Source organism: Euprymna scolopes, chromosome 20, assembly GCF_053919585.1.
Source record: "Euprymna scolopes isolate OS-2025 chromosome 20, ASM5391958v1, whole genome shotgun sequence".
NCBI classification, from domain to species: Eukaryota; Metazoa; Mollusca; class Cephalopoda; order Sepiida; family Sepiolidae; genus Euprymna; species Euprymna scolopes.
This window is the reverse complement of record NC_136501.1, coordinates 101,456,800-101,528,888: the sequence shown is the minus strand read 5'-3', so window position 1 is coordinate 101,528,888 and position 72,089 is coordinate 101,456,800.

Sequence of the window (72,089 nt, the reverse complement as noted above, 5' to 3'; positions counted from 1 at the left end):
TCGGAGAGAATTTTGTCAGGGAGGACATTTATAAATATTAAAAATAATAAAGCTCCAAAGATAGACCCCTGATCTACACCCGCATTTATATCATATTGTTTAGATGTACGACTGTCGAGGAAAACCAGGAGTTTACTCTTATCTAGGAAGGATATAATTATGATCAGTATTCGTCAAGTGATATCGTATGATCTGAATTTCCTTAGAATACCTTCATGCCATACCCTGTGAAAAGCCTTAGATATATCTAAAGCTACCACACTTACCTCCCCTGCTTTGTCCAGTGAATGGTATATACGTTCAGAGATTACAGTAAGGATATACGCTGTGGAACTGGCTTGCCTAAATCCATATGGTTAGTGTGTCAGAAGTTTAGCATCTTTAAGGTGATGGACCAGAGCTTGGTGTATTATGGACTCAACTATTTTGCCGAAAAGTGGGAGGAGGCTGAAGTGGTGATAATTTAATGGGTCAGTCCTTTCGCCACAATTCTTGAAAACTGGTACCACAGTAGTTTTTCAGCAGTCAGGACAGCAAGATGCATTAAGGAATGTTTCGTAAAATGTAGAGAGAACTGGAGATGTTTCGGCGGAACACTTTTTAATAGCAGAGCCGGGATCAGATCAGGTCCACATGCTTTTGAAGTGTCAATATTTTTATGATAGCATGCACGTGAGAAGGTGTAATTTTCAGATTGTCTAGTGTGATATATGTCGGCAAAGGAAAGCCAGGGAGGGGTTGTGAACATGGTTCAATGTGGAGTTGGAGGCAGACCGTCTGGCACGCATGGTAGCCTGCTCGGTTGCTGTGGAAACAACCTCATGATTGTTGGATAAGGGGGTAATTGTTGATTGCGCATTATTTACTACACTGTTGTAGATTTTCCAGATATCACGGATTCCTAATTTCTCTGCTTCGATGCGTTCTTTGGTGGTTTCAGTAAATTCTCTCTTATCCGTCGCCATTTCTTTTTTACAGTTACTCCTAGTTTCTATATACTTCCGTCTGTTTGGGGCGGTTAAATCTGCGGTACGCATGCTCCCTTTCCGCAATTGACAGCTGCACAAGTAAAAGTAAACCATTGGGGAAATTGGAGTTTGCTATACAATTTCCGTGTGGAAACATGTGCTTCAATTGCCGTTTTGAACAATTAAATAGTCTCAATTGCGCACTGTTCAGCAGGAAAAGAAAAGCTATTTCCTCATGGGGCATCTCTGATGAGATCCCTGATTGCTTCATAAGTCAGCCTTTTTATATCCCGTTGTTTTGAGCAATGGCTCTTCAATTTTGGGTCTAGAATTTAGGGCGATCTCAACCGTTATCATTGCATTATCAGCATTCCCAAGTGGGTTGTGGGCAGTTATTATACAATCATCGGCAACTGTGGTCAGAAACAGATCAAGAAGGGATGTGTATTGTTCTTGTTGGTCAAGTGGTGAGATATATGAGTTGTGTAATCCTGCAGCGAGCATTCTAATATTTTGCGCTTGGATTTAAAGCGTTAATATAAAATATATATATGGCTAAATCAAAAAAATATATGAAAACAATTAAAATATGGAGAATCTAGTTTGTGTAGTAATTAATAGAGTATCATTAAAACACCCTACTCTAGAAGGAATCAGTAGAAAATGAGGTAGTAAAATTCTAAAAATATGTCCAAGTATCCTCGAACAACTTTACAAACAGAAATCGCATCTCAAATGTAAATGAATATCTGGCACACAGGTTCTTCTTGGTATTAGTGCAACTAGTGTTGCGATTGCTGTGGGTTTACCCCGATTAAAAGTTGCAAACATTTTCAACGGAGTCTCTGTCGACAAAAGAAATGAGAATACAAGGTTCGGGGTGTGACTTACCACGCCCTTAGAGAAATATAAAAAGATGGATTCACATCGTTGGTTGCTACTTGCATTCAATCAAAATTCTATTTACAGCGCTATTCAAATATTGTCAACATAGAGTTTAATAAAATAAATTGTTTCGTTTTTGGGCCGTACATGAAATTTAAATAGGTATTCTTCGTCTTCTGGCTAGCATGCAAGAGTAATATTTTGTGCTGTCTAAAGATGGTAAAATGATATCGTTGGGTTTCCGTTCGCGTCAGGCGTCCATATGATCATATAAGAGATGGACCAATACAATAAGATATATTCTAATACTACTTAGATAAATACATTTACAGTTTTTACAAAATGGCTGCAACACAATCAAGGGAGGTCTATGCACGCTGAATATCTACAAAATGCCCAGTGGCAATATATTAAATATGAAAAATGTCGTTGCTGGTTCACACACAAATGTTAATGCTATTCTTCGAATTAAATCTGTATAAAACACCAAGTATTCGATTGGATTACTTTATATCATTTTATTATATTTTCTGGAGTACATTAAACATCTTAATCTATAATATTAATAAAATGCTAAATGCTTATTTATTTATTTATGTGTGCATATTAATGTCAATAAGACTTTCGGAGGGATGCACCGAATTTAATTTTTTTACTCTTAAATGTGTGAGTCCCTAGATTGCCCTTATCTATATATGGTTCGTAACGAACAACGCCGAGTCACACAAAAAGCCCGAATTATGGTTTTGGGGGCTGTGTCGTGCAATTATCGAAAAGGTTACCTACTCATATGAACGGGATTTAGCATTGTCTGAATGCAGTCGCGGTAACATCTTTCGGCATACGGACAGGATTGTGGTGCAATGGATAACGCTTCTGACTACAGACAAGACAATTCCAGGTTCGAATCCTGACAAGTTCAAAATGATTTTAACCATTATTTTATACAACGCTTACTCATTATCCTTATCCCTAGTTATGGTATTTTTTTCTTTTTTTAGTGATTTTGTGTTGTGACTATTGGAATTTCCCATACTCTGAGTTCACAAGCTAAGCGTTTAAGGTAAGACAATGTTGAGTGTACTCGATTTTTGTGTTTGACTCGGCGTTGTGTTTGCCGACGCGGCGCAACAAATTGTTTTAAAATAAAAATCAAGGTGAATTCGAATAATTTGCATTAACTAAACTACATCAATTGAATTACATCAACTAAATTACATCACCCTAATTCACAGAAACTAAATTACATCAACTAAATTGCATAAATTAAATTGCATCAACTAAATTACATCAACTAATTTGCATCAACCTAATTTACATCAACTAAATTACATTCACCTAATTTACATCATCTAAATTACATCAACCTAATATAAATAAACTAAATTACATCAACCTAATATACATCAACTAAATTACATCAACTTATGTGCATCAACTAATTTACATAAATTAATTCCATCAAATAAATTACATCAATAATTGCATCAACTAATTACATCAACTAATTTACATCAACTAAATTACATCAACTTAACTGCATAAACTAAATTACATCAACTAAATTACATCAACTTATTTATATAAACTAAATAACATCAACTAAATTACATCACCTAATTAACATCAACTAAATTACATCAACTAAATTACATCAACTAATTTGCATCAACTAAATTACATCAACTAAATTACATCAACTAATTTGCATCAACTAAATTACATCAATTAAATTACATCTACTAAATTACATCACCAAATGTACATCAACTAATTTACATCAAATAAATTGCATCAGCGAAATTGCATCAACTAAATTACATCAGTTAAATTACATCAACTAAATTACATCAACTAAATTGCATCAACTAAACCACATCAACTAAACCATATCAACTAAACTACCTAATTTACATCAACTAATTTACATCAACTTATTTACATCAACTTAACTACATCAACTAATTTGCATCAACTAATTTACATCAACTAATTTACATCGACTAAATTACACTAACTAAACCACATCAGCTAATTTATATCAACTAAATTACATCAAGTAAATTACATCAAGTAAATTTCATCAACTAAACCACATCAACTAAACCACATCATATAAATTTCCTCAACTAAATTACGTCAACTAAATTAAATCAACTAAATTACATAAACTAATTTACTTCAACTAAATTACATCAGCTAAATTACATAAACTAATTAACATCAACTAATTTACATCAACTAAACTACATCAACCTAATATACATCAACTAAATTACATCAACAAATTTGCATCAACTAAATTACATCAAGTAAATTACATGAACTAAATTACATCAACTAATTTGCATCAACTAAATTACATCAAGTAAATTACATCAACAAAATTACATCAACCTAATGTACATCAACTAATTCACATCAACCTAATTTACATCAACTAATTTGCATCAACTAAATTACGTCAACTAAATTACATTAACTAAACTAATGTTCAAGCTCGGTGGGCATTTGCACCAAAGTTTTCAAAAAAAATTAGTCTAGCGCGACTCGATTTATTATTAACACATTTGGTTGTAGAATTCTCTGTTTCCCCTCTGTTTTTTTTACTGTAAAACATGTTGAAATGTAGATATTATAAAATAACATCATATTGTCTAAACAAAAATATAGGCTCTGCATTAAATAACGGCAGTCGTTACACATTAGAAACTCCCAATCATTGATGACGTTTCGAGAAGAAAACTGTTAATATTAAAAATATAGAGTTCAGAATTCAAAGCAAGTATCTTTCTAAACGCTCAGGTTTTTACCTTAATACCCTATATGTGAATAAAAAAAAATTCTAAGTATCGTTAAAACATTTTGATAGAATTTAGTGGGTATATGTTTTATTTTTCTCTTCCCATGGGTTTACAATAAAGATAATAAAATGTCCGCTCTTCTCCGAAACTTGTCATTAAATGGGTGATAAAAATGAAGCCAAACCTCCCGAGGAAAATAATATATTAATGAAGTCTAAGAACAATGTACGGTATTTGTATAGTCGACTATACAATATTTGTATACAAGTTGGGATGTTTAAGATATTTTAACCCAATCGATATTGGCCATAGCACTAAGATATTATTTGTGAAAGAAAAAGAAAACAAGGTATTTTTAAAAGGCGTGGCAGGAATTTCTACGATAATCATATATATATATATATATATATATATATATATATATATATATATATATATATATATATAAGTAGTTAATAAAACATGGTAAAAACACTTTGAAAAGGAAGCACAGAATAATGGATAGTTCTTAATCCGGGGAATTTCGAAGAAATACTTTCCTTCTTATCAGAGGTTAGGATTTAGCAAGATACGGGATCAAATTTTGCTTGCAAATATATTTGATGAAATTATAAATAAGTCAAAGCCCGTACTTAATAACAAATATTGAAGCAGAGAGAATATGGTGAAGAAAAACAGGATTTCACGTGAATGGATAATCTGTTAACGGTAAAATCCAAAAACCAAAACACCAAAAAGTTTGTTAAATTTCCATTTCCACAAGAAAAATTGAAGGGAACCGCGTAATTGCAAGATGGTCCAAAGTAATCTAAAAGGCAAAAATCAGTGCAATAATTCAAAAATTCACACGGAAAAGGAACATGAGCTCAAATAATATTATAAAAAGGAAGATAAGATGTGCGTAGAAAAAAGAATTTAAAACAACTGTCAAGGCTGGGCTGATATTGGGACAATGAGTGAAGAAGAACAAATTGAATGGTGATTGATTTAATTTGAGAATAGAAAAGACAATGTCAAAATAACCTAGACCAGATGACCTTGAAAAGGCGCCAGAATGTTATGCCAAAAATAGGGGAAAACTTAAATATCCAAGTTATTACTTAAGAAATAAATTATCAGCAGGAGTGTTAAAGGAAGCAAAAGAATTAAGGGTACGTAAAATACACACACACACACATATATATATATACATATACACAATTACATACAACTGCACATATACATACATATATATACACACACAACAAACACATCCACATATACACACACACAACCAACACGCCCACATACATACACACACATATATAAGTAAATAAATGAGTGAATAAATAAATAGAGTTGAAATATATTTAAGGGAAGAGGATGGCCGGTATCTACGTATTCCGGAATAATGCAAATAAGTATAAAAGTAAATGCACATAGTAAAATCAAAGTAAACATACATGCAGAAAATAAATGTGTAGGTAGATTGATATATTTGATTGATAGGAATACTTAAACACAAAAACAGAGATTGTAGATGAAAAACCGGCCAAACAAAGAAGAAAAAAATAATTACAATGAAAATTACAAAGTTATAAAATGCTAAGAAAGTATCTAGAAAAAAAACGATAATGTTATATATATATATATATATATATATATATATATATATATATATATATATCTGAAGGGTTAATTTAATAGCTATTTAATTCTTAATTTATCATATTTAAATTTGGAATTGTGTTTGCAGGAGATCAGTTCGGTTTTAGAGTTTATTATATTGACTTTTTTTCGTTTAACTTCAGCTTTACCAGGGTGTTAAATTTTTCTAATAACGTTTCTAACTGTACTAAGTTGTAGATTAAGTTCCCTTGGACTTATTCGATACCATTTTACTTCTTTGTGCTCATCAGTGATTTTTTGACGAGTGTCTATCGACAACTCTTTAGTTTTATGAAATTTTATAAATGAGCTGGTTGACTTGGAAGGAGTGAGCCCAAACTGGAAAAATATTATAATTTTTTTTTAATATAAAACTCTGTGATGTGGCATTAATAACTCGTTTGCATTATTGTAACACGCTAAGCAAAGCTCTTTAAATTTATTTCAGAAAAAGGATTTTTTTAAAGCGTATCCAATAATTTTGCGTTTGTTAATTCATATTTTCCTGGCATATACACATTCTAAACTTTGATTTTGTAATTAGTACTCCAAATATAACTTAGAATAGAAGGACCCGGAAGAAAATTGCTTACTAGAGTGTTGGCATTCGCGCTCGATAATAGAACAACATAATTAAGGTCAAGAAACCATGTCTTGACCATCTACAACGGAAGGCAGGTGATCTCGTCCTGCCTAGAAGCACAAATACATCGTCTAACTGATCCTATATTTATTTAACACGACCTGGTATTTATCCTTTTTATCGTCTGTCTTTATTTCTTGTAATATTTAATTATTAACATAATATTGTGGTTGGTGCAAAAACAATGTCGCTTTTTAAAATATAGTTTAACGTCAAAAAACAATATTATTTTTGCATCAAAGTTTATCGACGACAGAGCAATGCAGATGTTTGACGGATACACTCAAACTCCTCAACTAATTATATACTGAAGGCAACAACTATGCATTTTCACTTTTATAGATCCTAATCGTGTGTATAACTGTGCATATACACACACACACATATATATATATATATATATATATATATATAATTTTATCCAATATTTACATGTATGGTGTTCTTACTTGCGTCAGGCGGCCTAGTAGTGTGGCTTAATGCAAAGTGTCGGTATTTTTGCCCTCTGTAATGCGTATATTTGACTTGTAAATTTGCAGAATAAAATAGGAAGAAAGTTGTGTAGATGCATATGTGCCTAGTTATAAACATACACGTGAATAGCATATTTGAAAGTGAAAATACATAACTGATTCCATAGTTATATATTAAGCAACATCAATTTGAGTCAATCTACCATACTTGTCCATTGTCCTGGCTTCTAACAACTTATATTTCTTTGTATACACATATATTATTATATACAATATGGTTATTCATAAAAGTTATTTTTTATGTAATGTGAGCTCTGGTAACATCTTAATCGACATGAACCCCCATTTCTTCTAATATATTAACATTTAAAATATTAAGTAAAATCATACCATTATTTTCCAAATAAATAATTGATATTAATCTTGATTATATGAATGAAATACAACGCAATATATAATAATGCTTCATATTTAATATACATAACATGTGTATTGATATCAACACTGCCCCTATTCTGGTTCAAAATAAGTGGTTTTACATTACCTTCATCTGAATAATGAGCGAATCCCGTGCGTTAAGACAAATATGGTTTATTATAGAAGCTCACATGAAATATGTCGTCGAAGGGTCAATAAATATACTATCAGCGTGTGTGGCTTAAAGGTGCTTTTTCTGGGAAAGGCAGATAACAAGAGTTGTCCACGTGAGAAAACGATCCCGTCAGAGAAAAATCGCCCAATAGTAAGCAGACTTGAATAAAAACCCTCATCGTTTGGTAGTGTTGAGGGCCTTATATAAGTATGTAGTTCGTATGTAACCGGAGAGCATTTCAACACGATACATATTCCTACGCTGAATGGTGACCAAGCAGTGACGGAGTCCTTTTTTCTTCGTTTTCTTTCCCCACCAAGTTGTGTGGGCACGATTTTTGAATAGAATTTAATGAGACTTACTATACATCACATACGTCTCTTCTAAAAATCTTGGATGTCTTCAGAATCGTGAAGACCGACGCAGATCATTAAATTCATCAGGAACTACACTCTGGGGGGTGGGGCTTTATTCTATCGGGTCTTTACTGTCATCTTGCATGCTTTCTGTGTCTCGCTAAAAAAAACTACAAAACTAACCATCATTAATACGGCATTATCAGAACCGTGGAGCATTCAGACGTGTAATGCCGAAAAAAAAAAACAAAAAAAAACTCCATATATTAATTTTCTCTTAACAACCGCAGAATCTGACCGGGCATTGCATAAAATCCTCTATTGTAAACGATTTCTCAATCTGCATATGCTTAAGTGCTATCACTTGCTTATATTAAATACATAATTGTGCAACGTTATGCCATTTTTGTCAGCGTGACCCTATGGGTTAGCATGTAAACTAAGAAATATTTGTTTCCGCATTCGCGACCAGAATAATGCGGACGTTTCGGCTGTTTTTTTTTTTATTTTGTACATATATTTGAAAACCTATAAGCCTTTGCAGTTAAACAGGGTTAAAAGATTTGCTGTTTATTTTTCGGTTCGTACATCATATTATTTACCTGGGACAGAAAATAATTAGTGCGATTTATGTCGGCGGTTTAATTAGCTGAGGGCTGATTTAAAGATCCAATTACTATTAAATTCACGTGCCATTTTTCAAAATTTTGACTTCTTATCGGCCGTTGATTTAGCTCACGGTCGGACTTCTAATAAAATAAATAGAAGATTACTGTCGCTAATCACAAAGATTTGTTTTTAAATCGTAATCGCTTAAAACTCTCTCGAGCACATGCTCCAAGTTTTTAGATGTGAGACGACAGTGATTTTTTTTTGTACTAAAACGGTCATTGAAAACGTTTTTTTTTTTTTTTTTTTTAAGTTTTACATATTTAAAGCTGTTACAAATTATTTAACAAGAAAATATGAAATTAAAAAAAAATCATTTATCAAGTGTAGTAACCGGAATGATAGTATAAATAAATATAAATTAACATGAAATAATAACAGAAAAATGTATCGCATACTTATTTTAGCTGGTTATTTTTGATAAACTTTAAGGAGTACACATATATGTTATTTAGCTTTACTTCAACTCAGATACAGCTTAATCATATTTTTGATGTTTTTTATGCCACAAAAGAAAAAAACTTTAGATAAATGAATGTATCGTATTTTTACTTTTTGATCCGTATATAATATAGCGCATTTTTCTTTGAAATTTCATATACATTTTTCTACATTTATAATTATTAAATAATTATAAGTATATAGATGCAAAGTAAAGATAACAATTCAGACATTTAAGAACCTTTACGAACTAGTATTAATTATAAACATATTTGATTAAGAATATTGCTAAGATATCTTTCCTATTTCAACTTATTTCATTTTAATGGAGCTGGAGATACCGAATGTATGAAAACAGATATTGCGTATAATTTAACCTCGTATGAATGCGAGTTATTAAAGATTTTACATCGGGTTGTGATTAACATGTATCAGTTCTGCTATCGGTCCGAGGAAACGATCTTTCTTATAGGATATATTTGCTTTCACTTACTGCGTGGTTCCGTAAGTAAGTTTTTTTTTCTTTTTTTTAATTCAGTTAAGTCTATTTTTGTCCGGTTCAGATTCTGTAGCAGCACGTTGATTTCAATAATAGATTAAAACAAACTAATGTGTGCCACGTAGATACGAGAATACACGTAAATATACTAATATAAAATTATATCATGCGATTGTCGTGACCCTGTATCGCAGTAAAACGGTTTCAGAAAACTGGTTATATTGTCACTTTCAAAGACAAATGTTTGTTTAAACCTGCATATAGTTTCTTACTTCTAAATTAGCAAGAAACGTAACAAATGATTCTCTTTTTAGTAGAGTAAAAGTGCATTTACATTTTATTCTAGGGATATTGATATAATTCGAATATTTTTATCGTTTGTTCATTCGTTACGAACATCCACCAAGTTCACGTTGTTTTCTGATTTGAATACAATGTTTGTTTGCAATTTACTGCATGGCTCTCGCAAGCAAGTGATTTTTTTATGAACTTCAATTAAACACACTTTGAAAAATGTACTGGATCTGGAATTGAATAATCCAGAAGCGTGTCGGTATGTAAACAAACAGTAAAGGGGGAAAAATGAACATCGTTTAGGTAGGATTTTGACTTAGAATTATTAAAAAGCAATTCAAAAAATAAACCAGCTAGGTTTAGGGGGCATTGCATTTGGAATAGGTTTTTAAACATTGATTTAAAACTGTCCCATACGCTCAAATTAAACTAAATTTATAGTGACGTACATTTTGGAAAATTTAAAGAGATTGTATTTAATATACGAGTCAAAGTCAGCGGCATATAGTAACTAAATGGCGGCAACACTAAGATGCCGAGCCAATGCAAATTGGAGCAAACGCAAGACTGTCGAGTTGTAGGACATATCTAGATAAAATTATAAAGTCGATAAATGTAGACGAGATAATTTAAACAGCTTGGTGTGATGCCCAACACATCTAATCTTAGATTAGGATTGTATTAAATGCTGAACCTGAAAGGGATAATAAATAAAAGTAAAAGTGGAAGTTAACCGCTTATATATACTCGAAGTAAGGGGAGTATTAATTAGTAGTCAAGTGCTAGGGTTTTAGTTATCAATACTGATCCAAGTAAATCGTAGCACATTTTAATTAGTAAATAAATTCTTTGCAATATACAAGTAGTGCAGTTTCAGAGTTATATCGACATTTACGCGTGTACAAAAATCTAGAATTATGATATCGTAGAATTTACGACTTATTTAAACCAGAACCAGGCGTATAATAGTCAATTGTATGATTTTTTTTTATTGCGTGGTTTGCATAAGTGATTAATATATTTAGTACTTCTTTTATTTTCTTCTTGGAGGTGCGTATGTTTTAACTCTTCGCCTTTATTTCTGGCATTAGCCCTCTCCACTCTTGTAGGAGTACGATGTTGAATTATTACCTTTTTTTATCGGTTATTTTTTTAAAATCGTCTCTTCTCGTCGTTTTTGTAGCGACTCGAAATCTTGAATTACGATGTGGTATTTATCGTAATTCTTTCAGGGAACAAGTTCCACTTTCCGACATGCAATATACACGACTTGTAATCGTCGTACTTTAAACTCAATATTTCCGGGAAAAGTTTTGCGTATCCTTAGTCAATGAGTACGACTGTTTTCGTTTGTAGAACGTATTATCGTCGAAGGCTGAATTCTTTTGAAAGTTTGCCCCTGCCACTACGTGTGTGGCTTTATGGTGTTTTTGGCAGATGACAACAATAATCCACGCAAGAAAACGATCCCGTCAGAGACAAAGCGCCGAATAGTTAGCAGACTTGAATTAAAAAAAAAAAAAAAACCCTCGTCGTTGGTAGTGTTATACGCCTTATATAATATGTAGTTCGTATGTAACTGGAGAGAATCTCAACAGGATAGATATTCCTACGCCGAATGGCCACTAAGAAGTGCCGCAGAATAAAATTATATTTTCACAAGTCGCATTAAATATTTATATATTTTATTGAGTTCAACTGCGACGTATGAATTACGGCACATATTACAGGTCAAAGATACTGCAAGCGAAAAATTCAGTAGCATATAAATGCGCCTTCTTCAAACATTATAATGAAATAATGGATTGATCAATTTCGATAAGATAGTAATAGAATAATTCGACGAAAATAAAAAAAATCTGATTGTGAAGATATACACTTCATTCAATACATATTCTTATACCTCTTTAACTATAGGGATGCACTCCCATGTGTGAATGTATCTATCCGTCTATCTATCTATCTATCTATATCAGAGATTTACTGGTAGTCAGTATAGTTGGAAATAAATATATATATATATATATATATATATATATATATATACATACATATATATTATTTTAAACTATAATGGCTACCAATCATTTTCTCACTAATGTATATATATATATATATATATATATATATATATATATATATATATATATATATATAAAAGCAATATAATACGAAAATGCTAAAAATTGGTATGTATTGTAAGAAATATATATTGTGAATATTGTAGTATTTTCCTTATAGAATATATACAATTACATTAAAGATTTATATATATACATATATATATATATATATATATATATATATGTATATATATATAAAACAACACATGCACACACAAAAGTATATATATATATATGTGTGTGTGTGTGTGTGAGTGTATAGGCTGGGACGAAATGGTCTGACATTTGGAGGGTTAATAAAGTATAGAAACAAATAAAGTGTTTTTTATTGCCGAAATTAAGCCATTTCTTTCATATGATGCCATTTTGTTTTATTATTTTTAATTTTATTATTCCATTGTTTTTTTTTATTTATATTCAGTTGCTGAGATCAATTAGACTGTCGCGCTGTCATTATGGAAACGTTTATCAACACAAAGGAATAGCTAGCTGAAGCGCCACGAACGTTCCGTTCGCACTTCAACTTTGGAAACATAATCCCGTACCAGCTGGAAACACGATCGTGTTTTGGGTTAGAATCTTCAGAGCTACTAGATTTTCATTGAAATTAAAATCAATCGGCCGAACTTAAACCGTCAGAACTTCAGAAAATATGGGCGCAGTAATAAAATCAGTTCGACAGTCTCCACGCCGTTAGACATTTAAACGCGCCCAGTTTCTTAGCTTTTCGATTGCGAAAGATTTCTTCACACTGATATTTACATGCTTCCGTACAAAATGATGTTGGTACAAAACTCAGCGAAAAAGACATTGAAACGCGCAGAATATTGTACCTATTTACTATGCCTCCCCACGGGACAGAGTTAGACACCAGGGTCGTTTTTTAACGTGGAGAAAAGGTACAAAAATAAAAATTGTCTCAGTCGTGAAGGATTTCTCCTCCACCGAAAGAGAACGAGAAATGGAAGTGCCGCATCCGAAGAACACATACTACACGTTGATCTTGCCAAAAGGCCAAGTCGCCTAAAAACTTGCCCCCCCCTATGTACCAGTTGTATTGTAGCGACGAGGCGCATTTAAACTTGTGTACCGTAGTGAATAAACAAAAGTTCAGATACTCTTCAGAAAACAACGTAGGTTGCAGGAACGCCTTTTGCATTTTCTTCGGATAACTTATGGTGTGCTGTGGCAGGATTCAACATAGAGTGCCCGTACATCTTCGAATCAGGCAACGATACACTGAATGAAAAATTTGAGGGATATTGTGAGATGCTAGGGAATTTCTCAGTGAAAAATTGAATGTGCTCAGCGATATGGACAGAGATTATTTCAAACAGGATGTGGCAAGAGCCCACACCTCTCGTCTTGCGATGGGGAGTTTGAGGGAGAGGTGTATTTGATCGCCTTGTGTGATGACATCGACTGACCTGATTTTAATCCGTTTTTCCTTAGGTACACTTCAAATAAAAAGTATACATTAATCCCATTCGTTATATTAATTTTAATATGCGATTACATTCAACTGGGAAGCATTTATGTCAATATTTATGCGTGAAAAGTTGTGATGCATTTTTTCTGCTATGAACGTTTAAGTAAACAACATGCTATCTATCTTTTCCATTTGCCAGTCTATGTTCGAAAGTTTTGTTTGATTGTAAATAGAACTTCGTCAAAATCGCGAACGTTTTCATCTTCCATATCGCTGTCTACAGGCGAGTGATGAATTAACCCCTGCGTTTATTGAATTTATTTTTAAAAAGTCGATTAAAATAATTTAAAAACACTAAAATATATCCTCTTATTAAGCCGGATTGATTGCTAAGTTTGTTTATGTGGATGAGTATGACTTCTATGATTGGGCGGAGCAAGTTACAAAAGAAGACGTCTGGGAGGGCGATATTTTTTAATAATATATTTCTAAATTCATTTATAAGGGGCTCATGTAAATGGCGCTCGTAGACATGTAACATGTAAGTCGGGGGAATAATACTAGTCTTGTTACGCAGATGTATGAATTTTTTTGGATCCAGATTTCTCTGAAGGACATTGGAAACATTAGAAAGCCGTTACTAGTTTATAGCAAATTGTCGAGCAGGGTGATTCAACGTGGTCTGGGTTTATATATATATATATATATATATATATATATATATATATATATATATATATATACATATATATAAATATATATATATACATATATATGTGTGTGTGCGCACGCGCACGCGTGTGTGTAGTGATGATCAACGAACTTTTTCATTCTTATATTTTTATTGTTACAGACATTGATGAAATAGTTAATTTCTCAACTCTATCGATTGATGTCCTTCTCTAATTGAGGATCCATCTCGATGAACGTAGAGAGAAATTCACATGATTCTCGCAGTGATAAGTTTACAATGTATTTTCGTGTACATTGAAATGTAAAGACCGTATTCTTGATTTTATAAAATTGCTTGAAGTATACTCCCTTGCATTAAATTTTACATTGAAAAACTAAGGTATCATGCTTAAATTGTGCTCTAAACAGAAACATTTATCTCAAACGTACCCTTGTTATATCAAAGACAAAACTGTTTATTTCATATGCATTGCGTTGCAGGGTGTGTGGTGGCAATGGCTTTTATTTAAGTTTAGATTGAAAAAGTTAAGTATCATTGTGAAATTGTGCCTTTAACAGAAACATTCTGCTGTAATATGTTTGCAGTATGATGGGAGTATGATCCCGCGCACTCGGGAGGTTCTATTTATAAACGATTCTACTGGGAACTGACGAATCGAATTAATTCACCTTCTGCAATAACCAATCAGAAACCAGAATTGCTCCATAAATATTACACCTTTCTGAAGACACATAACATTTTTTCTTCGTGTCAACAGGGGAAGAATCTGTTGACCTGTGGATTCCAACCTGAGAAATATCTACTGTGAACCAGTCACCTCCAGGACTTCTGTAGAACAACTAACCATCGGAAAGTGTTCTGAAACTAAACATGGCTTACACTTCTAGAAACACCTGACATATCAAAGAACTTACTATTAATTTTATATGGTCAGCTTGTCAGCTTGTGTGGTATTAAAACTTATCAAATGCCTAAATCGCCGGTTACTTCTTTCATTGGATTTTTCTCGCTTATAGATTATCGATAGTTATCGAAAACACTCTTACACCAAACCCATCTAAGAACACTGCACGGCACATAAATTATTATCATGTGAAATTTAATGAAAATCAGCCCAACACACAGTAGCACACACACACAGACAATCAGACAAAGTTAATTTATATTTTAGCAGATTAGTAAGTTCATTGTTTTATGTATTTCTTTAAAAATCATGAATCGAAATTTACATTATTTTATGGTGCAATTGTGTTTATATACTATATTTCTTTTTTTATTAGTTTTCGTCGATTTTATAATTAACATGCATTTGGTTAGAGTAGAATTGGTTAATATTTTTTAATTGTATTATTATTATTATTATTGTGACTAGTGTTCTGTTAATGGCAGATTATGTGAGTTGAATTTGATGATCGACGGTATAATTTGAGAAGTTTTTATTAACAATGTGTTTATGTAAGACTGATTTGTAAAATATATTCTTAGGAAATGAATTGCGTTTCAATCGGAATATTATAACTTTACGATGCCCCTTTTATAAGGGGATTCAATTTTTACAGTAAGAAGACTTAAGTGTTTACACGCAGGGTTTTTTTTAAAGGTAGTAAATTCCATAGTATCCGGTTTAATTTATGTATTGAGGAAAGGAACTTTGTATTTAAATTTATTTCATGTGTAAAATTAAATACCGATTTATTTTTAAGTGCGTTTATGATTAGTGTTAATTTTCCTAATTTGCCGGAAATAACAGTATTTTATTAATATACGCAACAGTCTCTATGTTAGTCATAGAAAAATATAAAAACACGAGCCTGGAGCAAAACACTAACGCCTCGTTAGTTTCGGGAGGGGTTTTGACAGATTGTTTGTGGTTATAACGTTTAGTGATATAACAGGACGAAGGGGATAGTTCTCTGTACGCATTGTTTCGCTTCTGTATATGTACCATGATCTATATTAACCAATAATGTGTTCTAGTTTATTAGAGTCAATGCGTGCAGTATTTATTGAGACAATCGCGTTTATATTTTTTAAGTTGTTTGCCAAATTTCTGCGTATTTTGTTTATTGAGAAGGGATTTATATGTGTCGGGGACAATTTCTTTTAAATGTCTCTGGTAGTGTTGAAAATTTATTGTTTTGGCCTCAAATCAAGTTATTAAGTTAGATCCATGTCTACGGAAGCTATATCTAAAATTTCAAGTGTGTAGACCCAAAATTGTCGGAGAAGTTTGGTAGAGTTCTCAAAGCTCAAATCGTTGAACTTTGACCCCTTAATCGCCAAATTTCTGGCTAAAAACCGATCACATAGATTTTTCCAAATCTCAGTACCCTGTATATCAAATTTCGAGTCTTTAGACTAAAAATTGACAGAGTTATTTCGTAGGGAAATGTACACAGACACACACACACACACACTTTCACTTTTATAGATATATAGATTTAAAAGTTGAGTCTGACAGAATGACAAAATTATATTGCAAATCGATATATTAAACAAACGAACTTCAAAGAGACATTGAACACATAATTAAACACAATTTGTATTAGAAAACATTTATTATTCCACGTCTTTTTTTTACAGACCTGACGACTGAGGTTCGCTCTGAATAAAAATTGTTTTTTATAGTCATAAGTTTGACTTCCCTTTTCATAAAAAACTAAAAAAAAAATCAAGAAAGAAAAGAAATTTTATTTTATTTTTTCATTAATTTCTTTCTGTGCAAAGCAATTCTTTCAAACTTACTCTGTTTCCAAAATATTTTTATTTTATTCCCCTCCCCCTTCATTCATTTTCCTCCGCATCCTGGCAAGTATTAAAATAAACCATTTATAATATTTATTTATGGATTTATTTACTTATCATTTCTTTTGTATCGGTAAATGAATTCCATTTAAAAAAAAACTGTAAAAGTCACGTTAAAGGTGATTAAGTTGGAAAGTAAGTAAAAATTTACCCTTTTTACTTTTATACGATTTCTGATCACTTTGAAAAAGGTGTGTGTGTGTTTTAAAAATGTTTTTAACTGCTATAATCTCATTTATATATATATATATATATATATATATGTATATATATATATATATATATATATATATATATATATATAACAACGTGAGTATTCATATCGTGGGGTTGTATTACTGTACACATAGATTCGAAAAAATAGTCAAAAACAAATATATAAATAAATGTTATCAAAGGCAAGATAAGTTACTTTTCTACCTAACTGGATATATTTTGTGTGTTTTTATTCAATGTAATATATTTATTCAGCTCGAAAAACATACAGTGTTTTCCGATGTGTTGGAAAATTCAAGATGGCGTCTCACACCCTCTTTAACACCGTAAGTTTGGGAAAAGGTGTGATAAATAAAAAAAACTATATAAAATACTATTAAAAACCCGCCGAATATATTTCAACCTATGTCACGGTAACATATATTGAGCGAGATTTAAACAGTATTTTAACAGGGCACATCGTAAAAACTGACCCATTAATTTTCCTGGAGTAAAAACTATATAGTTTTTAAACTTTTAAAACTATACATTATAAAAAGAAAACTGTTCGAGTGATTTTTTTTTTACATGGGTGTCACCACTTATCAAGGCCCAGAGGCCACTCAAGGATAAGGGTTAATAGGTATACATTAGTCATTGTGATTTTAGCATAGTAAACAGTGGGAATTTTGTAACTTGGATTACTTGAAAAAGAAAACTGTTCGAATGATTGAAAATGAAAACAAAATAACAATGTAAATATATTGATAAGAAAAAAACAAAAACAAACGAAGTTTCCGTTTCAGGAACCCGAGTTTAATTTTATGTCGTAATCATTCAACTCGTTAGCGGTTTTATTCAGCGATTAGGGATAACCATACGACATATCTAATTACCAAAGCGATTTTTTTAAATTAAAACTAAACCTGTTTAGTTTTAATTAACCAATTTTTTTAAAGCCAACACTTTAGTTATTTTGAGAGCGTGCAACTGCACCCGAAAGTTTGATTAGGAAACTCCAAATCCTTTTATGACTCGAAAAAAAAAAGGCTGTTTATCGGCTTAAATGATAAACTAATGTTAAATATTAGTATTTAATATAATAAGATATCAATCTACACAATTTGCCATCGATTCTGAAATAAAATGAAATCCTGACATTGTTATCATTTTTGCAGGTGTTATGTGCCAAATATTGAAATAAGAATGTTTAAATTCAATTATTGTAATTTAAGTCTTTAATTTAAAAGTCGATTTTATTTATAAAATATCTTTTTAGAAATCAATCTCAAAAACAATCTGAAGAATAAATCTCTTTTGTTATGGCTAAGTTTTTGTCAAGGGTAGAAATTATAATAGACAAGTATTCATCCATGATGACATTTTACCGATTTCCTGGTTTACAGGTATTCTTGCTAAATTTCTTCGAAAGAATTGACATAAACAATACTTCAACTAAATACGTATATTCCATGCAATAATGACTTTTGTTTCTTCTGACTTTTCCTAAACTAAACATAAAACATAGGTTAAAGTTAGTTTAACATTCTGTAAAAGTACCTTCCGTTTTTTTTGTACTTCTGCAGAGAAGGTAAAACACCGATAAAAACTGGATATATTTTTCGTGTTTTTATTCAATTTAACATGTTTATTCAGCTCGAAAAGCATACAGTGTTTACCGATGTGTTGGAAAATTCAAGATGGCGTCTCACACCCTCTTTAACACCGTAAGTTTGGGAAAAGGTGTTATAAATAAAAAACTATACAAAATACTATTAAAAACCCGCCGAATATATGTCAACCTATGTCACGGTAACATATATTGAGCGAGATTTAAACAGTATTTTAACCGTTTTTTTATTTATTACACCTTTTTCCAAACTTACCGTGTTAAAGAGAGAATCGGCCGTCATCTTGAATTTTCCAATACATCGGTAAACACTGTATGCTTTTCGAGCTGAATAAACATGTTAAATTGAATAAAAACACGAAAATATATCCAGTTTGGTAGAAAAGTAATTTATCTTGCCTTTGATAACATTTATTTGTTATATATTTGTTTTTTGGCAACTTATTCGAATCTATGTGTACAGTAATACACACCCGAAATGAATTTAAGACCACGAGTGAAATGAGAAAATTAAGAAAATCACATTTACTGTGTGTGTTTACTGTTTATGTAAGTCAGCGGGTTTGGTTGCCATAACAACGTGACGGTAGTGAACGTGTGTGTGTGAGTGTGTGCGCGTGTGCTTGCTAGTACTATTACTAAGTTTGTAGGAGCGTTTGATTTCGTGTCGTTTAGTTTCGTATAAAAGTTTCGTATTTTTTTAATTTGTAAATAACAAGTAATTAAAAAATTAAACCCTTCCAAGATTGAGAATAAATAAAGCCATAATATTTTATGGTAAAGGTAAGAGCGTAGAAACCATTGTTTTTTAGGAGATGTGATTATTGCATTAACCAATCAGAAATCGTCTGTGGCACACACATCTCTGTTTTTATAGATATATAGATAGATAGATAGATAGATATTATATATATATTATATTATATATATATATTATATTATATATATTATATACATTATATATATATATTATATATATTTATTAAATATATATATATATATATTATATATATTATATATATTATATATATATTATATATATTATATATATATTATATATCATATATATATATTATATATATATTATATATATATTATATATACATATATATATATATTATATACATATATATATATGTATATATATATATATATATATATATATATATATATATATATATATATATAGGTTCATAAAGAGGGGCATTTGTAAAAAGACCCATCGAGTGAAGCTAAATGTTTATTGTTGAGTTGTACGGTGAAAAATAAGCCTATTAGTTGTTCAGAGGAAGTAATACAGAATAATACGCTTCGCAATCTATACACACATATCAATTAAATAATATATATTAAATAATATATATTAAATAATATATATTAAATAATATATATTAAATAATATATATATATATATATATATATCGGCGCGTTTGATGGTTATGTTTAAATATCAGAAAAAAGATGAAAATGTAGTACAAACATCCATTTTTTTCTAAAAAAAATGACGTGAGAACGTACTGATACGCATGGTATGAAACAGTTAGATTTGGTTTTCTTTCCAGTAGTTTAATTTATATATATATATATATATATATATATATATATATATATATATGTATATATATAATAATAAAACATATATAAAATATATAAATACTAAAATATAAAATATATAAATAATACAATATAAATTATATAAATAAATAATAAAATATAAAATTCTAAAAGAAAATAGGCATATTATACATTTATAAGGAAAGTTACAAGAAAATAATTGTAAAATAATATTAAAAATATGTTAAAAATTAATAATTTGGACTTGGAAATCTTTCCTCAGAATTACTTTACATTGGCTGTCTTAGAAAAATAAAATAATTAAGTAATAGAATATTTACATATCATTCGTCAATTATGTTTTAAAATAGTATTGTTGAAGAAAAATACATGGGTATCAAAATCAGGAAACAAGGCCTAGCGAAAGGAATAAATAGTCGTTACAAGTAATTTATATTGGTCTTCTATAATGCACGTTTTTACAGAAGAACTCGTCATGTGCAAGAAATTTTGGCATTAACTTGTTTTACAAAATTATATTCACCCAAAGCACAATTAAAAAAAGACCCTCATACAACAGGGAAAATATTTTACTAAGATTTCGAAATGATTTTCTTCTATTTTATCCGTCATCTATTAGCATAATGCCCGTTTTTATACAGACATATATATATATATATATATATATATATATATATATAGATATATATATATACATATATATACATATATATATATATATACATATATATGTGTGTCTGTGTGTGTGCGTCTGTGTGCGTCTATGTGTGGCTGTGTATGGTGCTCTGCTTTTGACTGTGTTTGTTAATTCACCTTGTATTTTTTTTCTTTTATAAGAAACTGTTCATACCGCTCAAGATGAGTGAGGGCGAAACCAGTTGGTACAACTTTTGCTTTCATTATAATTGAACCTTGATATAAAAATAAGTATTTGCTTTCTAATTTATATATATATATGTGTGTGTGTGTGTGTGTGTGTGTGTTGATGTGTGTTTGTTTTTCTATGTATAACTTTATTTATGTGTTCGTTGTGTATATGCAATATACAAGCTGAAGTATTACTGTTGCTCAGACTGGGGTGACTTATATTTATTTCCAAGTCAGTGATTGAATTAAGAGGTTTAATATTTGTAATGCAATGTTAATTGCAATTTCTTCAATGGTACATTTCCCTGACCAAAAGAAATTTTACATAGTGTTGTACTTTTGTAATAACTAGTGTTCTCTAAATTATTCAAATCCGAAATGAATAATATTTCAAAAGTGTGGATATTCCGGTAAAATAAACCAAAGTAGAAACTACTGTATATGTTCACATTGTTATCGATGCATACACATTTATTTATATCAATAAATACCATTGATGTATTCAATCTCGTATTTATTCTCTGTCAAGATAAATTTAAAAGACTTAGCGGTCATCAAGTGCACTAGCGAAGAATAACTCTCGAAATGTTTAGCAATCTCCCATTCCATTATAGATTTTCATCGTATAATACGCTATTATAATGTATGGTTTGTTATTATTTATGTTAAGCTATGCTTGTTTCTGAGTTTGTTTAGATTTAAGGATCAATTGTTTGTATTGTTTGTTATGATTTATGAAATGTTACGCGGTTTTCTGATGTTTTTAGATGACGAATCAAAATTTGTATTGTTTCGACTTTCGAACGAGCGTTCTAATCTACAGCGTCATTTTCACGAATTTTCAGCCGATTAAAATCTGCGACCTTCTTCAGGTGTATCTTCTTGAGCGGGTGAATGGTTATGTCGAAGTCGGGTATTTGCAGAATATTTCTAAAGAAATCAAGGTGCTATTCACGTAATCACTCACTTCGTCAGCCATTGCTGGATAAAGGCAATGAGTAATTGGCAAATGTATTTTCGGTCATAAAATTGAAGCATACACCATCAAAATATTATTTCTATAACTAATTTTACCTTGTAATCTAACCACTGCATGCAGGGGTTTTTCATCTAAAGAGGTTACATCGATCGCAACTTTGTGATTATAACACTAAAGTTAAGAAACGTGGTTTGAAGAAAGTTGTCATGGAGATAGTATGTCAAGTTTTTTTTTTCGTTAAGAAGCTTCAGGTTTTATATATTATGACTTCTAATAAAAATTCTAATAAAAGACAAAATAATATAACCTATTGCATTCTTTGGAAATGTGGCCAGGGACCTTACAAAATACAAGAATTTCAAACTACGTGGCTGAGTTGCTTAGAATCGTGCAGAACCGGAGTCAATGGCGACGATTCGTAAATAGTGCCACCACTGGTCACTGGTTACAATTCTTTCAAAGAGAGAGATTTTTGATTATTGTCAGTACTAGAAGACACGCATTATAAAAGAAAGAAAGAAAATAATAATAATAATAATAATAATAATAATAATAATAATAATAATGATAATAATAATAATAATAATAAATAAATTGTCAAGCTGTTTTTCTAGAGCCAAACTAATGCTATCATTTTAAAAACTGCACAATATTAATTAGATTGGAGGCATTCATTTTGCTGGTTTCCATTCATAGAACGATAATACATTGCGCCATTGATTATTTTAACTATTAAACTTAAATTAATTATAGAAATTTGGCACATGTATATGCGTAACGTGGCTATTAACATTTACGTTAGTAATTCATAAAAATTAACTGGGAATAAAGAAATAAATCCAGGTTGACAATTTTTCTTTTTTAATCAATGTTTTTATCAGTTTTACAAGAAATTTCTTTTGGTTTGTCACTGTTGAATGCAGATGAATATATTTAGTGTCTCAAACAAAAAATTTATTCATCGAAATAAGAGCCATCAGTATCAAAACACGTTTGCCGACACAACTCAAGTTCATTTAAGCAAGTAGCGTTAAAAATCTTGCGTTCTGATGGTAATTAAGTAGCTGAAGTTTATCACGCAGAATATTGTCGAGATGCTCGAAAAAGGGTCAGTCGTAGGTTAGAGGACTGGAGAGTATGGCAGATCAGGTAGGGCATCGTATCTTTGTTTTTTAAACTTCTGCGGGTTTGGTTGAACAACTAGCTGCCGTAGAGGAGAATTGGGGCATTTTTATTTACTAATGCATTTTTATTTACTAATGCATTTTTATTTACTAATGCATTTTTATTTACTAATGCATTTTTATTTACTGATTTCTTCCATTACTATTGATTACTATATTGTCCTTTTGACTACTCTACACTCTTTACCCTTATCCTTGAGAGGCCGATCGGCCTTGATAATTGGTGACGCCTATGTAAAAATAAAAATAAATAAATAAAAAAAAATAATGCTGGATTGTCGACCCTTCTGATGCATTTCATCACTTTGTTTACAGTACTTGTTCGCGGTAATAGTTTCGCCTGTATTCAACACACCGTAATAGATAAAAACTGCTCGCACTCCAAAATAAAAACAAAAACAAAAAAAAAACACTTTGGTGCAATTCTGAATGCGAAAAGTGTCGAGTAGTTTCGTCGGCGTTTGACCACTGTTAACAGTTATCGTAAAAAAAAAAAAGAACACTTTTTTATCGCAAGTCGCAATGGCGTAACGGGCTGTTCTTGATGTAGTTGTTGTTCTATTCCTGGGGCAATCATTGATTAAATTGCTTAGTCCTTACACCTCGATCAAATTTTTTGGAAATCGTGGTTTACGTTACGTTTAATTCAACTGCACAATTGCGCGTTGATTGGCTTAAACTAACGCCATTAAGTGATCTTTGCGCTCATCATCGTCAAGACTCCCTTCGCTGCCTCGAAATCTATGAAACCACCATTTTCTTGTGCGTTCAGCAGCGGTCACTGAGCCAAATGTTTCTTTGATACGTCCAGTTGTTTTTAAACATGTCGGCTTAGTTTAAACAGATACAAGGAAATTGTGCGAATTTGCTTTTCTCAATCTTATATTCAAAGTTCTGAAAAATATACATACTTGTTGTGAAAAGAATGTAATATTAATGCTTAGATACAGCTAAACACGTTCTTTAAAGTGATGTAAAAATTAAAGATATATATGTATATATATATATATATATATATATATATGAGCAAACAGTTAATAAAATATATAAAAAACACTTTGAAATAAGTTAAAAAACATATTTAATCTGAAAAGGAAACACTAGATGTATGGATAGTTCTTTGTCCGCGGAGTTTCGAAGACATACTTTCCTTCTCATCAGAGGGTAGGAATTAGCAGAATGCGCGATCGGATATTGCGTGCAGAAGTATTTATTGAAACAACAAGTAAGTCAAAGATCTTATTTGAAAACAAAAAAAGTGAAGCAGAGGGAATATGGTGAAGAAAAAGGTGATTACACATGAATGGATAGTCTGATGGAAGATAAAAAAATCAAGTGACCATAAAATCTAAATGTAAAACTTCATGAAAGACAAAACTATTTCCCTTTGTACAAGTAAAATCCTAGGAAATCCCGTATTTGGAAGAAGATGGTCCATAATAATCCAAAGGCAGAAATCCATGGAATAATTCACAAAAATGTGTACAAGGTATAAAGAAAAGATTCCAATAATATTAATAAAAAATATAAGATATGCTTTTCACTCTACTTCCGAGACATAAATATAAATAAGAAAGATCAGAGAAGAGAAAGAGGAGAGAGAAAAAAGGAGAGAAAAAAAGGAAAGAAAAAATTATGATGATGTTAAATATAAAATAAAGGGAAACAAAAGTCAACATGTCCCAGACAGGAAATGTTAAAGGCGCGAAAAATATACAGGGCAAAATAATATAGGCCAACTGAAATGTACAGGGCATCAAATAAAAAATGTCAGCAAGAGTTGTTAGACGACACTAAATGGAAATAAATTAAATTAATTAATTAATAAGAAAATAGAAAATAAATAATAAATAAGTAGTAAATAAATGAATAATAAAAAAATTAACAATAAAAAATAAAATATAAGATATAAATAAAATAAAAATAAAATATAAACATTTAAGGGAAGAGGATGTCCGGTATCTGCAAATTCAGGACAAAGCAAGAAAAAAAAAGTAAGTAAATGCATATAGTAAAATATAAGTAAATATACATACAAGATATGAAAGTGTGGGTAGATTCATATATTAGATAGATAGGAAAGTTTAAAGAATAAAGCAGAACATGCAGATATATCACCGGCCATGTAAATAATAGATAAAGAATTAAAATAATGGATTATTAAATTATAAAATATTAAGAAGTATGTAGAAAAACGATAAAGTTTAAGATTTTTTAAATATCTATATAAAGGTTAAAAGTAATAACTATGTAATTTAAAAATTGCCATAATTAAATTTGGACTTATGTTTACAGAAATAGATCAGTTCATTTTTAGAATTAATTATAATGTTATTTGAGGAGAAGGAATTAAAGTTATAGCTTCGGTTGTGCAGAGGAGACATTACTCAGAACCTGGAGTATAAAACTTGACTTATTTTATGATAGTCCATTTGATTAAGGAGGGGGTATTGTTAGAGTAAAGTTTTTTTTTTAATTAAAGTGGTTAGGGAAGTTCCTTGGTTATTATTAGAATTATGGTTGTTAAAAGAAGAAATGTGGTTTGATATTCTTTTCTTAATGTTGAAGTAACGCCGATATATGTATGTACTTTATTACAAGCTCGAGGGCATGTATTAATATTAATTTGCTGATTTGTATTAGTTAAATTGTTTGAATTTTGTTCATAGTGTTAAACAAATGGTGGGAGAATGTCTGTATGAGGACTATTTTGGAGGGGATAATGACTGTTGTTCGTGTTATGGTGGCTATTAGGAGAATATTATTATTATCATTATTATTATAATTATTATTATCATGATTAAATGTTGTATGATTGGAGATGGAACGGCTGCTCGAGTGGTGTATTGGATTAGTAACTATATCAGATGGAGGATGGGAAGAAGAATAACTTGAAGACGAAATATTAGTGTATGTTATGGGAAGATGGCGTGGGAGCCCAGTAATAGTGCAAGAATGTATAACATCTTTATGGATGCAATCATTATTGAGTAGGCTAAAATGTTTATTATTACAATTACAGTTAGTTTTGGGTTTAATTGGGGAAGGGATTTTTTGGGCTGATTTATTTTTTTTTGTTATTAGATGTTAAGATACTTTTGGCCAAATCATATATATATATATATATATATATATATATATATATATATATATAGGTTTAAAGTAAGTTCCTGCGGAAGTTTTAATTTTGATTTCAAATCATGCATATTAAATATATATATATATATATTTATATATATATATATATATATAAATATATTTTAATTATGATTTCAAATGATGCATATTAAACATATATATATCAATTTTAATTTTGATTTCAACTGATGTATATTAAATTTATATATATATATATATATATATATATATATATATATATATATATATATATATATATATAATATACATAATTTGAAATCCAAATTAAAACTTCCTCAAGAACTTTATTTTAAACCCCACAGGATTTTTAATTTGGGCAGAACTATCAAAGTCGCACATTGCAACATGCCTATCCAGCCTCGTCCGCATTTCTCTCTCCTGGTCGCATGTCAAATGCAGCTTAACTATTCCCATCCTCGACTTTACACCTCTATTTTCTTTTCATCGACTTTTTCTCTGCTCGAGAACAGGGAGCATTCCCTGCATTTTTGTCTTTTTCTTCCTTGGCACACTTCATAATTTACCTATGCCTTTTTATGCCTTTTGCTTTAGCTAATCTTTTCCTAGCGAGCTGTCCTTAGCTACTGCTGACACTTCTCACGAGCCAATATGCACTATATTACGAACCTTCTATTTCCAAAGAAAATATTTTACAACAATTGATTTACTATGCATGTAATAAAACAAAATAATAAAATAAAATTCCAAAGTTAACACAATAAAACACGAATAATTAAATCCAAATAAACATCTTTAACGTATAAGCTGTTCGAAATTTCTATACTTTATTTTAGAAATGTTCCTCTTTATTTATTTTTTCGTTCATCAGAATAATAGAATTCCAACGTATCCTTTCAAAAACATAAAGGCTATTTTTTAATACATTAAAAGGGAAATAAAATATAGGGAACTGCTTAAATAGTATTTTTTTTTTTGTATTTTCAGAAAATTCACTGAATCATTGTTAAAATGGTTTTAGCTTGAGTGCAGAATAATGCATTGTATAAAGGTTAAAAATATTTTACAATTCTAGTAGAATCATTTCCAGATTAACTCAGAATTTATATTGTTTTTTTTTTATTTGTTGATCCTAGGTTTGAATGTTCATCAACCTTTAATGGAACATTCTCATTTTAGTTATACCATCATATTTCTGTTTCCTTCCTTCTCGTGGTGAGCTCAATATAAAATACAAATGTCTGCGCCAAGACTTACAGTATTTATAGAAACCAGGGAGGTCACTCTGGTTTCCTCTTATTGTCAACGACAGATAACTTATACCTGCACATGCCCCACTTCTTATGATCACAAGATAAATTGTTGTGGTCATTTTCACGGCAAGTAAAAAAAAAATCGTGTGACTTTCCGTGTGATAAATTACTTGGTGCTCTAGTTTTTTGACCCTACGTTTTCCTGTGCCGGAGACGACTGATTGGGGGTGTATACTCCCTGTGGCATCATCAACTTCCATTTCCTCTTCGTGCTTACTGTGAGATTCAATGTTAATGTGCTGCCCTACCTCTATTACTTGCTCAGGAATTTGTTCCTGTGGGTATCAGTGTCTATAGACGGGGTCGACGTTCTTAATGTAGCGTAATATAGCCACTGGGTTTATTTTTCGGAGAAACCGACGGATGCGCAATGTTATAATATTACTCCCATTACCTTGCAGTTGGTGCTCTCTTTTCTCTCCAGGATCCTTTCCGTCTTAACCCCCTGGAGTGGGTAGTTAATGTCCTGCTTCTGGATCGGGATAAAATTTCCTACTTTGAGTTCCCAGTGTAGACGACAATGCTATTTTAAAAATGTTTGTTCCGCATTTGCCTCTTGGCAATTGCGATCTCTTTTAATTCACCTATTTCTCTCCACTATTTCCTTGTTTGGTATTAATCCCGTAAGTGTGGAAGGTGGTATTTAATGACACAAACATACAACATTACCGCTGGGGACATGTCAAGATCTTGGACCTGAGTGCTTCGATGGTTCAGTAATTCCCGAGTAACTGGATCGTGTCATAGGCGGCCATAACAGGTCGTGGTGTCGGCTAGTAGGCGTTTTCTGGTTTTAAAGCTTAGCTCTGCGCGACAGTTGATTTGCGCAGAATACATCAGAATAGATCGATGAGATGCGTTTCTGTATACCATAGTCTTGCAAAAAAGGATTCGTACTCCTAAGACTCAAACAGTATACCGACATCTGAAGAGATGTCTTCAGGTGCACCGTAAGTAGAGAATCAGTTATACAAAAATGTTTTTTTTTTCTTATTTTGTTCTCTTTATCGATATGAAAACTTACCAGATTAGTCCAGTTCACCCCCAATATCTACCTATGAATCTATCAATCTCTCTCTGTATATATATATATATATATATATATATATATATATATATATATATATATATATATATATGTGTGTGTGTGTGTGTATTTATCTCCGTTGTATTTCGTTCACCGATTATGCTTTCACAGTAGTTGTTTGAAGTAATTTTTTTCTGACTACAGTATCTTATAATTACTGGAATGATAACACTTTACATTTCTTTTTAATGTTTGAAATAGGACGTTGACATTTCAGTGCATTTCCATTTTCAGTTCCATTGGAGATGCAAAATTTAACTAAGTTTGCTATTTTTTTTTGTATATTAATCAATAAGGCTATGCCATGTTTAGTAGGCTGTTGCCCACGTACATGGCTATCAGGACGGTGCAGTCATAGTGGATGAATTTTTTGTAACTTTATTCTCGTTTATATCCATATTACTTGCTGATACATTCGATATCCAAATATTACACATTGTCCGGGGGATATATTTACACACACACACCATTGTATAGCATTCTATATCAGCATTATTTTTTTAAAAACACAGAAGCTAGGGGTAAAGGGACTCATTTTTATTATTTTGTGTGACAACACCTTCATTTTTCATTGATGAGTCCACTTATATTCTAAAAAGCATTGGTTATCAAGCCTTGATCTTGAAGCCATTATAATCTTAACCCGATTACAGTGGAGCTAACCACATTTTGCTATTCTATAGAACCATTTCTTATCTATATATTCATCGTTGAATCTTTTTAGGAAATGCACGCAGAACTGATAAACGAAATCCGATATCAAGGTCAGTGGCAGAGATAAATTACATCTTTTTGCAAAACAAGTTGACTCAGTGTTGAACATACGATATCAATTGATGGAAATCACATCCGTTATGAATATTCAAAAGAGCCAACACAAGAAAGTTTACATTATATCTGAGATATCTCACATATCTATCTATCTATCTATCTATCTATCTATCTATATATATATATATATATATATATATATATATATATATATATGATGATTATTGCGACGTCTTGTGAGAGGAGTGCCGCTCCCTCAGATACTTAAATCCATGAGTCCAAAAATGACTTCGCCACAGGACAATTTTTATAGACAAATGGCCGAAGGAGTATCTAAACACAGATGATGTAACAGTCTTAACTTTGTACGACATCTCTTTCGTTTGAAAATGTAGAGATCCAACAACAATCAAGAGCAAGATAGTCAGCAACAAGTTAAACTGCAGACCAGCTTAATGCGGGTACTTGTCTCCCGCTTTATGTCTTTTTTTAAATCAGAGATTTGCTTCTCCTAGAAAGGATGCCTTCACCACGGCTTACGGGAGACCCATCACCCGAACATACACATACATACACATAAACACACACGGTGCTAGTTGACCGTTGACCCAGAACAGGGTTCATTTGCCCTCTGGAAGGACTTGTTTTTAATCCTTCAGGGAGACTAGCTACCCTCTGCACAAAACAAGTCTTGCTGGGGAACCAGTTTAGTCGCCGGTGACCCGACCATGAGGCAGATAGTAATGGGTGACATGGTACCAGTAGTATATGACATGACCTGACTACAACATATACAGCACCCCCCCACACACATATATATATATATATATATGTATATATAGTGATTTATAAAATATATATGACGATTAAGCTACACTGAATATTCCGCGTTTCATCCACTCTAGGACTCTTCAGGCTTATGCGCGAATTCTGTGGTTGTTTATCGTTTTTATATGCTCCTGTTCTATTGATATTTTAGTTAGCCAATCAGCTTTCTAGTATCTACTGCGCCCTTTATAATTAGCTCTACGTGCGTATTGAGCACTTTTGAAGTAAATACTTAAAGTTTACGCATAAATCTTTACTTTCGTATATTAATTTTATGTGAGTAAATTAAGTAGTTATATATAAGGATGTGTCCTCTATAGTAGTAGACCTAACTGAATGGTTAATTGTAGGTATTGACCATTTCATACCCTCTAAAAATTTTCAGCAAAAACCTAACAGCCAGCCATGGTTCTCTCCAGAATGTGCTGCTGCCATTGCGCACAGAAATCACTTTTTCCACTGCTTCAAACGTAATAGATGTATGGAAACTAAAGCCGTTTTCAGGACTGCCAGCAACCATTGTAAGAAAGTAATAAGGAACGCCAGAGTGTTGTATGCTCAATCTGTTAAGTCCAAAGTAGCTGAGCAGCGGCTTGGTTCCCACCAGTTTTGGTAAATAGCAAACAGAATCCTGAACAGAAGCGTGTGCTCCATCCCAACTATTATCAATGGACCTGAGGTAATCTCGTCAGCATCAGACAAAGCCAAACTCTTTGTCAAGAACTTTGCAGCTAATTCTACCCTTTGCGACCAAGACCGCCAACCCCCAATATTTCCTCCTGTATCAGAAAACACGCTATGTGATATACGTATATCTGTACGTGATGTTGCGAAGCTAATCAAAAACCTTGATTCGAGTAAAGCAACTGGCCCTGATGGTATTCCAATTATAGTACTCAAAAAACTTCAACCTGAATTAGCGCCCATACTTACAAAACTGTTTAAACGTTGTCTTAAGGAGAATAGTTTCCCATCTCCCTGGAAAATCTCATCAGTATGCCCTGTATTTAAGAATTCAGGTGATCGCTCATCCCCCTCTCAGTACAGGCCAATAAGTCTCCTGTGCGGCATGAGTAAGTTGCTAGAATCTGTGTTAATTACAGAAGTAATCAAACATCTCAACAAACATAACCTTCTTAGGTACACTCAATATGGCTTCCGTTCTGCTAGATCTACAGCAGGTGTCCTTACATTTATATCGCATAGGATTAGCAAATCTCTCGACGGTGGCAATCTTTCTAGGGCAATTGCTCTTGACATATCTAAAGCCTTTGATAGGGTATGGCATAAAGGTGTACTTCATAAGATCGCTAGCTATGGTATAGCTGGAAAAGTCTTCTCAATTATTAAATCATTTCTTTCTGATAGGTTCATAAGAGTAGTAGTTGAGGGGAAAAAATCAGAAGCTCACAGTATTAATGCCGGTGTCCCTCAGGGATCCATCCTGGGCCCAACTCTTTTCCTGATCTACATTAATGATCTTCCAAATCATATCCTTACATCATTTGTAGACATTTATGCTGACGACACTACCATTTATGGTACCACATCTAAGACAGTAAACGACCAAGTTCTCTCCAATTCTCTCTCCTCTGATCTTGAGCACGTAGTACAATGGGGAAAGAAGTGGCTGGTTACTTTTAATGCATCTAAAACCAAGCTTCTCTCTTTACATCATCAACATTCTAATCCACATTTGTCATCAATTGAAATGAATGGCTCTCGTCTTCAGGAGGCCTCAAGTTTTGACAAGCTTCTGGGCTTGACCATTACTCCTGATCTTAAATGGAACACGTATATCAAATCTGTTGCCAAGGCCGCTGGAAAAATGGTGGGATCTTTCTATCGATCCAGTAGATATCTCACTGCTGATGCTATTCTCTACCTATATAAGAGCCAGGTACGTCCAAGGATGGAATACTGTTGCCACATCTGGGCAGGAGCTGCTAGAAAGGACTTGTCCTGCCTTGATAGAGTTCAAAATAGACTTCGTAGCCTCGTAGGAGATGTCCTTTTCTCCTCCTTGCAACCTCTATCTCACAGAAGAGATGTTGCGAGTTTGTCTCTGATGTATCGTTATTTTCATGGAAAGTGTTCAACTGAGCTTCAATCTATGGTCCCCCCCGCGCCAAACTTTCACAAGAAACACTCGTCTAGCTGTAAACACTATCAATAATTTCCCCCACTCTTTATCTGTGCCTAAACCTAAACGTAGATTCCATGAACAAAGCTTCTTTCTTAGAACTGCACGCCTGTGGAATTGTCTTCCGTTTTCCTGCTTTCCGGCTGACTACAATATGGTTGTCTTCAAGTCTAAAGTAAATAAGTTCTTGATGAGCCGTTCCATATGAGTTATTAAATTTACCAAATTTTCATTACTAATGATTACTATATTGACCAATTTCTACTGTACACTCTTTAACCCTTATCCTTGAGTGGCCTCTGGGCCTTGATAATGTGGTGATGCCTTTGTAAAAATATATATATATATATATATATATATATATATATATATATGTATGTGTGTGTGTATATATGTATACATATAGAAATACAAATTGGTTGGAACGGTGATTTACTTGATTTAAAATAGAATACTTCGGATACACGTGAGGAAAGCTTTTACCTATAATTTCAGTAGAAGTTTTAATGCATATTATTCTGAATCATTTGTTTCAGTTGAAGAAGCAAAAATTACATGTTTGTTCAACAGAATAGTAAAACATTTATTTCTAATCAATTCTCCTCATATATGATTATTTCTAATCGATTCTCTACATATATGAATCTCTGATAAATTAAAAATAAAAAAAAACAGCAAAACAGATCAGCCCTAGGAATATTCTGCGAGATAAATCAGTAGCTATGCCACGTATAAATTAATAAGCTACTCAACACAGTCACACACGTACAATGTGACATAATAATGAAAGGGGTTTGATACAGAGCCTTATAAATATTATATATTTTCTTGAAAAAAGATGTGTGCTCCAACAGAAAAATATTCAACAAAATGTTTACCGGAGAATATTTTTACCGAAAATTATTAATATTAAACATAAAAAAGGAAGATACTAGAATTAACAAAAAATCAACTATTTGATTTACACTCAATCAGATGTGCCGTAGAAAAATGTAATTGACATTTTGTTTAGCTTTTTAGATTTTGAATATTTATAAATGTTCTCATTATAAAAAAACGATTATTATATTGATTAGAATTTTTTGACAGAAGAAATAAAATTTATAGCATATAAAACATATTTATCATTAGCCATGGCAATAACCGCTTAAGAAGTGTTATTGCAATTATTAAAGAGGATAAGCGTAGTTATGGCAGCATTAAAGGTTACCATCCAGTTCAGACATATTGCAATACATGCTGGGACTTTTACTCTAGATTTCTATATTTTTCTTCGATATCCGTTTGTTTGGGTTTTTTTTTACACAGTGATCACCACTTATCAAGGCCCGGAAGCCACTCAGAGATAAGGGTTAATACAAGTACATTACGTTCGTGTGGAGATTTGATGAAGTGTTTACTTAAGGGGGTGGTTTATTAGGAATTTGTTAACGTTGGACTTGAAGACATCCACGTTGTAGTCCGGTGGGAAGCAGGCAGAGGGAACAGAGTTGCACAGGCGTGCAGTTATTCCTTTCCGATCAAGTCTGCTATAGAGCGCGGTGTTCTCAGCAAATATACCTATCTTAAAGCAAACTTTATCAGGGAGGACGTATATGAATATTAAAAAGAATAAAAGTACAAGCACATCCACATTTATATGATAGGTGTTTAATGGAAAACCTGAGTTTTCTCTTATTTTAGAAGGATTTAATTATTTTATGCATAGATCCATTATTACCCTATGACTTAAATTTCATGAGAAGATCATCTTGCGAAACCCTGTCAAATTGCTTATGTATATCTTCAGCTACTGACATCGTCCGCCCATCCTAAACCAATGTCTCTTATACGTGCTTGGAGTAACATATCTGCAGGAGAACAGTTATTATGTACTAGCCTGTGTACCCGGCATGACCAAGGTGTTTTTTTTTTTACTTAAGGGGGCGGTTCATTAGGAATTTGTTAACATTGGACTTGAAGGTATCCAAGTTGTAGTCCGGAGGGAAGCAGACAGACGGAACAGAGTTCCACATGCGTGCAGTTCTAAGAAAGAAGCTTTGTTCATGGAATCTGCGTTTTGATTTAGGCACAGATATAGAGTGGGGGAAATTTTTCACAGTGGATTCAGCTAGACGGGTGTTTTTCGTGAAAGACTGGCGAGGGGGGACCAGAGATTAGAGTTCAGACGAGCATCTGCCATGGAAATAACGATAAAACAAGGACAGGCTCGCAACGTCTCTTCTGTGGGAGAGAGGTTGAAGGGTAGAGAAAAGGGCATCCCCCACTAAGCCACGAAGTCTATTTTGTACTCTGTCAAGGCAGGATAGGCTGTTTTTAGCAGCTCCTGCCCAGATATGGCAACAGTATTCCATCCTTGGACGTACTTGGCTTTTATATAGATAGAGAATTGCATCCGTAGTGAGATATCTTCTGGAGCGGTAGAAGGATCCACCATCTTTCCAGCGACCTTGGCAACAGGCTTGATGTACGTGTTCCATTTCAGATCAGGAGTAAAGGTCAAACCCAGAAGCTTGTCAAAACACGGGGCCTCACCCAGACGAGAGCCATCCATCACAATTGATGCCAGATTGGGATCAGAGCGTTGATGATGTAAGGATAGCAGTTTGGTTTTGGATGCATTAAAGGTAACCAGCCACATCTTCCCCCACTGAACCACGCGCTCGAGATCAGAGGAGAGAGAATCAGAGAGAACTTTGTCATTTACAGCCTTTGATGTGTTGCCGTAAATGGTCGTGTCATCAGCATAGATGTCAACGAATGATTTAAGTATGTGTTTAGGGAGGTCATTGATGTAGATCAGGAAGAGAGTTGGGCCCAGGATTGACCCCTGAGGGGCTCCAGCATTTATATTGCAGGCCTCCGATTTTTGTCCATCTACCACTCCTCTTATGAGCCTATCGGAGAGAAATGATTTAATGATTGAGAAAACATTTCCAGTTATACCGTAGCTGGAAATCTTGTGAAGTAGACCCTTATGCCATACCTTGTCGAAGGCCTTTGATATGTCGAGCGCAATTGCCCTAGAAAGGAAGCCTTTGTCAAGAGATTCACTAATCCTGTGGGATATAACCGTCAGCACATCTGCGGTAGATCTTGCAGAGCGGAAACCATATTGTGTGTCCCTAAGAAGGGTATTCCTGCTGAGGTGGTTGACTATTTCTCTATTTAATATGGACTCCAGCAACTTACTCATAACACACAGGAGACTTATTGGTCTGTATTGAGTGGGAGATGACTTATCACCTGAATTCTTAAATACAGGGCAAACTGATGAGGTCTTCCAGGGAGTCGGAAAGCACTTCTCCTTAAGGCAGCGCTTAAATAGTTTCGTAAGTATGGGAGCAAGTTCTGGTTGAAGCTTTTTTAACACTATAATTGGGATGCCATCAGGGCCAGTTGCTTTACTGGAATCTAGGTTCTTTATTAGCTTGGCGACCTCATGCACGGATATTTGTATGTTACCTAGCTTGTTCTGTGTTATAGGAGGAAATATGGGGAGTTGATGGCCTTCGTCGCATAGGGTAGAATTAGCTGCAAGTAGATTCCATTAACAAAGCTTTTTCTTAGAACTGCACACCTGTGGAAATGTCTTCCGTTTTTCTGCTTTCAAGCTGACTACAATATGGTTGTATTCAAGTCCAACGTAAAAAAGGTCTTGATTATCCGTTCCACTAAAGTTAATAAATTTACCGAATTTCTATTACTGATGATTACTATATTGTCCAATTGACTACTCTACACACTTAACCCTTATTCTCGAGTAGTATTTGGGTCTTGATAAGTGGTTATGCCTATTTAAATAAATATATAATCACTTGATAGAAATAATCAAATATTTATTATATTGAGTTTAGACTGTAAAATTTGCACAGGTGTAACAATCAAATGGGAGTAGACATTGCATAATATTGTCTGCATATTTTAAGAGTACAGCTTGAAATATTGAAGAGAGGCGATAACGCGTTGTGGACCAAATTTTTTTTTTATATAGAAAGAAACATTCTGAATGGAATTTTTCTAGAAATCCTATGAGTATTATCGCCTTCTGACGAATGCAATGCCACTCCAATAATAATCGATAACAAGAGGACTCCACTTTCATACTATGAATGAATAAATTAAGTAAGCATACCAATGCGATGTTGGATCCAGTTTAGCCAAATAAAAGATGGGAGGTATTGCATGCTTAAACTCTCCTCGATTGCATAGCAATACTCTATTAAACAGTTTAGTGAGTTTATATTACAATAGATGCATATACTCTACATTATATAAACCGGACGTAATCTTTTCCTAAAACGAATACACGCGCTGTAAAATATACTTATCAATAATATAAGACAAAATAGAAAATTTAAAAAAAATGGGCTGCTTCGTATCAAGTATCGATGTTTTACAGGGATCAAGTAAAGTATCTCTTTAGAAGAAGTCTACTTTTCTTTGTGTCAAAAATCATTTTTTCAGTGTTGGCCAATGAAGTGATATACTAAATATTTGGAAATGTGTGACAGGTGTACTCAGTTTTGTGATACATTATATATATATATATATATATATATATATATATATATATATATATATATACATGCAGAGAAAGATAGATAGATTAAAAGAGAGATAAAACTAAAAATAACAAACAGAGTTACGTGCCCATCAACGTTAGGTCTTTATTTTGAGACTTCCTCTGGATGAAGTAAAGATGAAACGTTGATGAACATGCACCTAATGTTTTCAATGTTTTCCTTTTCATTTCTCTATTTCATCGGAATACTATTTCTATTATTCTTATCATATATATATATATATATATATGTGTGTGTGTGTGTGTGTATATATATATATATATATATATATATATATATATATATATATATATATATATACTGGAAAATCCCCGTATCTTAAAAAACATTATGCATGAATATTTATGTATAAAATAGGAAAGAAAAGAAAAGTCTAATTTGAAAATGACTAAAATAGCGCGTAAGACAAAGTTATTTTATTGTATTTCATTTAAAGATATTAGTTCTGATACAAAGGAAAATGTTGAGTTCGTTCCTCATAAAATTGTTTTCAATTTCTACTTGGAATATTCATAAATATGCATGATGCTTAATAACTTTTTCACATTTCTTTATTCAAATAAGCGACTTCAAAAGGACAGACAATCGCACAAGTTTGGAATGTTTCAGCTATTTTAACAGCTTGCTATAATATTTGTGTCCGTACATGCACTTCACAGCTGTCGCGGTTTCATCAGTGTTTTACTTTTTCAATAAGATGTTTTAGTTTAAGTCTTATAAGTATATAAAATATATATTTAAGTCTTATAAGTATATATATATATATGTATGTATACATATATATATATATATATATACATATATATGTACGTGTGTGTGTACATTTACGATAATACTTATTAAACACATACAGACACTTGTGTTTCCTCCTTTCCGGAATCATCAGTACATTGTGTCACGATTAACACCTGTCGATTGATTCGAACCCGGTAACAGAAGCCATTTTTGGTTCAATTAGCAAGGACCTAATCAATTAGGCCCCTGTTACCGCGATATTGTTTAAATTCAAACAGTTTTACATGTATTGAACACCTGTCGGAATTATCTAATCATTATATGATGATCTGAAATACGAGTTAAATTGACCGAGTTTATTTCAACTGAAAGTTCTCCACGATAAGAAACGAGTTGCTTAGATAGGCTGATATATATGTATGTATATATATATATATATATATATATATATATATATATATATATGCATATATATGTATATATTGGTATATATATATATATGTATATGTATATATATGTATATATATGTATATATATGTATATATGTATATATATATGTATATATATGTGTGTGTGTGTATGTGTGTGTATTTGTTCCAATTCATGGTTCCCTTGTTCCCGGGAGCTGGATCTTTCCCACATTAAAAACCCCCATTGCCTCTAACTAGGCACTCGCGAGGATGCAAGTAAATAAGAACAGTAATACATCTACATGAATCACAGACTGTCTATGTTTGGCCTGAGATGACAAAGCGTTGGAAGCTTCGAATTGTTAGCATTCTATTGCAGCGCGAATACTATTTATATAATTAAGCTTGAACGTAGAAACATTTGCCGAACTAATAGACAATCTATCAGATCCACTAGACGAAATTCGATAACTCAAGGTAGATCTGATCAACCAAATCCATATGAAGAAACCACATTATAAATACCACTACACATAATAATGTTCCATCACATCATACACTTTAGAACAGGTCATTGTCAGGCTTCTTTCCAGCAACATCGAGTCTGAGAAAAGGGTATATGGATAAAACAGCCGATCAACTAATCGCATACCAGTGGATCTTGCAAATCTACTCCCCAATCAATCAGATTCCGAACATGTATAAAGGTCACAATGAGACTATACGTATAAAGCTCAACACCCCCTTAGACAAATATGCTCTGTATTATGCTATTAAAAATAAACAAACCAACTAAAATATAAAATAAAATGTTGATACATAATTAGATTAGTTTACGCTCGTTTGAAGAAGAAATATATTTCATAACTGAAGTTTACTGCCACTAGTTATTGGCGAGTTGTAAATATAATCATATATATATATATATATAATTATATATATATATTATATATATATTATATATATTATATATATATTATATATTATATATATATATATTATATATATATATTATATATATTATATATATTATATATATATATTATATATATAATATATATTATATATATTATATATATATTATATATATTATATATAGGCACCGCCAAAAATGACCGCAAAATCAAGTTGTTGTTGTTTTTTAAACTAAATTACATTTATTAAAATCCATTATTTTTGAGTAACTTTTTTTTCCAGAAAGATAAAACCCTGAATTTTATCATATAGAAAACAGAATAATGTAAAACTTTTTCTACTATTTTTAATTCACTTTTAAATGTTGAATTTTCCCAAAAAGTTAACAATTGACATTTTTTGTCTTGCAAAAAAAAACGTAACTGTCTAACTAAAATTTAGGATGATTTTCTAAGAGAATATGCAAAAATATTATAATATAAGTACCTGAATTTCAAATAATTCCACTTATTCGTATAGGTAACCAGATATTTCGCGTCGACGTAGAGTTCAGATCGACTCTGTTTACGTTTACGTTTGATAAGAAGGAAACTATGGAAGACAAAACAGGCCAAAAAAACTTATTTTTCAGTGACGAAAATTTCAATGTATTATAAAGCTGAGACTGGGCAGTACCAGATGGGTGACCATTTGTATGAGTTTGGTTTTGAATGTGTATGTGTGTGGGGGCCAGGCTCCCCAAAATGGGGGGAGCAATTTAAAGCAGAATAAAAAAAAATATTTCAGCGCGTTTGGTCCACCGTAGTCGAAAGGCGGCAAACGTTTTCAAACGCAATCGAAAAAAATGATGCTATTTTTAACACAAAGGGCACTATATTTATCGATTTTTTTTGTATCGATTATTCAAACCATGCCCTGTTAAATAATGGGCATGTATTATTCGGCTCGCTAAAAAAAAATTGTTAATTTATTTATCAAAAATTTGAAAATGTTATTTTTCGTATAAATATTAAATTTTTGTTTTTGTTTTGCTTAACTTAAATCAATTATTGTACTTACCATATTCACCGAATTTCACACTTCAAAACTCAAAAGCGGGATAATTACACACAATCGAAGTTCTGATATTCAGACGTAAATAAGGTATGTAAACAATTTATTTTTAATCTATAATTCTGTCCCTTACAACAACACAATATGTTTTGTTCAGTTTCAGATGATTATTTTAAGCATATTTGTTCCCACTTCAAAACAAGGGGGGAGGGGGTTGTAAGCAAACATAGATATATATATATATAAATATCGTTTATGAAAAATAAGTACACTGTTATAAAGGTCATTTTTGGTAGATTTTTAAAAAGACGGTCCGTCAAAAAGTACTGACACCCCCAGTTTTGGCGGTGCCTTATTATATATATATATATATATATATATATATATATATATATATATATATATATATATATATATATATATATGTATATGTACACTTTTTTATTGCAGCACTCCTATTTGATTCACACGGTAAGACAATAATGCAATCTACGAGTGTTTCACAAAAACCCTCCACTAACTACAACCACTATATACGATTTCCTTCAATATCTGTGCTAAAATCTAAACTCATACTCTATGAACAAATTTTTTTTTCCTAGAACAGCCTACCTTTGGAACACTGTTTTAATGTCTTGCTTATCAGTTAAATACACCATGGTTGCCTTGAAATCCAATAAAGGCAAGTTCTTGTTGAGCCGTCCATAAATAAGTTAATTTTACCTAATTTACCCCATTATAGATAACTACACTACCACCTAACATCCATTGACCCTTATATTCGAGTGGCCTTCGGGCCTTGATATATTCTGACTCAAGTAAAAAAAAAGGATGAAAAAATACACAGAGATCATTGACTTAATATTTTGCAAAGTCAGGTTCCTCCTATCTTATTTCCTAATCTCTTTTATAATAGGTATATACTTACAATCATTTCTATATTGAGTATGATATATAAGTCAGAATGATGCTCAAGTGTATATGGCTTAAAAAGCAATTTAATCATTTTCTTAAAATAATTCATGTGTAGATATCTGAGAAGTAAGGGTGGGCCTAAAATTCCGTGAGGGGGTGATAAAACTTCCGAGGTGAGACGAAATGTCGCCAGGAAGCAGACTGAAGCGACCCTCCGCACAAAACAACGCACTGTGTGGTAAAATGAAAAAGATAAAAAATGAACGAACGTTGGTGCCATTATAACGGCAGTAAATCTGTTTGAGAGCAGGTTTAGTGGCGGCCTGTTGACAACTCTTATGGTTTAAAGCAATAAAAACAAAATAAATAAACAAAACAAAAATGAGCGAAACGAAAGGAAGCGATATGAATGATTATTGTCTTTCCTCGAGGCGGACAAATCTCCCCACCAAAACACACACGACCACTATCGACTCTGTGGAATCGCTATAAAAGATTTTTTTTTTTCAAGAAAATAAAATTTAATATTGTTTTTATTTATTTCTTTTATGACTCCAATAAAAAAGCAGAAACGATTTCTTGATTTGTTGCAATGAAAACTGCGACCGGAGAAACGTTTTAAGCTCTAAATAATTAGATGAAATTTCTTTGGAGCAACGATATAAAAGTATTCGTACTTTTATTGCCAAGGGTCAATCTGTTCAAGTTTGTCTGACAGAACTGCGTCGCATTCCCCCGATGAAAAAGGCAGACACACATATTGACTATATATATATACATATATATATATATATATATATATATATATATATATATATATATACTAGACCACCCGTGACCCGTTGGGTCAGTACGTTATATTAGCTATGGAATTCATGTATGAGCGTGACACTTGTGGCATAAAGAAAATAGTTTTTGTTTTTTACATAACAGAAGCATTTCTATGAAAGTATCTTAAAATGAAAAAAGAATATAGATAGATTTCTATGAGTCGTTCTGGTTATTATAATTGTTATTTTTTTTTTAATTACAGTTACTGAATTATAAGTGGTTGGTCATACTTATAGGTAAATATGCACTGAACAGGTATCATAATCCTTATTATAGTTAAATTCAAATTTTGATATATCATCTTTTAAATGAAATTGTTAGTTGAAAGTACAGAATAATAAAAAAAAAACACTCTCCACATGTTAATAATGGCTTTTTAAATAGAAAATGAAAATAAAATGTAACTTTTTTCATTTAATTTAAGCAAACATTCAGTACCCATTGTGTAAAATATTTAATTTGTATGTTAATAATAAGGTCAATAAAATTAAGACAATTCTTTTCTATTTACATTTTTTGTACAATTAATTTTTTTTAAAGAAAACTTTTGTTATCCTTTTGCTTAATTGAGACTTCTTATCAGGTTCTAACTCTCTTATATCCAGATAATTATATTAATCAATTTATTTTATTGAATATGTATCGCTGAAAAGCACGGGTGCTTAAGCACTTATTGTACAGAAAATAAATATTGTATTCATATGCTAATAATAAGGTCACTAAAACTAAGACAATACTTTTCTATTTACAACATTTTTTGTACAATTTGAGTGTTTTAAAAAAAACTTTTATGTTTTCCTTTCGCTTAACTCTACTGAGTGCAACATATAGTTGACCATGTTGAAAGACAGGTTTGTCTTGATAAACTAAAACTTTATGTAAGGTCTGTCCTTGAGACTTATGAATAGTCATAGCAAATGCTAATTGTATAGGAAACTGGACTCTGGCAAACGGAATATTGTCACCTTCAGATAAGACCATTTTCAATCTTGGAATTAAAACAATTTCTCCTTCAAACTGTGATGCAATAATTTTAGCAACAATCAAATTATTATACAGCTCCTCTATTATTAGTCTTGTACCATTACATAAGCGTGGTGGATCAATATTCCTCATACATATGATTGGAGCTCCTTTCTTGAGTTCAAGTTTATGTGGAGGTAATCCTGATAACTCTATCGAATCAAGAAATTCTGTTGGGTAATGTGTAGCTTCTGTTCCTTCAAGAACAGAATTAAATGACAAATATTATTTGACTTGTCCAGGAAATTTTTCAATACAATTATGATTTATTGCTCTAACTGTATCATTAAATGGTACTAATATGCAATTTTCCGCAAACATTTCTAGATTGTCAAACGAAGGATAAATGTGTTCAATGCATTGGTCAACATTATCTGCACGGATTATCAAATCTTCAGGCAGTTCAATCTCACCATTTTCATTTTTTTCAAGTTTGTCTTCACCAATCTTTATAATAAATTTAGAGTATTCATTATCATCATCTTGAACTCTCATGTTTTGTTTTAAATAAAATTTCTTAAATTTACGCCACAAAAACGACTCTTTGATGCAAGCATTGTAAATGTCAGCATCATTTCCTCTTTTTATGACTGGTAGTAGTTGCCTGAAGTCACCACTGCACACCGTCAATATCCCTCCGAATGTTTCATTGTTTCCACATATATCCTTGAGAGTCCTATCGAACGTCTCTAAACTCTCCCTTCTTATCATTGGACATTCGTCCCAAATAATAAGTTTTGCTGCCCTTATCAAGTTGGCTGTTTCTGATTGTTTATCAAAATTACAAACATCATTTTCTCTTACATTGAGAGGAAGCTTGAATCTGGAATGAGCAGTGCGACCACCAGGCATCAATGTTGCAGCAATACCTGATGATGCTACAGCCAGTGCAATTTGTCCTAAGCTCCTTACTTTTGAAAGAAGAAGTTTTATTAAGAAGGTCTTTCCTGTGCCTCCTGGAGCATCGATGAAAATCAATGAAGAAGAGTCTGTGTTTAAGCAACTGCATATAAAGTTGTAGATGATCGATTGTTCGTCATTTAATAAATGTTGATGTGGCTTTACATATGTCATTTGCTCTGCTATATTGTAACTTTGCTCATCCATTATGGCTCTATTTATGTGAATCACATTAGGTAAATTCTGAGGCAAAGGCAATCCAAAATCTTGCAGTGATTTGTCAGCAGCACAAAGTTTATCATTTATGTACCTCAACGTGTTGTTGCTGGCATTTTTATTGACCATGTTCTGATTGTTGACTTGGGTTTGCATTGCATTGTACTAATCCATTGCCATGGAGTTGGAAAATCTTTCCCACAACTCAAGAGGATTTGAACATGCTGTGTTTAAAAGTATCACAATGAACAGATCCCTTATCGCTCTTGGCATTCTCGTTTTATCTGCATCCTCCATTGTTTGTATCCAGTGGTTGTCATGAAGCAGTAATCCTCTTTCTTTGCAAGCAGTTTTAAATAATGGACATATATGACCTGCTACAGTTCGCAGAGATTCAAAAGAATTAGGTCCTTTTACATGGTGAAGTAGTAGCCGCAAAAAGTACAATTCACCACTATTTGGTGAGACTGTGTACATACGACCAAGAATATTTGCTTCAAAAACTCCTGGGTGGTCAACTATTCTTCTACCCATTTTTCTTCTTTGCCATTTCTTATTTTGCCACACATAGTATTTTGGGACATCCGAGTAATAGAGTGTTCTGGCAAATTCATCATTCTGGCAAATATTGAAAAACTCTGTAAGAGTTGTGCAAGAAGCATTTCTATTAAGGTATCTGTTGCTTGTCCTTTGAATATAGATCATATGTTGATCAGGGAGATGTATCTGAAGACGAACAACTGCAGGTTCTCTAACATGAATTGGAAATCCCAGTATCATCGAAACTGCTTCTGATGGTCCAATGTATCTTCCTGTCAAGTATTGCTTAATTTCGTCTTTGCTTACACTGAAAACTGCCTGATCACTTCCCTTTAATGTATATTTAATTACATATTTAATGGATTTTACAGAAGTGCATATTTCTACATTTAAGTGACAATTAAATAACTTCAAGAGAGTCATGTTGTAAGGTACAACCCATTTGGAAGTTATAGGTTCATTTCTACCTTCTTTATAGCCTTGATGCCCTCCCATTTCTGGTGACCTTCGCCTATAAATAGGGTAGGAATCATATCCACATCTTGTTTCATCACTATATGGTTTTGGGTACCTCTTTGAACAGCTCCCATTTTTCCAGCACAGAGATGTACTGTTGCAGTTTGGTCCATGTATCATATGCGTCAATACCAATTCATGTTCTTCTGGATGTTCGACTTTATTTGGTATTTCAGCTTGAACAAAATCATCATAATTCTGGGTCTGGGTTTAGATTCTTCTTCCATCCATAGCAGGCAATGTAGGTGTGGTAAACCTCTTTTCTGGTATTCAACACTTATAACGTAGGCAATACAATTACCCAACAGACCTTGTGTTCCTGTTAAATATTTAATGAAAAGTTTTCTTTTTAAATCAAAAATTCTTGCAATTATGTCTGGTCGATCGTGAGGAAATTGGTTCTCAATGAGATTATACTTAATCTCAGGCCAATTTGGATTGCATGTCATTGTGATGAAGTAAGTTGCAGTCCCATATTTTCTAACATACATCATAGCATCTTGACATCTTTCCATCATATATCGTGGACCACCAACAAATGTTGATGACAAAATAACTTTTCTGCCTATGTTACTAAGATCATCATTATCATGTAACGCATCGACAAAACCTCTGTATGTTGTAGATCTAAGAGAGGATTGATTCAATCTAATGTAGTTCAAACGATCTACTTCAATATTTCCTGCCATATCCACAACATACTGCTGAAACAATCTCCCACCTCTTAATATTTGGTTAAATTCATCATCACGGATCATAATGCGGTAGGCATAATAACGCATAGCAGTTAATTTCCGGTTATTTGTCATTGTCATCTCGGGATGCCAGCCATCCTCACCATCAGGGAAAAACAGTACATACTGTAGTGGATCATATGATCGATGATATTCCGATATTGTTTGAAGCTGACCACCTTTTTCTCTCAATATTGTGTGGCGTGATGTTGTTTGCTGTTCATTGTTATTTTGAATAATAATTCCTACTTCATTAAAAATCTGATTATTGTATCGCCTTTCATACTCATTAATCGGTTTCCTCGTAGGATCTATAACAATAACTGCATTAGGTATGTTGTATATCATGTCCTTAGTTTGTTGAAATGCAGTCACATAGATATTAGCACGTCTTAGAATATACTCAATATTTTCTATGATATTCCGACGTAACTCAATGTTCGGGTACATATTCATCCGAACATCAATACTATATTCTTTGTCAAGAAAGTATATCTGAATAGACTGAGCTTGATTGTCTGGCTCAGGTAATAATGATCCAATATAGTGATGAATCTGCCCTTGAATAACTATAGATGGATTCCATCCGTGTTGTGGCTTGATTTCTTTGCAACCAAAAGATGTCATTTGAAACAGACTATTATATTGTCTCAGGTGTCTTCTGAAGTGGCGAGCTTCTTCACCTTGATCAGCATACAAATAATAGAGTTCATATGGCAACTTGTGCAACTTTGGCAATCTAACATTGCCATTCATGCAACAAAAATGTGCAGTTTCTCCAACAAAAAGTTTTGCTTTACAATGAGAACATAGCTTATTCAAATTTCCAACATTTCCCTGTAAGTTTGCTCTGCGCTGTAAATTATATTGACTATTTCGCAAAGCAAGTATGTTGTTTATTTCCACAACATTCTCGTCACCTCGGTTTCGTTCATCTCTTATTATTTGGCTACTCAGTCTCTCTTCTCTTTGTTGTGCTGTCTCGCTAGCTCGTCTTTGCTCAGCTCTAATTCTCTGCCTGTTCAGTCTCTCTTCTCTCCTCTCTGTTGTTTCATTATTTCTTGTCTCTTGTGTTCGCATTCTTTGCATGCTCAGTCGGTATTCTCTTCGCTGCGGCGTTTCTAAATTTCGATATCTATAATCTTTTACCCTTTGTTTTTTCAAGCGAATTTCTCTTTGTTCACTTGTTTCAGAAGCTCTTTGAAGCTTATACGTTTCTCTAGAACGAATCAGTCGAGTTCGTCTTTGTTGTTCAGTTTCAGTAAGTTGTGGCATGCCAGAGGGACCAGCTTGTTTCTGATCCACATTGGTTTCGTCGTTGATTTTGGGTTTTTTACTTTTTATTTGGTTGTGTGACATATTAGTAAAGTTCTACAAAGAATGTAAAATAATTTGTTACAGCTTTGTGTAACAACTTCTGAAAAATTTAAAATATTAAATGTGTTAAAAAATGGATGTAATATGTGTAAAACATATGATTCAAGTATTTGTTGTTAAAAACACAACAAAAGGAAACACTATTTAATGTAATAGAAACGTGTGCATTTAGCAATGCGGCTTTCCGTTTTTGTGTAAAAACTTCTGATGAATTTAAAATATTGGATTTAAAAATATATTGGATTTAAAAAATGGATTTAATATGTATAAAACATATGATTCAAGTATTTGCTGTTTAAAAACAACAAAGGAAAACACTATTTAATGTAATAGAAATGTTTGCATTTACCGATTCAGCTTTCCGTTTGGAAATGTAAGCAGACGAATTTAAAAAACATGGGAAGAAGAAAAATAATTTTTTTTGTAATAACGCCCTCTAGTAAAAAGGTCTGCATTAGTTAAGGGGGATAACTCTATCCAGTTTTACATCGCTCCCTTTTTCTCTCTCTCACACATACACGTAACTATTTCTCGCGTACGTAACGAAAACAGAGGGAGTAGGAGTGTTGAAATCTATGAGAGTGAAAGTGAGAGGTGTTTTCTTTCACCGCCGCTGCTTCTATTAATAGTGAGTGTTGTTTTTCTTGTTTGTTTACTTTTGTTTTTTAAAAGGGAGAAGTTTTTTTGAAACTGCGACAGACTTTACGAAATTGAATGTTTTTAGCCGTTAAAAAAAAACTACGGTTGATTTTTCAAAATTATTTATTTATAATGACATGAATTAAAGATTTCTCGCGTACGTAACGAAAACAGAGGGAGTAGGAGTGTTGAAATCTATTAGAGGGAAAGTGAGAGGTGTTTTCTTTCACCGCCGCTGCTTCTATTAATAATGAGTGTTGTTTTTCTTGTTTGTTTACTTTTGTTTTTTAAAAGGGAGAAGTTTTTTTAAAACTGCGACAGACTTTACGAAGTTGAATGTTTTTAGCCGTTAAAAAAAAAACTACGGTTGATGTTATAAAATTATTTATTTATAATGACATGAATTAAAGATTTCTCGCGTACGTAACGAAAACAGAGGGAGTAGGAGTGTTGAAATCTATTAGAGGGAAAGTGAGAGGTGTTTTCTTTCACCACCGCTGCTTCTATTAATAATGAGTGTTGTTTTTCTTGTTTGTTTACTTTTGTTTTTTAAAAGGGAGAAGTTTTTTTGAAACTGCGACAGACTTTACGAAGTTGAATGTTTTTAGTCGTTAAAAAAACAAAAAAACTACGGTTGATGTTATAAAATTATTTATTTATAATGACATGAATTAAACATTTCTCGCGTACGTAACGAAAACAGAGGGAGTAGGAGTGTTGAATCTATTAGAGGGAAAGTGAGAGGTGTTTTCTTTCACCGCCGCTGCTTCTATTAATTATGAGTGTTGTTTTTCTTGTTTGTTTACTTTTGTTTTTTAAAAGGGAGAAGTTTTTTTGAAACTGTGACAGACTTTACGAAGTTGAATGTTTTTAGCCGTTAAAAAAACAAAAAAACTATTTGATCAAATTAAATAAAATTGTTTGTATTAAAAGCGATATAAAAATTCCGGAATTGGAATAACGGATTGAAGACGTTGCTATTTACGCATGCGCAACCGGATGTTGAAACCCGGAAATCTGATTGCAAACATACAAGATCCATAGAGTTTTAGTATTATATATATATATATATATATATATATATATATATATATATAGCCAGTAGAGTTTAGTTTCCTAGAAGTACATCCAATGAAACAACATGTGTCTACCAAAGAGTGTTCAATGAGTTAACAGAGTAGGTATATTAAATTTATTTATACAAACATTAATGGCTACATATGTGCATAAATGTTTCTGTAATCACCCGCGTTTGGGGACTACGTCCTCAGGCCAAGAATTACCGTCGAAAACTGATATTTCAATCAAAAAACATTTTCCTATTTCGTTTGTAAAGTTAGAATGTAACCTGGATCGGAGTCATAACGCAATGAGAGGACAAGTAAGGTCTTTGAAGATAATAAGCATCTTCTTTTTCATTTCGCTTTCTCTCTATATATCCCATTTCTTGGTTTTATGGCATAAGGTACTTGAGAATTTAGTATTTTTATCTTACAGTCTAAATACTTTAATCACGAAAACTTCTTGAATGTACTATTTGAGGCCCAAAAAGAAAATAGAGGGGAAAACATTGTTTGAATACGTATGAAAATTGTTTAACGACAGCAAAAAATATTTAGTGTAGAAAGTAAAAACAGTGAAATAAAATGTAATAAAAATAAAATCAGGCACGAAATAAAAGTATGAATCAAAGAGAAAAATGAAAAATAAAATAAATACACGCGATTAAAAATAAAGGTTAAGATATATACGAAGGAAGAGAAAGAAAACACCTTGAGGAAGCAATCAGTGAATGAAGAAATCATTTAAGCAGGGTCCACGTTCCCCGTGAAGTACGGAAAAATTAATTTTAACACTGTGTTCACGAAACAACAGAAGGCACTTTTGCAGTATGCGGACATCTTTTATCGGTGGGGTTTCTTAAACTGTCGTCAGGTGATGCTTCTGGTCAAAAAAGATTTAAATTATTAATTTGCTGTTGGCACTTCAAAGTTGCTTTAATTGATTTTTTTGTCATTAAATTATTTTCTTGTTCGAAAATTAAAAAAATGTTTAAAGAAAAGGTATTTTACTCTAGAAAAAAGTTAAAAAAATTGCACAATTGGATAGATGTTACCTTCGCTACCCCAGAACACTGAATACTTCAATTTAGACTTTTAGAAAACCCCTTAAAACCAAATTAAGAGTGGTCGGTGGTCTGGTGTAGTGTAAGGTAACCTTTACCCCAAATTGTTTTATTAAAATTATATTATCGCAGACTTTTAAATAAATGTTTTTACAGCTATATATTGATAATTTTTTATACAATAAATGTGTTGCTCTTTCAATATTTTCTGTTCGAAAAAAAAACAAACAATTTTTTGTTCCTTATTTGTCGCGTTATTTGACCTAGAAGAAATTAGTGTTATCACCTTCTAACAATAACCACCATACCTGCGAAATGACTTTTCAACTATACCCCCTCCCCGTGTAAAGAATGGCTTTCGATATAACTTTATTATTTCAGCGCGGTACCAAAAATACGTAAGTATCGTGTTTTTTGTTGTTGTTGTTTTGTAATAAGAATTTTTAAACTAAATTAATTCTAAATAAAATATTTTCTTTCTTTTTTTTCGTAATAAAAACACATAGTATAAAATTAAAGTATTTTTAAATAAATATATGGTTTCGTTTTTCGTGTCCTGACTCCGTGACTAAGTTTACTTTTTTAAAACAAAAGCTAAAAAAATATATTTTTTTAAAGTGGGGTGTGTGTATTTGCCTTTATAACAATATGTCCAAGACCAGTCATAAAATTTTTTCAATCGATAAGGGACCACTTTTCCTACCTAGCAAGAAAAGACGAGTTTTCCGGCCACGAGTGTTCCAGGAACCAACTCGGTATATGGTCTACGGTGTAATTATCTTTCTTTTGAAATGTCCGTTCGTTTTTAACATGTAGTTTGCCATTTTCATTTTGATTTTTAAGGAATAAACAGTTGTTTCATACTGAGATTGGGCATATTCTTTTTTCTCATTTCTGGAGGCGTCATTTAATTTTGTGAGCACTTCCGCCGGGCTAGGTAATGGACAGTTGACGTCTACTAACGACCCGTTAAGTCCGGTCGAGTAGACGGCACAAACAAGGATTCCCCCGAACCTTTTTTTACGTAGACTGTGGCGCAGCCCACTCACTATACTCAGTTTTAAACAGAATACCGATGTTTTCCAATCTGCTCACTTCCTTATTTATTTTGTTCAAAGATGCGAAATGGACGGTACGTAAGCTTTTTTTAACCTGTTGTGTGCCCGGTTTCAGCTTAGAATCCGGCGATTTTTGTACATCTCCCAAAGCCCGGTGTGATTACATCTGGGAATTCTTCCTCCTAGCTAGTTATAAGGTTCTTAGTTTCTGCTGGACAGGCTACTATTTTTCTGCAAAATGTAGAGATAGGTAAGTCCCACATGTTAAATTATACATCCAATCAGAACCGAACCAGTTTTCGCTATTTCTATTACATATTTTTTTAGCTTTTTAATTTTTGCCAGCAAAGTGGGTTCTGTGAATGATTCACCCTGTAAATTAATTTTAGTGCAGCCGAAAGCTTTTGCTATTCTATTGGTTCTCAGCATAGGTTTTCGTAATTTCTTTCTTGTTTTAAAGTTAATAAGATCCTATCCACTGTCTAACTGAAATTTAATATTCATGCCGAGAACTTGGACTGTTACGTATTCACGTAGCTTTTATCCGAAGGCGTCTCGGGTTATGGTTTCATGCACTTGGCTTTTATTTTTATTTTTCCTGCAGTGAAAATTTTTATGTCCCATTTTATTACATGTTAGACATTTTTTTGTAAATTATGGGCAAGACTTGCCCCAGTGTTTACCACCACATCTGAAACAAAGGCTCGGTGATTTTGGTTTTTCAGACTTTAGTGGTAATTCTGTGTGTAACATCTATTGTCCGTCGGCGATTTTTTTCTTGGCTATTTTTATATTTACAATGCTCGCTTCGATATTTTTCGCATCTTTTATTATTTCCACTTCATTTGGCAATCAGTCAATTTTTATAGTGGCAAGTTGAGTTCGTTTTCTTAATTCGTGAGAACTCTGCATCTGACTTCCGCGTATTTTCCTGAGGTTAATCCTTGTGCAAAAATAAGGAACTTAGAATTGCCTCATGTTAATTCTGGCGACGTCAAGTAATCGCAATGTTTATTAACTACAGCTGCGTACGTGGCAAAGTCATCATTTTCGTCTTTTGTCACGTTTAAAAACATCGAGCTCCTATGAGAAATGGACGTCTTGCGCGAAACTAGTTCTCCTAGCAAATAAACCGTTTCGCTGAACGCTAATTTAACGGTTTTGTGTTCAGTTGTTTCAAGTTTACGTATGAGCAGTCGACGGCAAAGAGGGGGGGAGTTGTTCCTTTTTTTTTTACAAGGTGGTCACCACTTATCAAGGCCCGGAAGCAACTCATGGATAAGTGTTATTGTAAGTACAGTACGGTAGTGTGGATATTTAAAGTGTCTACTTAAGGGGGCGGTTCATCCGGAAGTTGTTTACGTTGGACTTGAAGACATCGAAGTTGTAGTCAGGAGGGAAGCTGGCAGACGAAACAGAGTTCCACAAGCGTGCAGTTCTAAGAAAGAAGCTTTGTTCATGGAATCTACGTTTTGATTTAGGCATAGATAAAGAGTGGGAAAAGTTTTTGACAGTGGATTCAGCTAGAAGGGTGTTTTTTTTTATAAAAGATTGGCGAGAGGGGACCAGAGATTGGAGTTCAGACGATCACCTGCCATGGAAATAGCGATAAAACAAAGATAGGCTTGCAACGTCTGTTCTGTGGGAGAGAGGTTGCAGGGAAGAGAAATGGGCATCCGCCACTAAGCCTCGAAGTCTATTTTGTACTCTGTCAAGGCAGGATAGGCGACTTTTAGCAGCTCCTGCCCAGATATGGCAGCAGTATTCTATCCTTGGACGTACTTGGCTTTTATATAGATAAAGGAAAATTGAAGAAAGCTCCCCAAGAACTCTGGAGACAAAAGAATCATTTCCGAATTTTTGCCTCTTGTTTCGCTTCTTTCCACATCCTCTCGACGTGGTTCCTGGTTGCCTTCGTCGTTATTTTTTAAGAAAAGAAGTCACCACTTATCAAAGCCCAGAGACCACTCGGGGATAAGGATTGTTGCGTGTACAGTAATTAATGGGATAATATCATAGTAATCGCTAGTAATGGAGATCTGATAAAGTATCTTACTTAAGCGGGCGGTTCAACAGGAACTTGTTTATGTTGGACTTGAAGACATCCAAGTTGTAGTCAGGTGGGAAACGCAAACGGAAAAGAGTTCCACAGACATGCACTTCTAAGAAAGAAGCTTTATTCATGGAATCTACGTGTTGATTTAGGCACAGATAAAGAGCGGGAAAATTACTGACAGTCAAAGTTCAAGTTTTAGACCCAAAATTGGGGAAAGAATTTGGTAAAGTCTGCAAACGTCAAATCTGTCAACTTTGACTTTTGAACAGTCATTTTTTTGCAACCAAACATCGTCTAGATTACACTTTATGTAAAATTCTACATTTTTAAACCAAAACTTGTCTGAGAAGTCAATTGTTTTTAATTAGACATCAATTTTCAACCCTTTACATTTATTGTTTTTGGCTCAAATCAAATAAAAAGGTTTGATCCATGTCCAAGGAACGTACATCTAAAATGTGAAGTGCTTAGGCTTAAAGTTGGTGGAGGAGTTTGGTAGAGTTTTCAAGTATCACTTCGTTTAACGTTGACCTCTTTGCAGCGAGATTTTTGGCCGAAAACTGATTAAAAAGATTTTCCCAAATCTCAATACCATTTATGTTAAATCTGGAGTCTATAGACTGAAAATTGACAGAGTACTTTTGGCAGGGAAAAGTATACACACAGGCAGACACACAGACAGAAAATTTCACTTTTATAGATAATTGAATAAAGCATCATTTAAAACGTTAAAATAATCAATGCAATAATTCTAATATATATATATATATATATATATATATAAATACATACATACATATGCGCGTTTTATTAGAAAGTTGATGAAATAATTCTAATATAGTGTATATAGAAAAATTTAAGAAAGCCTTTAAGAATTTAACCTCTTTGTAAATAATAATTAACATTCTGTTGTCCCTTTTTACAGAACAGTTCAAAATGATAATGTGCAACTCGATGATAAATGTTAAATACATTTGCTGTGTGACGATTGATATTGGAACAGGTATATGTTATCTTAAAGAAGAAAAAAATTACGCCATCTTCATATAATCGTTCCATCTTTCAAATGACTATAGTCCATCCAAGTATGACATGTATGACACATACTATTTATATTTTATCATATTTTTATTTTTTATTGCCGCCCCAGTATCGGCACATTCAGGTACTTTTTCTATATCAGTGATTCTTTATGAATAAAAAAAATCATTTATTAGTTGGTTGCCTACATTGAAGGGGACATTTCTCAAAAATTTACAAAAAAATAGTATTAGTATTCGTAAACCAGAGATATTAGCGTTAAAGGTAAACTGAATAAAAGGAACAGCACGAAAAAAATATAAATATCTTTGGCACATGCAATTGAGAAAAAGAAGGAAAGCTTGAAACTTTTTAGCATCATCTTGCATGAAGAAAGCATCCGTTTTTTTGTGGTGAAAGGTAGGAAATCTGAGAAAGATGATGAGAAGTAGGGCTGGAGCAAGGAAGTCAGAACACTAGAGATGATCGGCCAAATTTAGAATTTGATAAAGAAGAATCGGTGTGTATCTAGAGAGAAAATGAGTGCACAATTTGGATGTCAGTGTGAGAACGTTACATACGATTATTCTCACGGAACTTAGGATGCAGAAATTGCACCAGTCTAAAACTTTATTTTTGTCACAAACTATTTGAAAGAAATGGCCGTCAAGGGAGGTTCTGGATCTCCCTCTTGTCCAGATCGAGTTCACTGTATGTCCCGGTTATTCCCTAAAGTCAACGTTCTCATTAGATGCTGCCGTTGTTAAATATTTAGGGACGAGGAAGAGGGTGTGAAAACGGTCATTGACACGGTCACATAGGACGACTTCCATGGGGCTTTCCAGAACATGTTGCCACGATACAACAAGTGAAAACCACACTTGAGTTTTATATGTGCATTATCCATAAAAGTCGCCATAAGATCTTTACAGCTAGTTTTACATATTATGACCAAGGCCGGCAACCCTCAGTATTTCCCTGTGTATCTGAACACAGGCTATGCGACATACACATATCTACACCTGATGTTATCAAGCAAATAAAAACCTTGATTCCAGTAAAGCAACTAGCTTTGACGGCATTCCGTTTACAGTGCTAAAAATATTCACCCAGAACTAGGGCGCATATTTACAAAGATATTTAAGCGTTGTCTTAAGTTGAAATGCTTCCCAAGACCTTAGTAAATCTCATCAGTATACCCTGTATTTAACAGTTCAGGTGATCAGTCATCTCCCTCTCAGTACAGATCAATGTCTCCTGTGAATCATGGGTTAGTTGCTGAAATCTATGTTAATCAAGCATCAGAGCAAAAACAACCACGATAAATAATTGCCCACACTATTTGCCTCTGTCTAAACCTCAATGTCGATTCCATGAACAAAGCTTCTTTCTTAGAACTGCATGTCTGTGGAACTCTCTTCCGATTGCTTCTTTCTAACTGACTACAATATAATTGTCTTCAAGTCCAACGTAAACAATTTATTGATGAACCGCCCCCTAAGTAATCTAATTTACAAAATTCCCACTACTTTTGTTCACTATGCTATAATCACATTGACTAATGTATGCTTAGTAACCTTTATCCTTGAGTGGCCCCCGGGCCTTGATAAGTGATGATTTTTGTGAAAAAAGTATGTGTTGCGGAACAAAACAACATTATATTGAACAAAAGAATCATAGAATCATCTGAGGTTTAGAACTGACCGGAAGTCAATATAAAAAGAGTGGGTATGATCAGATGTTACAATTTAATGGCTCTGTCACGAGTTCTATATGAACATTTACCAGCTGAGTCAGGTTAGTTTTCATATTGTCTGATTTTGGTTAGTTTTCTTTTCTTACCATTTGTAGTCAAGTAGAGAAAGAGATTACTAATTTGCGACTATTTGTCTTAGTATTCGATCCGCCTACAAGTAAACTATAAAAGATCGCTACCGATTTCTTATTTATTATTATTTTATCATTCTCTTTGTTGTATGTGATTTCGATTTATATTAGCGATTTCGTTTAATGCATCTTTATCGCTGTCTTTACTATTGGCTTCTGTACTCATCAATATAGGGACACTACAAATGCGCTGATTATATTAGTGAATACGCTTCTTTCACATTCCTTTTTTTTAAGCTTTATTATCCTTTTAAATGCCTACGTCATCATTCTAATTAATGCGTTCCTTATTGTTCTATTGATCAAAAAATATCGATGTTTTATGAGATTAATTAAATATTTGCTGAGAGTTCCAAACGCCAGCATTCAACACATTCATTTACATAACAAAAGACTTATGAAATCAATATGTTGATATTGCCGAAGCTATAAAAATAGTAGAACAAAGGAAAATGGCGATTTCATTTTATGAAATTAATAGACGAAATTCGCTAATAGCAAATAAATCAGTTTAACCGAAACAATGACTGAAGACCGATCGGTACAACTTGGGAAATTCTTAAAGTAGATTGGCAAAGGATGACCGGTGTTTTCCATGATTTGTGTGATTTAAATTTCATTAAAATCTCAAGTTTAAAAACTTAATTAACAGTATTATATGATTCCACAGGGCGGTCTTTTCGATGAACATCGGATTATACCAAATTTCAAGTAATTAAAATCGATAGCTTTGAGGAGTTTTCAGCCACGAGATCGTTAAATAATAGATTGAATATTTTATGCTTCCCGAGAGCATTGTATTTTAGAATGTTGAGAAAAAGTGCCCATTTTACAAGTAACATTTCTATTAAAAAAGTACAAGCAATGTTCAAGTCCATAATTCAACTGGCTTAAGGAATTTGACAGGCATGTGATAATGAGAATAGAATTATGACACGGAATGCGGGCAATAATGTGCTTATTTAATCTTATTGTACCTGTTCGTTAACTGAACTATATAAAATCTCAGTAAACGTGATTCAGAGATTACAAAAAAAAGAAAGAAAAAACGCCTGAATACTTAAACGTACAAGAGAAGGAAACCACCAAATTATAAGCTTTAAGATAAACAGAAAACTTCCGAAATCGTGTAAAAATGAAATTTTGAAAAAAATAAACTGTGAAATGACGTGTGTCAATAAAATTTAGAAAACACCACACATACACACGCACCCCCATATATATATATATATATATATATATATATATATATATATATATATATATATATATATATATATATATATATACCAACCCTTACAGAGGAATATAGTAAATAAATGGCAAACAACTTTGAATTTTGCGCTACGAACCAGATAATTGTAAATGTTAATTGAATTAAAGTAATAAATTATCAGACGGTAAACATCATGAATTTAAGAATATATTTTTTGTCATTAATTCACTGTGTACCTATCTACTTATCTCTTTCTCTCATATATCTATATATATATATATATATATATATATTATTATTATTATTATTATTATTATTATTATTGTATTTTCACCCCAAACAAGGCACATTGCCACTGTGGTGTAGGGGGCTACTATCAGGGGCAGCAGATGCTGGGGCACAATGTTGGGATTTGGGCAGCAAGATGTCGGTTCACGTAACACTTGAACTTCTGCATGTCATTACAGTTGGGGAAGCAGGGACCTGGAATGGAATTCCAAAGTCCAGCGGTTCTGGAGAAGAAACTACTGGAGTAGAAATATATTTTACATCTAGGGATCTCTACTGTGTGGGGGTTGGATTTTGCAGCCTGTCGGGTCTGTCGAGGGTGTTCACGTCGTGGGGCACAGGTGTTTGCAGTTCGTCAGATCATTTACCATTATAATACTTGTAGAACAGGCAGAGGGGTGCGACGTTTCGTCGATGGGACAGAGGGTGAAGCTTAAATGCCAGTTCAGGTCCTATCAGATTAACGACTCTCTTTTGAACCTTGTCAAGGAGCGAGAGACTAGTAGCCGATGCATCAGCCCAAATATGACAGCAATACTCCATACATAGGCGAATGGTTGCTTTATAGAGGTACAGGAAACTTTCGGGTGTTAGTAGTTCCCTAGCACGGTAGAGAGCGTCCGCCTTCCTTGACGCGACCCTGGCAATGCCCTCGATGTAATTGTTCCAACTCATGTTTTCTCTGAACGTTAGGCCAAGAAGCTTGAAAGACGTACTCTCAGATAAAGAGTCGTTGGTCATGGCTATAGGTGGTAGAAAAGGTTTCTTATAATTATTGAATGAAACCAGTTTAGTCTTGATCATCCATTTTTGTCCCCATTCCACTACAGATAGGAGGTCATCTTCTAGTGTTTCTGTCATTTCTTTAGATATGTATTCATTTGTTTTCCTGTCGTGTCTGTTATAGAGTGTAGTGTCATCAGCATATATACCCATCTCAGAGGAAATTATGTCGAGGAGGTCATTTATGAATATCAGGAACACTAGAGGTCTAAGGATAGACCCCTGGGACACTCCCGCATTTATATAATATTGCTCATATGTACGACCGTCGAGGACAACCTGGATTTTCTCTTATCTAAGAAGGATTTAATTATGTTAAGTATTCTACCAGTGATACCATATGATCTAATCTTCCTGAGGAGACCCTCATGCCATACCCTGTCAAAAGCCTTAGATATATCTGGAGCTACCGCTCTGCCCTCCCCTGCTTTGTCCAGTGAATGGTGTATACGTTCAGATCTTACAGTTAGGATGTCTGCTGTGGAACGGGTTTGTCTAAATCCATATTGGTTGTCAGTCAGAAGGTAAGCATCTGTAAGGTGACGAACTAGAGCATGGTTAATTAAGGTCTCAAATATTTTGGCAAAAAGTGGGAGGAGGCTAATGGTGCGATAATTTAATGGGCCAGTTCTTTCGCCAGAATTCTTTTATACTGGTACCAAAGAAGCAGTATATATATATATATATATATATATATATATATATATATATATATATATGTATATATATGTATATATATGTATATATTTATATGTATATATATGTATATATATATATATATGTATATATATATGTATATATATATATGTATATATACATATATATGCATATATATATGTATATATATATTATAGATATATGCATATATATGTATATACATTTCAAGGTTATGAGAGATTTTTTTAAAATCTTTTTATTTGGAAAGGTAAGCAAATAGGTGCAATTATATTATTATAAAAATATTATTATTATTTAAAACAATGACCATTGTTATAATAACTTTACTATATTTATCTATTAATATTTTTTGTAACTATTACTATTATCATTATAATAACTTTAAAAAAATAATGTGTTTAGCGCTCAATAAATTTGTTTCAGTTTCTAGTCCTGTTCTATGGCATGAATCTCATATGTTTAAACGTATGTATGTATGTTTGTATACCAGTTTAAAAGTTTCCACAGAAGCGACGGATTTTCATGAGGTCGGTAGCATTTGCAGTACGACCCTTAGGACGACAAATATCGAAAAATTAGCTAAAGCATTAATTCGTTCATTCTCAACTTTCCCGTCTTTTTTTTATTTTGTTCAACACACACCCTCATATATATATATATATATATATATGTATATCTACACACACTCATATATACACATATACATATATATATATATATATATATATATATATATATATATATATATGTATGTCCGTGTGTGTGTGTGTATGTAAGATTGGACATGTAATGTAATTATTATATTTTTGTTCTATTTTTGTACAAATATAAATTAGTTTAAATTTGAAGAGACGTTTTCAGATGTAAATATGTATATATGATTTATTAATCCATCTTTAAAGTTGTGTAAATGTATGTAGAGTTGGTTTCAGTTTTATTTATTTATGCCCCTTTATCTGTGTGTGTGTTTTAATTTTCTATCTTTGTCTAAATATATTTACGTTTTCTTTTATGATACTCTTTTCTCGCGTATGGCGTTTTTCTTATATTTATAATTCGCGATTTTACAACCCTCTAAGTTTTTTCGATATTTTCATGAGAAAGAAAATAGTATAATACTGATCTAGGGTTGTCTTTTTACATTTATGAAGGTTCTGTAACGCATTGAATACTCACACGTTAGATTTACTACTAAAGTGCTCTATACTTTATATATATATATATATATATATATATATATATGTATGTGTATATATATATATATGTGCTGAGTGCGAGAAAGAGTATATATATATATATACATACATATACACACATGTATATGTAAATAAATATATAACAAATACATATATAACAAATAAATATACAACAAATATATGTGTATATATAGACGCCCAAAAAGAGAGATAAATGAAATTATAAAAATTGTATCGTAATATACATAAATATTATCATTCATATTATATGTAGATTTATTCATTTATTTTATAAAGGTATACATCAATTAGGTGTGTTGGGTATGTGAGAATCTTTGTACTATGCAATTCCGAAGCATAATACATGCATATATATATATATATATATATATATATATATATATATATATATATATATAGAGAGAGAGAGAGAGAGAGAGAGAGAGAGAGAGAGAGAAATTAATAAAAGCCGAAGAAATTGCTCAATACTGTTTTCGAGCAAATATGCGTTTTATCTTTCATTACCTTATCTTTATATAAGGTTGCATTATTGTTTCAGCTACCCGGTTGTATTTTTTGGCCGTATGTAGCTACTCAGACTTTTACAGAAATGTTCGTTATGATGCAATGAAAGAGTGAATTATGTCAGGGGAGGGGTGCGAGAAGAGCGGAAAAAGGAGGAAGGGAACAAGGGGAAAATGTGGCAGAGGGTGCTTGGTATGTCGGTAATGTTTTAGTTTTGGAGTTTAAGGACATTGTGGGAGATGGTCTGAGAGGTTCATTTCTGGTGTGTCTAATGGCATAGGGATAAATGGAGTGGGAAGGGGAATATGTGGGGCTAGGAGGATCACTTTAAAATTCCAGTCTTAATGTTAAAGTGCTTTGCGTCTCGTTGGTGAGTTGATTTCTTCATAAGTATGTATTGACCTGTTTGGTGTGCGCTTTGGTTCGGAGGCGGCGGATATGATTCGGTTTATTTTATTTGCTTTTTATTTGTTGTTGTTTGGAGAGGGTTAGCTAGCGGCCGCGCGCGCGAGCACACACCCATGCGCACGTACACACATATATACTTAAAGAAACGTTCACACGTACACATTCATCTCTGGCGTGCAAATATATGCACATATGTGCGCATTCATGCATAGACACCCGCGCCGCTCCTGCTAAAATTTCCCTTAAGTTGCTAAAGGTGCTTAAGGTGAAAAATACTTAACAAAGATGAAAATACAAACAACACCTCCAGCAACAAATGCAACTGCAACAACAAATCGGAATGCCCACCTAATCAACAATGCCTACAAACAGAAGTAGTATATAAAGCCACAATCGCACCGAAAGAAAACCCAAACGACAAAAAATATTATATTGGCCTGTTCGGCACCTCATTTAAGGATAGATTCAGAGTACATAAATGCTCCTTCACAAACACTTACCACCCTAACAAAACCTCACTAACTACCCACTATCTACATCTAACCCAAAATAACCTTACAACAACCATAAAATGGTAAATACTTAGAAAATCTACACATGCAAATCCCTAAACTCCCCATGGCTCCTCTGCCTAAACGAGAAACTCCTTATCTCCAATTTTAAAGACAGAGACAAATTACTAAACAGAAAAAAACAGGAAACACCATAAACTGTAGACATTACAAATCCCACCTCCTGCGCAACTATACACCTCTCTAAAACATCCGTTAGACAACCCCACCTTAAATCCCCCAAATTATACATCCAATGCACCACCCACCACAATTACCATGACATACACTCAAACAAACCTCCTTAACCAATTCCCCCACACCCAAACCACCTTACCTCCTCCCCCTAAGAATCCCCCTTAATCCAACAAAATATCACATACCCCCAATCACCACCAACTCTAAACACCACATAACCTCATCCCACATAACCACCCAATAATCGGCATCAATTCGCCTCCACCTACCCAACCTCCTGCCCAACCCCAACACCCCCTTCATGCAACCTCCACGACTTAACACGGAAATTGTTTACACATAACTATGTGGATTTAAACCTGAACAGGTAAGTACGAATTGAAATGTACAACTGACCGATGCCATACGTGCACAGACGCATATCTTAGAGTATTACACCCCAATATAGACTTCCGCCTAAACTGATCGATAATACCCCTAAAAAACAAATAGTCTAACTCAGAACAATAACTACAACACTCAGTCCTCATATAAACTACCTCAATCTCCTCCCCAGATCTATAGGCATGGCCACCTAGGACCACTATCACGGGTAGGTGGGGGTTTATTAATGCGTATGTAAGTATATGTGGATGAAACCTCTGCCCATATTTACGGCATGTCACGCTATATATCTGTACGTATATGCGTGCGCACATATCGGTGCTTGAGGGAGTGTGGGTGTGTATCATTGCAGATGTATATAACGAGAGCATATGTGTGTACATTTGTTTATGCGTGTATGCATGTATATCTGTGTACATGCATGCGTGTGGGGACGTGCATCTGTGGGTATGTATATGTATGCGGAGGTGTACGCCGGCGCTCCCGTGTGCACCCACATCTAACCATAAAAACACTAATGAAAATGAAAATATTATGTATATGATCCTGGGAATGAGTTTATGCTCATATCTATGTATAATCCTGTCTACATCGAACGAAAGTATTGCGTCTATATACACACAAATGAACTTAGATTTACATCTATGTAGACGAATATATCTATACCAATAACTGTCTGTATATCTGCGTGTGTATGTGTGAGTATACACGCATATGTACATTCACGTGTGCGTCCGTGTGTACATGGGGTACCGATGTATATGTGCACGTATCTATGTATACGTGTGTTGATCTGAGAGTATATGTGCCCGCTGCCTGATGTCCACATGCGTGTGTGAGAGCATGCAGCTGTGTATATATGTCGATGTATGTGTTCACGAGTATTAGTATCTGTATGTGCGCATGCGCTTGCATGTATGCATGGGGTGCAGGTATGTCTGAATCAATATGCGCATATAAGCCCGTGTATACGCCTTCTTGGGGGTATGGATGTCGATGTGTGTATGTATCTGTGTATGCGCGCATCCATGCTTCCGCACACGTACCCAATTTAGCACCTTAAGGAAAATATGACATCAGCGGGAGCGGTGCGGGTGCGCATGAGTGCGCGCATATGTGCATATATTTGCACGCCAGGGCGGAGATGCATGTGTACATGTCAACGTTTCTTTAAGTGTATATGTTTGTGCGTGCGCATTTGTGTGCTCGTGCGCGCGGCCGCTAGCTAACCGTCGCCAAACAATAAACAACAAATGAAAACCAAATAGATAAACCGAATCATACCCCCCCGCCTCCGAATCTAAACGAACACCCAACTGGTAAAGACATACTTATGAAGAAATCATCTCACCAACAAGACGCCAAAGACTTTAACATTTAGACTCGAATTTTAAAGTAACCATTCGTCCATGTATGGAGTATTGTTGTCACATCTGGTCTGATGCGTCTACTACTAGTCTCTCGCTCCTAGACAAGGTTCAAAAAAGAGTCGCCAATCTGATAGGCCCTGAACTGGCATCTGAACTGTCCCATCGACGAAACGTCGCATCCCTCTGCTTGTTCTACAAGTATTTTAATGGTGAGTGCTCCGACGAACTACAGAAACTTGTGCCCCCACGACGCAGACACCCTCGACAAACCCGACAGGCAGCTAAATCCCACCCCACACAGTAGAGATCCCTAGATGCAAAAGATCCTTCTACTCCAGTAGTTTCTTCCCCAGAACCGCTAGACTCTGGAATTCCATTCCAGGATCATGCTTCCCTAACTGTACTGACATGCAGAAGTTCAAGTGCAACGTGAACCGGCATCTTGCTGCCCAAATCCCTACATAGTGCCCCCGTAGTTGCTGACCCTGATAGTAGCCCCCTACACCTGAGTGGCAATGTGCCTTGTTTGGGGTGAAAATGTAATACAAAAATAAAATAAAAAACTCCCTACATAGTACTCCTGCAATATACGGCTTCGATAGTACCCCCATACAGCAAAGTGGCACTGTGCCCTTTTGGAGTTGAAAATATAATTAAAAAATGTAAACGTATACAACAAACAAAAAGAAGAATATATCTCAAATAAATAAATAAATAAATAATATCAAATTCAACATTTGAAAATAATATGCAATATTAAGATTCAGAAACACGAAGAGGTTCCCAATTACCAACATTTTGCAACCATACGTATTGAACATCGAGAAGTACCGTCATGTTTGGTTAGTGGAACTAAAACATACTAAATGCTTTATATTTATAATGGCTTTAGACGAGCGATCGGAATAGTCAAATATATACACGGTATCTCTCAGCGCGTTTCGTTATTAATACGCAAAAGCCGCTGAAAATGTTTGTGTCAGCAACATTCACCCTGAATCGATAATCAACGGAATTATATATATTTTGTTAGAGGTTCCCGTTTTATTTTGATTTTATTTAGGAGAAGATGATGATATTATATATTTACGGTTTGTCCAGGGAGATGTCGACATCTTTTATATATATATATCGCCCGTTATTAACAAATGATCAGCCACCTTTTACTGCGCAGACATATGGTTTCTTAACTTCACTAAGGTTAGGGGAACCGTTGTAAGAACTTGATTATGCTGTTGAACAAGTAAAGGTATTTACTAAATGGAATAATATTCATGTTTTTTTTTAATATATTGTTAGATATCTATAAATGACTTAATCAATTCCTGTAATTTCGTTATTACTAAAAAAAGGAAAAAGTACACCGAAACGATTTCTGTAAAGGCAGCTATAAAAAAGAACTAAAACAGTGACACGAATCTTTTAAGGTGAAAGAAAAATTAATAATATTCTACCTTACTCACAGACGTCACTGATAAAACGACAGATATGTTCACGTTTTCTGCATCTGCTCGGAAGGTTACAACTTTAACCAGCCAGCCAGCATGTAAGCGAAATTTTCCTTGAATTCAGAGGCCACGCGGTTCGTTTCGAAATACTTTGTAACCGGGATATAAGATACCCTTATATAAGGCAAACGGATATCAGAGATATTTCCCTTGGTCTAAAATTAGAGCCTGTGTTGATGTACAGTGCTACCTGAATATGACAACCCCGACTATAAGTGAAACCCGAATATAAGACAATTGTAGCGATATGAAAATTAAGTCTCTTATGTCGGATAGAACACTTATAGTAAGAAAGGGTGGACTCGCATATTTCTCGAGCGAACCTTGCCAATCCCCACGTGCCTCTCCTTTTTTTATCTTTCCTTCTCCCGATCTTAGTGCTAATGCATGCATTTCAATCTATGACGTAAAACCCACGCAAATGATGAGATGATATCAGCTCAGCACATGAGTTGTCAATATCTCGACATGTCGCCGAACTACGTAGAATCGGTTTATATTAAAACCAAAAATATATTTCAATATCGATGTACAGAGATGACACATTAACGAAAGAATGAACACTCCATATTCTTGTGTATTTTTCTTTCATGCGTGTAAAGAGAAATTTATAGTGTTTATTTTTGTGAGTATAATACCAATTCGTCCTAAAGTACATCGGTTGTCTCGGGCTAAGAGATGTAGCAAGATTACTGCATATAGCTTCTAGTTGTCGTTTGATGATCTAAAAAGATATGTTTCAGTATAAAATGGCGTGCAGTACAGTTTAAAATTCAAAACTCAAGTGTGCTTAATATAGATACATGCACTTGGAAAGCGCCTTTGCCATAGCAAAGAACCTTCTGTTGAGTTTATATGTAGATTCTGACTATTTGGTTCAGGTCTTACGTAAAAACTACTTTCTCTTCATAGAGCAGGGGGGTAGACATGGTTTTAGTAGGGCCTTCTTACTGGTGGTGCTGGGAGAATGCTTTCAATTTTAAGTTTTAAATATAACAGTTAAGGTGGACTGTGCTTTAAAAAGAAATATTGATTTCGGACGCGACCCTGTCATATCAAATTACATACTCTTGATTTTTTTTTATGTCAGACATTTCGAGCTTTCTGGTACAAACATTTTTCTAATGCACAATGTGTAAGATGTTAACTTTGGTCAAAATCATCTGTCCCTACTTGCGTCGGGTTATGTCGATTATCAATGCATATTAAATACATTCCGAAACAAAACCTATGAACACTTTGAAATTTTAGAAAAATTGGCCCGACGATTTACAAGTCACCAAAAAACGAACTCACAGATGCACAAAGTTATATATATATATATATATATATATATATATATATATATATATATATATATATGTGTGTGTGTGTGTGTGTGTATGTGTGTGGGTTTGTGTGTGTGTGTGTGTGTGTATGTAAATGCTGGCTTTGAAAATTTTCAAACGACATAATGCTTGAAATTGTCGAACTGGACATAGGAACAATTGTAACGTAAATTGAAATACACTTTTTGTTGCCACCAACACCATGTTTTGAAGTCTTGTTTTTGCTTACACAGTATATTAATGCTCAATTATAAAATTTGATAATTTTGTAGCTGACTACTAAAGTCAACCATTTCTGATTTAAATCCTTAGTATATGAAAATTTACTGAATTTCACGAACTCAGTATAATTACATATTAGTCTCTCTCTCTCTCTCTCGCTATATATATATATATATATATATATATATATATATATATATATATATATATATATATATATATAAACTCCGACAAGTATGTCTTTTTCTGTATTTCTATTCATATTAAAAACCCTTTTTTGTAATCATATAGTCATGTTTAAATGTTTTCGTTAATTTTATCTTTGTAACTATTATAAATCTCCGGAGTCACTGTTTTTATTCCCATTTTTTTTTTCCCGTCTTATCCATCGTCTCCTGTTTTTTTTTTTTTTTTTTTTTTTATCAGTGTCTCATTATGTGGTAATTATTTTTCGTTGTACTGCATTATATATTTTTCAAGTTTTTTTTCTATCACAGATATATACAAATACAATATCCTCCCCCGTCTCGTTTATTTTAACACAGACTCGGTTAACATTAACCTTTGGATATAGTGCATTGTACGTAATCATTATTATCCCCCGCTCCTGGTAAATACGCTTCAGTTGAGGGTTTCTCTCCTGATTTTCTATTTGCTTTCTGTTGCTTTGATAGCAGGGTTGCGGAGTCAGATGATAAAAGTCTGACTCCTAGAAATTCTAGAATGCCGACTTTGACTCCAACTCCTTCGATATCTTCGACTCCCGACTCCGACTCCCGACTCCCGACTCCTGACACCTTGATCTGTATGTAAAAATCTATTCTGCAAAATCGTAAAGCAAAATATATCTCAAGGTCGTTTTAAATCTGGGGGAAACCAGCCCCCCACCCTAAATGGTAAAAGTGACACTCTGGTAGAGACCAAAAAATTATTATGTCTGTATACAGGGCCTCCTCTCCATTGACCAAGGAGAAATCAACTCAAGTGCAGCATCAGAACAGATTCTACACATTGATCTTGGTCCTAAGACTAAGAAAGAAAAAAAGGCTAGTCTTTGTTCCTATTTATTTACCAAGAAAATACAACTCTCTTATATATAGGTCGCGCACAACTTGCATTCACTTGCAAAAGATCAAGCAAACTTTCATAACATTTTTTTTCATATTTATTTTAATTAATTTCCTATTAGTTATTTTTTAGGTTTTCCCATAGGATGAGCGTCTTTAGTAAATTATTATGTGTAATTCTTTCGTACAAGTATTCTACATGATTTATACTTGCGTAATATTTGTGTGAAAAGGTTATAGTATAAACAAATCTGTTCCCATATATATTTCTGTATGAATATATATTTTTCTTTAAAAAAAATTGCCTACAAAACTCCTCCTGTAGTTTTTGGCACATAGGCAGGAACCGTCAGATATAAAGTAATTGCACCCATGCAAATCTTTACATTATTTTCAAATGTGTTGGAGATGTAAAAATAGCATTTTGGTAGTTCATTTGAAGTGTTTCAAAGGGGTTGAGGCGTGTAAGTGTCTATTATTCATTGGCATCTTCAATTTTTATTACTCTTTATTTGGGCTTGTCGAGGCCGCTTACCTCGGCTGTAGTAACTCTCTCTTTCTGCTTGTGTTTCTTTGTCCTTCTCCTTTAGGGTAGGGTGTGTGTGTGTGTGTGTGTGTGTTTTCTTTAATTGGTTTGAGAATGTGTGTACTGTTTTATAGTATTATGACGTTATTTGCTTCCCTGGGAAGGTGGCTGTGATCCAAGGTCGTTACTAATGTGTATGTGTGAGGAGGAGGGGCCAGCTGTTCTGAAATAAGGGTAGGCGTGCTTTCATTCTATTTTAGATATTTATTTTTTGAATTCTTGGATTTTATTATTGTGATTTTTCGTTTCAGTCTGATCAGGTATTCCCTACACTATGCTGGTCAATATAGAGGGGTGTATTTAAAAATATGTATAGGCGATTTTTTAATGTTTCTAAAAATTGAACATGCCAATGAATACTAGACACTTACACGCCTCAACCCCTTTTAAACACTTCAAATGAACTATGAAAGTGCCATTTTTACATCTCCAACACATTTGAAAATAATTTCTTACGAGGACGCTTCACAGATCGTCTGAAACGCGTAAAAACGATTTCAATGATTTAAAAACATTATTACAATGATCCAAACAGAATTATCAATGAAAAACCAAGACACGGAATAATAAAATAATGTTAAAAAAATACACATTGTTGGTGACTACCCCCTTACTTAAATATATATATATATATATATATATATATATATATATATATATATATATATATATGAGAGAGAGAGAGAGAGAGAGAGAGAGAGAGAGAGAGAGAGAGCGTGGCTCCTAGATGGATGTATTGTTCTTTTCTATTTTGGGAAATCTAACATATCAAGTTTTACCTTTCTTTATAGAAGCGGTTCGATTATTGCAAATAATCTTAGGCACAACCATTCATTTAAATATTGTTAAATATCTTAAACAATAATTCACAGATGATAGTTCGCTCAGTTCTAACATCAAAACTTGACATCTTCTGACACTTGGGCAATAAGGTAAGTAGTATGTTAATCAGTTAAGGTGTATGGATTTACCTGTGTATGTACATCGAATACGCATTCATGTGGCACAATGATAAAAAAGCCAATATGGAGAACACTCAGCTCCGAACTGGGTCGTTTAACTCTGTTTTCTTTAATATTTGAATAGTGGGTATTATACTTAAACACGTGATCCTATAAATATGGTTATTCACGACCGTATTGTTAATAAAATGTTATGTTAACTTTGATTTTTATAAACGCTCATCTGTGTCAAATGAAGTTGGTAGACAAATATAATATTAATTTGTTGTAGCCAGGACAAGAGTGTTTTTTTGGTTGTTGTTTTTGTTTACACTTTCCTAGATTTACTCTCTTTTCCTAATTTTAGCCCTTGATCACGAGAAATAGATGAGAAAACCGACCAGTAGACGAAGTCAACTACATATACAACATTTCATTTAGTGAAGATGTATGTATACAAATGTGGTTGCATTCCAGTAAGAAATAGCCGTTCTAGAACGTACCCACGGCGTTGACAAAGCAATTTCTCCTCCCCGGAACATGATGTTATAATATAAAGAAGTATGTAGGTGTTTTTAGAGATTGTTCATATGCAGTGCGTATATATTTCCGGATATGGGTGTGTGTATGGGTAAGACGTACAAGTATGTCTATGTGTATACACTGTATATTCCGGATATGGGTTTGTGTATACACCGTTAGACGTACAGGTATGGGTTTGTGTATACACCGTTAGACGTACAGGTATGGGTTTGTGTATACACCGTTAGATGTACGGTATGGGTTTGTGTATACACCGTTAGACGTACATGTATGGGTTTGTGTATACACCGTTAGACGTACAGGTATGGGTTTGTGTATACACCGTTAGATGTACAGGTATGGGTTTGTGTATACACCGTTAGACGTACATGTATGGGTTTGTGTATACACCGTTAGACGTACAGGTATGGGTTTGTGTATACACCGTTAGATGTACAGGTATGGGTTTGTGTATACACCGTTAGACGTACATGTATGGGGTTGTGTATACACCGTTAGACGTACAGGTATGGGTTTGTGTATACACCCTTAGACGTACAGGTATGGGTTTGTGTATACACTCTTAGACGTACAGGTATCGGTTTGTGTATACACCGTTAGACGTGCAGGTATGGGTTTGTGTATACACCGTTAGACGTACAGGTATGGGTTTGTGTATACACCGTTAGACGTACAGGTATTTAGTTGTGTATACACCCTTAGACGTACAGGTATGGGTTTGTGTATAAACCGTTAGACGTACAGGTATGGGTTCGTGTATACACCGTTAGACGTACAGGTATGGGTTCGTGTATACACCGTTAGATGTACAGGTATGGGTTCGTGTATACACCGTTAGACGTACAGGTATGGGTTTGTGTATACACCGTTAGACGTACAGGTATGGGTTTGTGTATACACCCTTAGACGTACAGGTATGGGTGTGTGTATACACCGTTAGACGTACAGGTGTGTCTATGTGCATACACCATTAGACGTACTGTGTGCCTATCGTTTCGTTTGAGTATTGCATTTGCCCGGGATGTATGATATCGCGCTTCGGTATATTGTTTATGAAAGAAAGGGGAGGCAATAAAGTAGCGTTTACTTGCTTAGTATAGGTCACGCAATTATATTTTCTTCGTAACGAGTTTTTTTTGTATATTAACGATATCTATATTACCTTTTAGTGGTATGAACTTGGACCAAAGGAATTGGAAAACTGTGTTAGTGATCTATCAAACTGGTGAGCAACAGTCCAAAAAGCTACTGTCACATTTGGTGATGTTCATCGTCCGAAGTTCATTGCTGCTCGAGATCAGCGCCACAGAGCATCAGCACCAGTGACACAAACTACGGACTGTCGGGGCCTTCGTCATGAGGTGTGCAGCCACCTCTGAAGATACATAGACGCTGACAAAACGAAGCGTCTTTTTCGAACAAGATGGATCACCACCAGCAATATTATTTTTTTTTTTTTAATATATGATGTCGCCCTTTTTCCATATGTTTATTTGCAGTTTTTCGTTTGCTGTCAAGTAATTATTGATTTACAATAACACTTAATGAATAAGTTTTAACTGATTCGAAAGCCTATTATTACGTGTAATGTAGCTATTTACTGCGATCCTATCATACAGATATTTCCTTTTGCATAATGTGATTGCGCCGATAATGTTGTCTTCAGAAATGTAGGTATACGTTTTAATTTGACGCAAAAATAAATAATTTGAAAATCCTAGTGTGTAGCCGTGAACAACAGCATACAAAT